The 72,089-nt window shown below is 33.1% G+C and overlaps 6 protein-coding genes and 1 pseudogene across 10 annotated transcripts; 3 read left to right on the top strand and 4 right to left on the bottom strand.

Moving 5' to 3' along the window:
• Nucleotides 1-11,602: 11,602 nt before the first annotated feature.
• LOC114936001 (uncharacterized) lies at nucleotides 11,603-12,520 on the bottom strand. Its single transcript, XM_029308964.1, has one exon. It carries the CDS (start codon nucleotides 12,518-12,520, stop codon nucleotides 11,603-11,605), a length of 918 nt encoding a protein of 305 aa, XP_029164797.1.
• A 6,193-nt stretch (nucleotides 12,521-18,713) lies between these two features.
• Nucleotides 18,714-25,060, top strand: Sirt2 (NAD-dependent protein deacylase sirtuin-2). 2 transcript variants are annotated; one of them, XM_029308959.2, is made up of 6 exons: nucleotides 18,714-19,015; nucleotides 19,668-19,916; nucleotides 20,032-20,388; nucleotides 21,923-22,118; nucleotides 24,038-24,230; nucleotides 24,396-25,060. In XM_029308959.2, exons 1-6 carry the CDS (start codon nucleotides 18,985-18,987, stop codon nucleotides 24,543-24,545), a joined length of 1,176 nt encoding a protein of 391 aa, XP_029164792.2. In that variant the 5' UTR covers nucleotides 18,714-18,984; the 3' UTR covers nucleotides 24,546-25,060. The 2 variants fall into 2 exon arrangements, with proteins under 2 accessions (XP_029164792.2, XP_085336156.1); XM_085480030.1 differs by lacking the exon at nucleotides 18,714-19,015 and adding an exon at nucleotides 19,042-19,109.
• Nucleotides 25,061-27,339: 2,279 nt separating this feature from the next.
• Nucleotides 27,340-28,099, bottom strand: LOC146724313 (uncharacterized; annotated as a pseudogene).
• A 4,217-nt stretch (nucleotides 28,100-32,316) lies between these two features.
• LOC146724312 (uncharacterized) lies at nucleotides 32,317-37,472 on the top strand. The gene has a single exon (XM_085480040.1). The coding sequence runs from the start codon at nucleotides 32,753-32,755 to the stop codon at nucleotides 34,277-34,279; it is 1,527 nt and encodes a 508-aa protein (XP_085336166.1). The 5' UTR covers nucleotides 32,317-32,752; the 3' UTR covers nucleotides 34,280-37,472.
• Nucleotides 37,473-41,322: 3,850 nt separating this feature from the next.
• LOC114936002 (uncharacterized) lies at nucleotides 41,323-41,922 on the bottom strand. The gene is made up of 3 exons (XM_029308966.2): nucleotides 41,806-41,922; nucleotides 41,388-41,727; nucleotides 41,323-41,334 (listed from the first exon to the last, which is right to left on the bottom strand). Exons 1-3 carry the CDS (start codon nucleotides 41,838-41,840, stop codon nucleotides 41,323-41,325), a joined length of 387 nt encoding a protein of 128 aa, XP_029164799.1. The 5' UTR covers nucleotides 41,841-41,922.
• Nucleotides 41,923-44,064: 2,142 nt separating this feature from the next.
• On the top strand, nucleotides 44,065-58,101 carry LOC114935994 (putative defense protein 3). 2 transcript variants are annotated; one of them, XM_029308957.1, is made up of 4 exons: nucleotides 44,065-44,171; nucleotides 45,732-45,956; nucleotides 56,560-56,767; nucleotides 57,877-58,101. In XM_029308957.1, the coding sequence occupies exons 2-4, from the start codon at nucleotides 45,740-45,742 to the stop codon at nucleotides 57,938-57,940; spliced, it is 489 nt and encodes a 162-aa protein (XP_029164790.1). In that variant the 5' UTR covers nucleotides 44,065-44,171; nucleotides 45,732-45,739; the 3' UTR covers nucleotides 57,941-58,101. The 2 variants fall into 2 exon arrangements, with proteins under 2 accessions (XP_029164790.1, XP_029164789.1); XM_029308956.1 differs by lacking the exon at nucleotides 44,065-44,171 and having other exon boundaries at nucleotides 45,699-45,956.
• A 554-nt stretch (nucleotides 58,102-58,655) lies between these two features.
• On the bottom strand, nucleotides 58,656-64,870 carry LOC114935998 (putative fumarate hydratase, mitochondrial). 3 transcript variants are annotated; one of them, XM_029308962.1, is made up of 7 exons: nucleotides 64,744-64,870; nucleotides 63,895-64,028; nucleotides 63,614-63,811; nucleotides 62,797-63,079; nucleotides 61,882-62,144; nucleotides 60,950-61,339; nucleotides 58,656-58,784 (listed from the first exon to the last, which is right to left on the bottom strand). In XM_029308962.1, the coding sequence occupies exons 1-7, from the start codon at nucleotides 64,868-64,870 to the stop codon at nucleotides 58,656-58,658; spliced, it is 1,524 nt and encodes a 507-aa protein (XP_029164795.1). The 3 variants fall into 3 exon arrangements, with proteins under 3 accessions (XP_029164795.1, XP_085336164.1, XP_085336165.1); XM_085480038.1 differs by having other exon boundaries at nucleotides 63,895-64,031; nucleotides 64,747-64,870; XM_085480039.1 differs by having other exon boundaries at nucleotides 63,895-64,026; nucleotides 64,748-64,870.
• Nucleotides 64,871-72,089: the final 7,219 nt, after the last annotated feature.

Genomic DNA, 72,089 nt, shown 5'->3' with positions numbered 1-72,089 from the left:
GTTACGCTCTATACGGGTCGGCTGCTGCTGCTGCAACTCGATCGCTCGTGGGCTGATAACGGCGGCTCCGTGTTGGTGATAGATACGGCGGGTCGTCGCTCGTGTTGATGCGCTGCCCGTGAGGTTGTCGTAGGTCGGCGTTGTCCTTGGACGTCGGCGGTCCTTTTCGATTCTCTGCTGCTTATCACTCGTTGCACTGTTTATGTTGTCCGCTCTCTCGTTCTCTCCTAGTCGTGACTTCTGCTTGTTTCCGTCAGAGTTACTGACGTGCCCGTCTAACACTTGTTATAATTGTATGTGTTTTTACAGGTCTTCGCCGCTGTGAAAATTTTAGAGACGACGTCGGCCCTGCGGCTGAGATCCCACCGCTGCCACCAAATTGTTGTGCCTCCGGGAAGGCACGGAAAATTTTGGGGTCTCAGTCAACTGAAGGATGAGGATCCTAGGATCGGCGGGCGTCTCCACTATGATTAACTTCGCTTGTGTATTTGAATAAATCTTTTATTTCGCTTATTTCTTGAGTTGGATTAATTATGTATAATCCCACCTGGGTGATTAGTTAGGTGTGCTCGCTCTCGATAATCAGATTACAGGTGATAGTTATATTCTGCGGCTTGTCTTCGACTCCTAGTTAGGTTCTAATTAGCGACTTGACTTTTTGGATTTTCGTTAGCGACTGACTTCGTCGCCTCGCTTTCCGTTCGCGGTGGTCTCCTGCCCTTTTCTACATCTTTCGGGGGAAGATGTAGTGATGCTCGTTCATTGGCTAATTTTTATTCACACGCTTTTTATCTAGGTGCAAGCGAAGCAAGTTGATTCTTCGCTTGCGGTCCGCGGGTTTCGGCGTAACACTTATGTTTCATCGCGTTTGCGTCTTTTCGCGATAAGCGCTTCGCGAGAGCGTGAGAACGTTTCTCAAATGATTATATAATAGCTGACTTACTAATTTATTATTAAAACTATGTTAATATAATATAATATAATATAGTCATTCGGACTATAACAACATATTAAACAATAAAAATTATTAAAAAATGATATGTTGTGGCAAATGCAGCAGTTACGTACCATTTTTATGTTTGTATATTTTTATTGTTTAAAATGTAATGCTACTGTGTGTATATATCGACGTTCAGCGTACTCGAAATGAGGGGAATCTGCATGCCGACTACTTCTCCTACGCGCATGCTCGTTCCGTTTTTACCCATCCCTACGCAGTCCCCACCACGCGAAAAAAGAGAAGGACAGAGAGCCCCAGAATCATCTCTCTGTCCTGTAGATCTTTCAACGCTGCCTCCTACGGTAAGTACCGATCTATGTCTCTATATCTATGGCTTTCCGCTAGTGTCCATCAGAAAAGCAAAAGATGATTGGCTGCCGTGTCGATTTTCGTCGCGCGTAATGCGTCAACGCGCTATTGGCTAGAGCCCTAGTACTTTGCGCATGCGCACTATAATTATTATATAAAATTATTTATTGCAAATAATAAAGAAATTATTAACTCACAAACAATTATATTGATATATTTATAAATTACAAACGATTTCCTATCGATTATAATTGTTAGTTATTACAAAATCTGTTTATTACTAAAAAGTGTTGGCTAACTTCACGATTAAATAGTATATCACGATTAAATTGTGTATCAAGTGCGGAAAGTTGACAATTGGTTACGAGTGCGACCACCCCACACGAGTGACCAATTGTCAATCCGCACGTGATACACATACTATTTTGTATTACAAGTGCAGGCAAAGTGGCTTTGTGCGCGTTTTCTGTGCGCGAGGTGGTGTAGCGCTCGTGTATGTATATATATATTTTAGCGGGAAGGAGATTCCTGTTGAGGCGTCTTGGATGCAGGTAAGTATATAATATCTATTTGGAAACCACTGCTGAGGCGTTTCAGATCGATAAGTATGTGGTAAATATATTTTCTATATCTTTTTAAATATATAAGAATACTTTATTACTTCTTTGGTAACAGACAGTATCACAGTATTAAAAGGCAGACATAAGAGAGTGTGTTCGGCGAGGAAGAACTTAGATTACTTAATATCTAGATAGAAATCATCTTTGGCTAGTGCGCATGTGCGCGGTATAAAGTTACTAGAGAGGTGCCATATTACTCCCTCCTTAGCAACTTTGCCTAAGTTGCGAAGGTGACCTTTTTGGGTGGAGGATAGGTCTTCATAGGTTGCTGTGCTGTGGCGGGTATGTCCTCGGTGCATGTAGCGTCTCCCGGGGGTATTATCTCTTGGTAGGCCGGCTTCAGTTTTTCCGTGGAAATGGTTACTTCTACATACTTCTACATACACAATTTTTCCATTAGAAACGTACGATGTCCTTTAATTATAGTTATAATTTAATTATAATTATAATTATATTTATTATAATTATAATATTTATTACAATTATTGTTATTGTAACTAGTAGTAGTAGTAGTAGTAAATTTTATTGGTCCCCTTGGGGTTTCAATTCCCTTACAATTTAACAATACAGCAGCCGCATATACAAAGGTAGTAATACAAACAAAAACAAAAAATATAAAACGCACGCTACCATGACCTCTTTGCTATTAACCTCTTAACCTATCTTATTGCTAACTTAACCTATTTGTCCTAAGAGGTTGGACTTCCGCTTTGGGTCGCCCGTTGTCCAGGCCATCTCCCCTTGGCTTCTGCCCAACCCCATGTACACACACACGCTTCTTGGACTTCCGTTTCCTCTTGCTTTTTTTTCTTAAACATTCTTCCCCTTTGCCCCCCTCACGTCATTCTCTCCTCCAATCATCCTCCTTCCCTCCTAATCTCTCCACACTCCTCTCTCCTCTCCCCTTTCTTATCTCCCTTTCTCTCTCTATCTCTCTCATCCATCCTTCCCCCTCTCCCTTTTCTCCTAGTATCTCCCTCACTACTTCCTGCCAACTCTCTTTCCTCTCCCCCCTCACTTCACACCTCTCCCATACATGCTCCCAAGATTCTACCTCCTCTCCACATATCCTACATTTCCTCTTTTCTGCTTCCTCCCAATACCTGCTTTCTAAAATCTCACTTCCTAATCTGAATCTTGCTATCCTCCTCCATCTACTCTCTCCCCAATCCTTTCTTAAGTATTCTGGCACTCCTTCTCCTCTAACCTCCTTGTACCATCTGTTAAATTCTGATCCCTTTATTCTCTCCTCCCTCTCCATCCTTTTTTTTTTTTTTTTTTTTTTTTTTGACGCAGTGGGAATCCTCATGGATACCACCGCTCTCCGGGAAGAGAGCGGATGGTTATGTGGGACTTCTTGTTCCCCTTGGCCGATCCACGAGTGGATCGGTCAGGGGGCCCAAGACATACCTCACTAAACTCACTGCGGATACCTTCCCGGGCGTTAATGGGGGACGGCCAGGATGCTGGTTTCCCATGCCGACTGGCCGCCTCCCCGCCTAATCCCTCCTTGGGAGAGTGCCGTTGAGGGCGACACTCTCCCCCCCCGCGAATGTCATCGTGCGGGGGTCCTCGCGGTTGCGACGCAGGGCGGTATCGACCCTACGTCGCGCCCTCCCAAAGAGTTTGGGGGGCGGGGTCACGGCTCGAGTATCCCGCTCGAGCCGCCACCCCCCGCCTCCGAAGCGGTGCTCCCTCCCCCTCCCGAAGGGAGTGGGGATTCGGCATTCGCCCCGGAGGCCCTCTCCAGAGGGTTCCTCTCAGAAGGAGAGGAACCCCCTCCGTGGACGGTGTTGCCCTCCCACCGGTGCCTACGGCTCCCGGCGAGAGGGCCCCACACGTCACGTCTCCGTCCTCGAGAGGGACCCAGGCACCCCGGACGGGAGGGCAATGCCCGCCCGCCAGGGACACGTGGCCCCCCCTCCTGACCCCCCCGGTTGCGACCTCCCTCCGCCCCTAAGGGTCAGAGTTCACCCGCAACTGGTGGGGCCCCTCCCTCCCGAAGGGTGGGGGGGAGGGGAGCGCCTAAGCGCCCCCATGTCCCCCTCGACACCCTCATCCGGTGTCAACTAATGACGCCGGTATCAGGCGGGCCCCCCGACCCCCGCCGCGGACAGCTGCACCCGTGAGCACGACCGCCGACGACGGGGGACGGAGGGCCGCGCCCCCTCCTCTCGACTCTGCCAGGGGTGCTGTTAGGCATCCCGGGCCTCCGATTCGGTGCCTGGCCGGCCGTCGAAAGTCCACGCAAAGTGGACATCTAAGGCCGGACAGGCACCCAACCTCCTTGTGGCCAGGGGAGCCGCAGCGGTAGCAGCGGCTACCCCTGTCCACCGCCGAAGTGCACCGGCGCCACGCTCCCTCTCCCTCCTCTGCTCCTCCAGATCCCTCCTTATTAACTCCCCAAACCATCCCTCCTCCATTCCTCTTCTCTCCTCCACCTCCTCTATCCTCCTACCTCTTTTCCTAAAATATTCTTCCCTTTCCCTTTCCCACTCCGATCCCACTCTTCCTATTTTCGCCCTTTCTCTCATTTCCTCCCAGCATTTCCTCGCCAGCTCGCTTCCTCTTCCTTCCTCCATTCTCTTCTCGAAATTCCATGCCCTTTTTCCGGCTCTTATCCTCAGCTTCTCTCTTCTCAGTTCCTCCCTCACCATATAACCTGGCGTTCCCCTCTCTACTCCTAATATCCATCTCAAGTATCTTTCTTCCATCCTTTCCATTCCCTCTCTCTCCTTCCACCCCCATATTTCCACCCCGTAGCTCAACACTGTCCACACCAATTTGTCAAAAAGCCATAATCTTCTCCCCCAATCTTTTCCAAACTTTCTCTTTCCTATTCCCCATACTTGCCCCATAATAGCCGCCGCTCTCCTCATCCTATCTTTCACCTGTCCTTCTTGTCCTCCATTCCTCTGTAGTCTATATCCCAGATACGTAAACTCCTTCACTTCCTCCATTTTCTCTCCTTTCCATCTCCACTCCCTCTTCTTCCATCTTCCTCCCTTTCTCCTAAACCTCATTATCTTCGTCTTCTTTGCGTTCAACTCCAATCTCTTGTTGTCTAGATATTCTTCTAACCTTTCTACCATATTTCTCAGTTCCTCTTCCTCCTCTACCAACAACACTATATCATCCGCGTATGCCAATGTATAAATCCTTTTTTCTCCTATTCTTACTCCTCCTCTTCTCACCTTCCCCATTTTTTCCTCTAAGTCCGCTATTAGGATGTTAAATAGTATTGGACTCAATGGGCACCCCTGTCTTACTCCTTTCTCAATCCAAAAACTCTCTCCAACTTCTTCCCCTATCTTTATCCTGCATGTTGTCTCTCTCATCACCATCTCTACCCTTCTTCTCAATCCTTTCCTTACTCCTCTCTCTTCCATTGCCTCCATTAATTTCTCCCTGTCTACCGAGTCAAATGCTGCTCTCAGATCTACAAACATTGCCGTTAGCCTTCCCTCTTTTCTTTCCAGTTGTCTATTGATTAAATAATTCATCACGTATATGTTGTCTATTGTTCCCATTCCTCTCCTAAACCCCATCTGATTTTCTGGCACTATCCCTTTTTCCTCCACATCCTTCCTCAATCTTTCTGTCAGTATCATCGTATATACCTTATACATTGATGGCATCATGGTTACTCCCCTGTAGTCTTCCACCTCCTTTCCATCCCCTTTCTTCCTTATCGGTGTAATCACTCCCTCTATCCATCTCTTCGGCCATCCTTCTCCTCTCCATATTCTATTACAAAAATCCAGCATCCAATCCTCCACGTTCCCTCCTCCATACTTCCATACCTCATTCGGAATCTCATCTATCCCTGTCGCTTTTCCTGCTTTCAGCTTCTTTATTGCCTCTCTCATTTCCTCTCTACTTATTTCCTCCTCCTCCTCCTCCTCCTCCTCCTCCTCTGTCCTGTTCCCTTCTTCTCTTCTTTCCTTTCTTACCTTTCTCTCCTCTGTTCCTCCTAACAACTTCATAAAATATTCTCTCCACTTTCTCATCTCAATTTCTTCGTTTATTCCTTTCCATCTTCTTCTCTCTCTGTTTACTATCTCCCACACCTCCGATTCTCTTTTTACCTCTGCTGCCTTCTTTTCCCATTTCTCGTTTTCTTCCTTTTTCTTCCTCTCACACAATCTCTTGTAATCCCCTCTTCTCTTCCTATATTCCTCCCCCTCTCCTCCTTCCCTCCACCATCTCCTCAGCTCCCTCCTTACCTTCCTTTTCTCCTCTCTGCACTCCCCATCCCACCATCCTCTTTTCTCCTTCTTTCCTTTCCTCCAGTCCTCCTCTGTTGCTCTTAATACTTCCTTCATCCTCTCCTCTATTCTTTCCCATTCTCCATCTATCTCTTTCTCTCCTCCTCCTATTTCTCCTATCTCCCCCACTTTTCCCTCAAAAATCCTCCGGCCCTCCTCATTCCATACTCCTCTCCTCCCTCCTCTCGACTTTCTTCTCTCTCTTCTCTGCCATCCTTCTATCTCCACTTCTATTGGGTGATGATCTGAGTCCACCTTGTCTCTTATTCTTAACCTTCTCACCTTCTCTCCGCTATCCTCATTTCCAATTACGTAATCTATAACCGTGTTCCCTCTTCCTCCTGTAAAAGTCCATTCTCCCTCCTCATCTCCCTTTGTGTTACCGTTCATTATGCTCCAACCTCTTTCTCCCATGAATTCCAGTAGTTTTCTTCCCTCTGCATTGATTAATTTGTCTTTCGACTTTCTTTTCTTTTCCTCTTTCCTCTCCTCTTCCGCATTCTCCTTATCTCTGATTCTACCTCCCTTTTTTCTTGTCCTCGCATTAAAATCTCCTCCTATTATTGTGTAAACCTCCTCCTCTTTCTCCTCCGTCCACTTCTCCCTGCACGCCTTCTCTATTCCTTCTCCTACGTATACTCCTATCACCCTCCATTTTTCCTTCCCTATCTTTACTCTTTCTACCACAAAGCTCTTCTTACTCAGCTCCATCATTCCTCCCTTCTCTGCAATCTCCTTTTTTATCCCCATAATCATGCCTCCTTTCGCTCTTCCTCTCTTCTTCTTTCTACTTGCTCCTTGCACTCCCCATACGTATCCTTTCGGTAGGTACCTTCTCATCTTCTTCCATCCTTCCTCTTCCATCCATGTTTCTGATAACACTATTACATCCCATTCTTCTAATCCTTTCCAAAAATCTATGTCCTTATTCCCTACTCCCGCTACGTTCCAGAAAACTATCTTCCATCCTTTTCTTCTCTTCTCTTTTTCCCTCTCTTTCTCTATCTCTCTACTTTAGCCCATCTTCCTTTCCCCTCTCCTCTTCCCCCATTATCATATTCTTTACATTTCCCTTCTCATCTCTCAGAACTTCCTTCTCCTCATCCCATCTCCACCATTTTTCTCTTATTTTTATCTTGCCATTACTTACCCATGTCCTTTCTCCTCTTTTCTCTTCTCTCCTTGCTATCTCTCCCAACTTTTGTCTTATCTCCCTTTCTTTCCATGTTAAATCCGTGTCTATCCTTTCTTTTCTGCCTTTCAGCCTCTTTTTCTTCTCCATCACTTCCCATTTCTGTTCTTCCTTCTCCAATTCCACCACCACCATTTCTCTCCCCATTTCTCTATCCTCCCCTATTTTCCTTATTTTCATTATCCTCGCTCTCGCCTCTATCTCCTCTAACAATTTTTCGGCTCCCCCTCTTCTTTTCCCTTCTTTGACTAATAAGCCTTTTATTACTATATTCTTTCTTTTTTCCTCTTTTTCTAATATCTCCCATTTCCTTTCCATTTCCCCTACTCTCTTTTGTAAACCATTTCCTGTGTGCTCTCTTCTTTCTTTCTCTCCCTCCTCCCTTTCGTCCATCTTCCTCTCCAGTCCCTCTATCCTCCTCTTCATACCTTCCATGTTCTCTATTATTTCTTTCTTCTCTCTTTTCCATCTTTCCATCTGTATCTTGTAATCTCTTCTTATCTCCTCCATCTCTCCTCTTATCCTCTCTCCCTGTTCCTTTATTTCCTCCCTAATCTCCCTCATTTCTTGCCACATATCTTGCAACAATCTTTTGATCTCTCCCTTCTCTCCATCCTCTTCACCACCTTTTTCCGGTGATCTCGTTGTCTTATTGCTTCTTTTAAAGATCTCTTCGCTCCCTTCTCCCGTTTTTTCCTCTAACTCCCTTTTTTTCCTCTTCAGTAGATCTTCTATATTCCCTAGACTTCCACTTCTTTCTTTTCCCTTTTTACCTAACGATCCTATTATTCCTCCTCCCTCCGCTCCCTTGCTTCCTTCTTTCTTCCCGCTCCACATGTTTTCAAACCCTTTTAATCCAAATCCTCTCCGTTTTCCTCTCTATACTCTTCTTTTCCCCTGTTTTCCTTTTTGCCTACTTCTCGCCACTCTACGTTCTTCCTAATCCTTGCTTCTTCTTTCCTAAATTCCCTAGCTATTCCCTAGCACCTTTACTCTATTTTTCTGCACCCCGCTTTTTTTCTTTATACCCTATACTCCCTGCCCACTCTCAGCTGTCACCAGCCTCCTATTTCTCTCTTTCCTACTTTCTCTGTCTAACTATTCTCTCTCACACTACTCTCTCACCCTCTCACTCTTCTCCCTCTTCCTTTTCAAACTATCCTCTTCACTATCTCTGTGCTCTAACCCCTTTAATCGCCCTCAACTCTTCACTATCACACACCACGTGTACTCTAATTTTGCACCAGAAACGGAAGTCTTGTTATTGTAATTATTTAACTCATATATAATAGAAATAAAGCCCTAAAGAATCGACAATGACGCGTATGTAGTGCACATCGGCGAAGGATACTTTGACCGCCCACGTCTCTGAAACTAGCCATAGGATTCGGTTGTGCCTATGGAGACTTTTCATCAGGGACCTCAGAACTACAACATATTTCAATTTCAAGCAATTCGACTAAAAGCCAATTTCCATAAGAAATGTGCGGGGTCCTTTGCGTAACTTTTCGATAAATATCTGAGGATCTTCTGGTGGGTCTTCGTCTACGAAGAATTCTCCGGGTAGACGAATTGGAGTTCCATAAACCAATTCTGCTGCACTGGTCTTCAAGTTCTCTTTGATGCTGGCTCGTAGTCCCAACAGGACCGTAGGGAGGATGTCTACCCACTCGGTGGATGCATGGCAGCGGATGGCGGATTTAAGAGAGCTGTGAAATCGTTCTACCATCCCATTGGAGGAAGGATGGTAGGCTGTAGTTCTAGTCCTGTGTGCGCCTATGAGCTGAATGAGGGCCTGAAGCAATCTAGATTCAAACTAAGAACCGCGGTCCGTGGTTACGGTTGCTAGAGCGCCAAAACGAGAAATCCACGTTGCATGGAATGCATCCGCGATTGTATCTGCGCTGATCGGAATAGCCTCCGGCCATCTGGTAAATCTATCTATTGCAGTTAGGCAATACTGGTACCCGCGGGACGGCGGCAGAGGACTGACGATGTCGAGATGAACCTAGTGGAATCTGCTGTCCGGGACTCGAATGTGTTCTGGCAGGTTTTTGTAATGTCTCTGGATCTTTGCACGTTGGCATGCTAAACAGGTCTTGACCCACTCTGAGGCGTCCTTATTTAGACCCGACCAAACAAATCGGCGTGCGATTAGATCTCGGGTAGCTCGGATTCCTGGATGCGATAGGCGGTGCACCGTATCGAATATTCTGCGGCGTAGGATGCGAGGTATGTATGGACGAATTTCTTCGGTGGAAACGTCACAGAATATTGTGTGTTCTGAGTCGTCGAGGCGTAATTTACGAAGTTGCAAATTTGTTGTTGATGATTTTACTAGTTCTTGCAGCTCTTCATCCTTTAGTTGCTCGAGTGTGATGTCCTCAGTGGAGATAATTGTAGGCATGTGTATCTCTTGGATTCGAGATAGTGCGTCTGCGACTGTGTTTTGCGTTCCAGGAAGAGTAAACCAGGTGAGTAGTGAATTGTGAGATATAATCCAGTTGGCGCAGCTGTCTAGGAGATGCTCGGTCTGACTTATGATCGAAAGTATATATTAACGGCTTGTGGTCCGTTGCTACTGTACATTCACGACCTTCTACGAAATGCCGGAAATATTTTAGGGCTTTATAAACCGCTAGGAGCTCACGGTCGTAGGTGCTATACTTTCTTTGTGTTTCGGTTAGTTTTTGTGAGAAAAAACTTAAGGATACGTACACGTCCCTTTAGAGTTGTTGCAGTGCGGCACCAATGGCTGTGTCTAAGGCATCTGTTTGCAACACCAGAGGTGCTCCTTCTTTTGGGTGTGCCAGGAGAGTAGCTTCTTCTAGTTGTCTTTTGCTTTGTTCGAATGCTTCCCGCGTCTCCGGTGTCCAAACTATTGTTCGGTTGTCTCGCTTAATTGTTCCGGTGAGTTTGTGTAGGGGTGCTTGAATTAATGCTGCTCCTTTAAGTAGGCGTCGGTAAAAGTTGATGAAACCAAGGAATCTGCGTAGTTCCTTGACGGTATTCGGTATGGGATAGTCTCTAATTACAGCTATGCGCTCTTGGAAAGGGGCGATACTCTCCTGACTAATGGTATATTCCAGATAACGGACCTTCTCGGCTCTGAAGATACATTTTTCCACATTGATAGATAGACCGTATTGCTGTAGCCGTGACAGGATTTCACGCACATGTGTTGCGTGTTGCTCTGGTGTTGTAAATGCGATCAAAATGTCGTCACTGTAGCAAAACGCATATTCCACCCCTCGTAGGACCGTACCCATCAGGCGCTGAAACGTCTGCACAGCGTTGCAGAGACCGAAGGTCATCTTGTTGAACTGGAACAAACCAAAAGGAGTGATTACGACGGTCTTGGGTCTGTCCTCTGGAGCCACTGGAATTTGGTGGAATGCTTTGTTGAGGTCAAGCATAGTAAAAATTTTGCATTTATGTAAACGGTGCGTAAAATCATGTAAATGAGGGACGGGATATCTGTCAGGTATCGTGACTTTGTTTAATGGACGATAATCGCCACATGGTTTCCATGTTCCATTGGATTTCTACACCATATGCAGCGGAGAGGCCCATGAGCTAGAGGATGGCTCGCAAATACCCTGCTGGATGAGGTTTTGGAATTCGATTCGGGCTGCCTTATAACGGGTTGGTAAAAGGCGCCTAGCTCGCTCTGCTACAGGGTGTCCGTTAGTGATTATATAATGTTGCACGCCGTGCGTGGGTTCCTGGCTTTTGATTAGACGTTTTACTTCGTCGAATTCCAGTAGAATTTTCCTGTAACAGTTATCGTAGCTGATTTTTGTTAAACTTGAAGCGTTGCATGTTGTGATTGCACCTAGCACGTGCAATTTTGTCTCTATATCGATTAGTCGGCGGTTGTGGAAATCGACAAGCAGTTTAAAATGTTTTATAAAGTCGGCACCCAATATCGGTTGTTGAACGTCAGCTACAATGAATCACCAAACAAAATTTCTGCGTAATGCAAGGTTGAGTTTCATTTTGAGCTCTCCGTAAGTGGGAATGATAGTGCCGTTGGCTGCGTAAATTGTAAATCTAGCACGGGTAGGTTGTTTGCCTTTCATGCGTTTTTGTAGAACTGAAACGTCTGCACCGGTGTCCACTAGGAAATTCATCCTTGAGTATTGATCCATGACTGTGAGGCAATTTGACGTCTCATTGATCTCTGTAGTCGCCCCTATGTACGGAGATTTTACTAGTTTTCCTGCGGCTTAGCTCCTTGAGTCCACGTACAAGGGTTCTGGCACTTCCTTGCGCTGGCACCAAATCTATTATGATAGTAACAGAACTCAGGCTTATTTGAATGCGTAGGTGCAGGTGTCAATGCTCTAGGTTGGTTTTTTCTTCCTCTGCTACGGGAGCGACGGAATCGTTTGTTGCGATCTAGTTGTTTCTGTATTTTTGAGACCTGTAATGTGAGTGCGTTAAGTAACTCTTCTAATGTAGACTGCGTACCTGAGGTAGCCTGTGTGTTTGGACTCTTTGCAGGCACGATTTGGGTTGCTGCCATCATTGGTCTCATCACGTCTAGTGCCTTATCAGCCATCTCTGCTAACCGCTGGAGATCTGATGTGTCGGAGATTGCAAGTATTGCTCGAGCAGCTTCTGGTAACTGCTTAAAGAACAGAGAGCGGATGACGGCGTCTCCACACTGGTCCCCTGCGAGGGCTCGTAAACGATGTAAATAAGCCGTCAGTTTCTCATCACGCATTTCGTGGCCACGGAGTAGGCGTCGGAGGCGTGCTTCATCTCCTTTATCATAGGCGGACATAACGCGCCGCTTGATGCTTTCATATTTATTTTGAGCGGGCGGATTTATAACGAGATCGGACACGCTACGCAGAGCTTCGCCGGACAATTGTGTGGCAACGTATTTGAACTTTGTGATATCAGACGTTATATTGTAGTTAGCAAAAACTAGGTCTACCTGGGCGAACCATAGCCGTGGATCGGCCTGATAAAATGGCGGCAGTTCGATATGGCGAGAAGATATCATTGAAACTCCGCCGTTGGGCTCGCGTCCTTGGGGTGTCTGGTTGCTACCGGGCTGATTTTGGGTTGTGCCAGCGCCCAGAACGTCTGTTCCTCGTGTAGGCGATCTGTCTACAAGCATCTTTTCTTACGCGGTATCACGTCGGGGTCACCAATGTAGCGCTCGTGTATGTATATATATATTTTAGCGGGAAGGAGATTCCTGTTGAGGCGTCTTGGATGCAGGTAAGTATATAATATCTATTTGGAAACCACTGCTGAGGCGTTTCAGATCGATAAGTATGTGGTAAATATATTTTCTATATCTTTTTAAATATATAAGAATACTTTATTACTTCTTTGGTAACAGACAGTATCACAGTATTAAAAGGCAGACAAAAGAGAGTGTGTTCGGCGGAAGAACTTAGATTACTTAATATCTAGATAGGAATCATCTTTGGCTAGTGCGCATGTGCGCGGTATAAAGTTACTAGAGAGGTGCCATAGTGGCCGATCGCACGCCGCCATCTTGCGGCGGCACGGTGCGGGAATAGTGTTGTTTTAAACGTTTTAATTTTTATATATAAGATATTTAAACTCGTAAATTATTGCAGAGATAGCCTATCTCTGCAATAATTAACGAGTTTAAATATCTTATATATAAAAATCAAAACTTTTAATTTACATTTAGTTGAGTTGAAAATAATTTTAATGGATTAATAAAACTTTTTTTGCGATTAAAACGACACCAAACACGGCATAAATTCGATAATTTTTAATTAGACAGGTAATTAAAAGTCAAATCGGGTTCAATTCTTATTACTCACACTGTTTTTTTTCATTTATGTAAATTAGAATATTTATTTATGTAAAATAAAATTAAGGATCGACAGGCGACATGGTGGAGACGCCTATCGGCCAGCCGGGAATTACAAATTCTTATTTTTAGATATTAGCCAAAATATTGAATGAATCTTATTAAATTTAGGATATTCTTAATCAGTAAGCTTATTTGTAGTCCTCTAAAGAGCTATTTTATGAAAAAAAGATAAAAATAAAAATTTTCAATAAACTTGGAGGAATGCGCAGCTAGGAACGGGTAAGGTTGGGTTAGCCGTGAGTCCGTATTTTATTTATTATAAATTTTTAAGAGCAAAAATGTAATATCCGGCCTTTTAGAAGACTGCTTTATTATATAAAGAATATATTAAAAAAAAATTCACGAAGTTATGTCACTTATTTTATGAAATATCTGGACGATAAGATTCTCACTAGATTCATAAGAAGCAGGGGAAATTTCTGTGGTAACATACTGACTGCTTGACAAGGAGAGAGCATCATTCCATCTTTGTCTCTCTTACATCGCATATGTAGTAGCGTCCATGTAGGTACAAACACTAATACGTGAGCACACGGATGCAAATATTGAGAGATAATGTCAGCAAAAAGGCTATCATATTATTTTTATTTTTTTGTATATGTATGCATATGTAAATAAAGAACAAAAATATAAACTATTTTAAATAATAAGAATCTTTGTGTGTGTGTGTGTGTGTGTGTGTGTGTGTGTAATTAAAAATTAATAAAAAAATTAAAAAATCAATTTATATACCATATATTTTTTTTATATCATATAAAAAAATCCTAGAAATGTACTTAAATTTTTCGTAGATCCTCGATTTTTTTCATTGCTTCTAAACATTCAGCTAAAAGAGCAGTTGAGACTATTCGAATAAAAAATATGTTATCTTATTTTTTGCAAATAATATAATATATTTTTTAGGAGTCCAAAAATATATGTTACGCATAAGTTATTTATAAATTTCGTTCAAATTAAGAGAATATTGTATTGAATATATTGTAATGCATATACACATTAATTTTTATTAATTTACTTGTTTAACAAAAACATGGTTTTTTATTGATAATAATTTAAAATTATTTCTGCTCAGTGATTTTTAAATAGCCGCAGTATATTGACGGTGCAAAGGTAGCATAATCAATTGTTTTTTAAATGAAAACTGGAATGAAGGAATTGATTAAATTAAAGCTGTTTTAATTTGTAGATTTAAAATTTAAATTTTAAGTTAAAATTCTTAAAAGAAATTATGGGACGAGAAGATCCTATTAAATTTAATATAATTTTTATATTTAAAGAAATAAATTTTATTTTAATGATTATATTTTATTGGGAGGATAATTAAATAAAATGAACTTTAATTTAAAGATAATTTTAACATTAATTAATAAAAAAGGATTGATTATTAAATTAAGAAAAATTTTTTTTTTTTTATAATAATTATTATAAAAATTAATTACCTTAGGGATAACAGCGTAATATTTTTAGAAAGATCATATTAATAAAAACGATTGCGACCTCGATGTTGAATTAAAATAAAAATTAAATGAAAAAGTTTAATATTTTAGTCTGTTCGACTAATAAAATTTTACATGATTTGAGTTCAGATCGGTGTAAGCCAGATCGGTTTCTATCTATAATAAAATTAAGAAAATTTTGTACGAAAGGACTTTTTTTTAAATTATATTTTTTTAATGAATAAATTTAATTGATTAAATATATGTAAATAAATAAAATTACTTTGGCAAAATTTAAGTGTATTAAATTTAGAATTTAAATGATGTATAATAGAAAAAAGTTATACAAGTAATAATTTGTCAAAATTTAAGATTATATTTTTATAGTGCGTTAAATATATTAAGATTGTTAATTTTGTTATTAATTATATTAGTTGGGGTAGCTTTTTTAACTTTATTGGAACAAAAAATTTTAAGATATGTACAAATTCGTAAAGAACCTAATAAGGTGGGATTTATAGGATTATTTCAACCTTTTAGTGATGCTATTAAATTACTTAATAAAGAATTATTTTATGTATATAAATCTAATTATAATTTTTTTTATTTATGTCCTATAATTAGATTTGTTTTAATAATAATATGATTAGTATTTCCTTACATTACTAATATTTATTTTTTAAATTATTCTATTTTATTAATAATTGTTTTTATAACTAATAGAGGGTATGTTATAATTTTTATGGGATGATCAGCTAATTCGATTTATTCAATAATAGGGGCAATACGATCAGTTTCACAAATATTATCATATGTGAAGTAAGATTTATTTTAATTATTTTAGTTATTATATTAGTAAGAGAGAGATATTCTTTTTTTGATTTTATTAATTATCAATTTTATTTATGATATATAGTAGTTTTATATCCTTTGTTTATTATAGTTTTTATTAGGATTTTAGCTGAATTAAATCGAAGTCCTATAGATTTTATCGAAGGTGGGTCAGAATTAGTTTCAGGGTTTAATATTGAATATTTTAGAGGTAGGTTTACATTAATTTTTTTATCTGAATATGGAATAATTATTTTTTTTTTTTTTAATTAATTAGAATTTATATATTTAAGAATTTATTAAAATATTCAATAATTTTAACTTTTATTTTAATTAATATTTTATGTAGAATATTAATTTTTATACATGGAATACTTCCTCGAATACAATATGATGAATTAATATATTTATGTTGGAAAATTATTTTACCAATAATTTTAGTTTATATTTTATTAATTTTTGGATTTAAATTTATATTATTAATAATAATTTAGTAAAAAAAAATAAATGTTTAAAAGTTAATAGAAAATTAAAATGTCTTTAATATGTTTTCAAAACATAAACTTAAATTTAAGATCATGAACTTAATTTAATAGTAATTTATAAAAAATTTAAGTATTAAATATAATTATTTTTAATATTTTAAATTTATTTATAATAATAAATTTTAAAATATTTATTTAAAAATAATTAAATCTCAAATTTTTATTATAAGAAAGGTAATAAGATAAAATAAAGAAAGTAACATAATGATAAAATTTGTCTAATAATGATAAAAGGTATTTCAATAGATTGAGCTCCTGCTCATGTTAATAGAATAAAAATATTAATGAAAATTCAAAATAAATATTGATTTAAAGGATAAAATGATAATGAATTAAATTTTATAGAAATTAGAGGTAAAAAGTATAAGATAATAATTGATGATAATAATGCAATTACACCTCTTAATTTGTTAGGGATAGATCGGAGGATAGCATAAGCATATAGAAAATATCATTCAGGTTTAATATGAATTGAAAATGTATTTTATAAATAAATGAAATATTATATATATATAATATATAAGTTTATATATATATATATATATATATATATATATATATATACACAGATATGACAACCGTTATCTTGATTTTTTCCGATTATTGATGTTACATTGCGTATAACTCTCATTTCTTTCTCTCTGCTACATAAGTACTTATGACGTGAAAAAACTTACGAGTAACGTATGATGGCTCAATGCAAGAATATTTAATCACGTAAAAAACTTGAGTTCAAATATATCAATATCAATTTTTTTATAATATATTGAAATATAGAAAATCATAGAAATATATTTTTTATATAGGCGATAAACTTAAAAATTTGATATTGAAAATATTTTAATCATTTTATAACTACACACACTATAAATATATAAATGCAAAATAATTTCGTAAATAAATTTCAAGTAATAAATCAATTGCACACATGCACACAGCTGGTATGTAGATTTTTATTAAATTTATTTTCTGAATTATTTTACACTTATATATAGTGTATGTAGTCAAAATATTTTCAATATATTAAAAAATTTTTTAATCGCCGAAATATATTTTTTTATCATTTTTCTATATTCCAATATATATATATATATATATATATATATTATAAAAAAATTAATATTGATATATTTGAACTCTAATTTACTGGATGATATACTGAACATCCTTGCATTGATTATACATTACTCAACGTTCTTTCACGTTATAAATATTTGGAGCAAATTATACAATAGCATCAATAATCAAAAAGAAATCAAGAATAATCAACATATTCCTTATATAATATATATACATATATATGTATATATATATATATATATATATATATATATATATACGCACATATGTGCATAAGCATATATAAAATTTACAAAAAGTAGGTACTTATTAGCCTTGCTACGCTACTGCCTTGTGCTACGGAAGGCCATTTTCAGGCGGCATCTCGCGTATACCGGCACGGTAGAGGAACAAGGAGAACACGTGATTATCGGTCCTTGTCTCTCTACGGTGCGTCCGCGTGAGCAATGCAATGGTGTATGTACGTGTACAGACATGCACCACTACATAAAACCCGAGAATTGGTTTCTCGGCGTTGGCAACACTGAAATCGGAGTTTCGCGTTGTCACCGCGCGAGGTCTCCAACATCAATTCGGAGTTTGGCTGACCGACCTGTCGACCCTTAATTTAATAATTTTGTTTTTTCTTTTTGCACTTGCAATTTTTTTATACAGATACACAACTGGATAATTTTTATTTTACATAATCTTATTTTATACATTGTACCTAATATAAAATAAAGCAAATAAAACGCTATTGCAAAAGTTAAAATAAAAGTTAAAAAAATATTAAATTAATTGTTTTACATAATTAAATATTCCAATTTGCATAAATAAAGTGTCAGTGACAGGAATTGCACCCGAGTCAACAGCATGATAACCGCGAACTTTATAGTGTGTATGTACTATTCCGACTTCTCGAAAATCAATTTAACCGAGCCGAATATAAAAATTGCCATATATTGTTTAAATTAATTTTTTTTGAAAATAATTAATTGTAAAGTTTACGCCCTATCCCTTTACTGGCAAAATATTTTTATTCCATCTCAAATATTTATAGTAAATCATCTCTATATATAATGACTTTTGGGCTGGAAAATAAATAATAAAATATTTTAATAAAAAGCAAATTAAAAAGATATGTACATAATTTTTTTATGTATTGCCTATAAAGTCAACGTCATAAAAATTATAACCCCTGAATTACGCGAACGCTACGCGCGAAAGACGAAACCTCGTGCCTGCGGCCGCACAAGTCCACGAGACGCATCGGTGAAGTGAGACAAAGCCAGAGCGATGGATCGTTGGTCCTTGTCTGACTTATTGTTAGCTGTTCAGTTCTCAACTTGGTTCTTAGCTGAATAGTTCCGACATGAACCATATCGCGGAATCAAACCATTTACCGTATTTTTTACCGAGCGTCACGGCGTAGTTTATGTCCACTTTGTCAGGGGACGCACTAGTAGACGCGGCCGCTGACACTGAATCCCGGTGGCCGCTCTCCTGGCTTTATCGAATCCTCTTTGGACGGACTCACCCTCTGTATTATATGATTGAAGTCTCTGCTAGCGCTTGTGTTATTACGCATGCGCGAGATCCGTCTCCAGTCCCTCCAATTCTCATATTCTTAACATTGTCTGCGGTTTAGTTATTTGCATTTGCAAGTACAACTCAAAGAGCAAAGTCGATAAAATCGGCGACACATATATAGATTTCGTTCCATTCCGTAAGTTTCTCGTTCGGATCGTGTGTCTCATCATTTAGGAAGCGTGTGTATCAATCAATATAGCTTTAAATAATATTTACATTTTCAAAATATCGTACATTAAGCGTATAATTGCACTTAAGTTGCACTATGGATAAGGAGACAGAAGAAGAGCGAAGAGGTAATTTTCAAATGATATTAATGCGTTTTTCTCGCATTTTTCTTAAAATCATGAAGAAACGAGAAACAAAATAATATATACTGAATGATATCGGGTAAATGTTTTTTTTGTAACCCAACTTTATATATATATATATATATTTTTTTTTTACAAATATAAGGTTTGTTATTTTTAATTGAACTGAAATAGATTAAACCGTGAAATATAATTTTGGTAATCTCGGAAAGAGAGAGCGAGAGAGAGGAAAAACGAAAAGTGCAAGTAAAGTTTAACTAAAAAGAATAAATATACGTTTTGTGTATTATAGTTCTGAATCTGCTATTTGTTAGAATATAAAACGTACATTTATATATATATACATATGTAAACAGCTGGTAAAATGTAGGACAAAATTAGGTTAGGATACTAATTAAATCAATTCTGTAATTGAGTGATTTATTATTTAATTAACATTCAGACAGTTAGTCTATAACTATATAGGAAAAAATTGAAAACACAATATGGAAAACTCATAAATAATTTTTAGGCCGTTTTTAACAAAAATAATTCTAATAATATCCATAAATATCATGATTAGTAAAAATATTTATTATTAGAATGTAATGCGTACTTTAAATGTTGTATACAAAGTATTTTTTTTCCTATGTTCTAGACAACAATTCAGATGAAGAAAAACAAAACGTCTCTCCTGAATCATCGGAGGTAGAAGATTCTGAAATGGAAAAGTTACGAAGATATCTAATCCAAAAATTGAGACTTATCGATTTGTCAACAAGTAATCAAAGTGACCAGTCACAACAAAAAGTTCTTCGTGAACTTAGTTTAGATGGAGTTGTTGAGTACATTAAAGAAAAGCCGGATTGCAAAATTGTTACTATGGCTGGTGCTGGAATCTCTACCTGTTAGTATATATTTAAACACATATAGCTTTTTATATTTAATAATAATTATATTGTTATATTGCTGATATTAATGTAATAAATATGTTTACATAAATGTTTATTTCTGTTTTACAGCTGCTGGAATACCAGATTTTCGATCACCATCTAGTGGGCTTTACCATAAATTAGACAAATATAATTTACCTTATCCACAGGCTATTTTTGAGTTAGATTTTTTCACAAAAAATCCTGAACCATTCTTCACACTTGCAAGAGAATTGTTGCCAGAAGGATTTCGACCTACGAAGAGTCATTATTTTATTCGTATGCTATGGGAAAAAGGTCTGCTACTCAGACATTATACACAAAATATTGATACACTGGAACGTGTAGCTGGATTACCTTCTGAAAAATTAGTGGAAGCTCATGGAACATTTCATACTGGTCGTTGTCTTAAATGCCGAGCGCCATATATGCTCGCATGGATGAAAGGTAATTTGCAACTAGCATTTTTTTATAAACGCAACTACCTGTTTTTTTACATCAATCAATTTCTCATTATTTTGCGCTTAAAAATATTAAGGTAAGAATATCGAAAAATGAATATTTTACAAGATATTTCATCACCATATAGTTTATGAAAGATTACATTAATTAAAAGTATAAAATATTTTGATGTATTTGTTACTTGATTATCGTAGTCGTCAGTAAGAATTAAATTAAACTTATTAAATTCATAAAAAAAAGACCAATACTGAACTAAAAAATTTTTTTTATTTATTAACTCATGAGAATAATCACTCAGTTATAAGCAAACATAGAGTGGATTTTAAACATGAATTTGACTAGGAAAATCCGGAATATTTTACATAACGAGAGACATACAAAAAATAGAAAGCAGAAATGTTTTTTTATAAAAAAGGTTAACAATAAACGCTCAAAAAGATACAGACAACCTAAACATTATTTATGATAAGGTCATTAGAATTGTTGAAAAGCTAATATTGTACTGACGAATTGCTTACATACCAACGAGATGTCTTAAGAGACACAAATTTTAATATATAGTGATTGATGTTTTTAAAAATTAACATCACTTTAATTATATTGACATCTTAAAAGAATTGTAAGTTTTTAATTTTAATTTTACTTCTTTTTTGCTTATCTGTTGTGATTGATCTCGTATAATTGATGTAATTGCATTTGTTGTATGTATAATTTCAGAATCATTTGATAAAGACCTAAAACACAGGTCGAAATGTCATGAGTTAAATAAAGAAAATTTTTTGTCTAGTATTGGTCGTTTTTTTATGAATTTAATAAGTTTAAAGTATAAAATATCTCGTAAATTATTTACTTTTTGACTATACTATCCTTATAACTTTTTATGCAAAATATTGTAAGAAATTGATTTATATAAAAAATATTGTAAGAAATCGATTTATGTAAAAGAAATATTGTGTTCTATTTAAAAAAAAAAATTAATTTGATCTTGAAATAACCCTTAAATTTGATCTCTAAATCAAGGTCAATGTCACTTTGAAATTGCTACTTTTGTATTCAACATTTTTTTTTATATTACATTCTTTACTCAACTTTCTGATTTGGTAATTTTAAATATACTAAGCTCATGAATAAGTGTTTTAATTTGCATCTAAGTAAAAATTTTTTTAGTATCTAATTCAAAATTATTACTTGAAAAGATATACAGAAAAGTTATTTAATAATAATTTTTTTTAGAAAGCGTTATGTTAAAATATATAAGATATAATAATTTATATCATGAAATTACTAAATACTTATATACATATAATTAATATTTTTTATGGAATTGTTTCTTACAGTTGTTTATCTCACATTTATATATATATATATATATATATATATATATATATATATATATATAATATTTGGAAATATAACAATTTTTGAGTAAATTGCACTTTTCAAATAAATTCATAATCAATTAAGATACTAGCAAGACATTAATTTAATAAGATACTAATTATATAGCTTTAAATTATAGAAAAAATCTTAGAAGGTAATATACCAACGTGCGAAGAATGCAACGAAGGTGTCGTAAAACCTGATATAGTCTTTTTCGGTGAAATGTTACCTGAACGTTTTCAAGTACTTGCTGATCGAGATTTTGTAGAAGCTGATCTTTTAATTATTATGGGATCAAGTTTGGTAGTACAACCTTTTGCATCGTTAGTAGACAGGTATGTATATATAAGATATAGTTTTATTCTAGGATGCATATAAGCCTATACATATAGAGTATGTAATTTATTCCTTAGCAAAATTACGTCTGTGTAGCTTTTAATCATTTATGGTATAATTAACCATTTTTATTGTCTCGATCATAAAAAATGACCACAATCTAAATATTTCTAATTGCATGCATGCATAATGTATGATGTATTTTACGATATAATAATAGACGATTTGTATATGTATAAGGAAATAAAAACGTATTTTTATATGTTGACATTTTTTTCTTTGTTTTTCGTTATTTATATTAAAAGAAAAATACAACGAATTTTTTAGTATAAAAAAAAGTTGTTTCAACACATGAAGAAACATATATAATATACATGTTTTATAACATAAGAAATATACATGTTTTATGTTCTATAACATTTAAAAATTGTATAGGATAAATTGCATAACAGACATATATTTTGATAACTTTTATATCAAGTTTTTATATTTATATAATTTGTGATATGTGAACATAAAAAATACATATTTTTTACCATGTTTTTTCATGCATTGAAACAACTTATTGATTGTGGTAAAATAATTTGTCGCATTTTTATTTCAATATATATCAGAAATTATTAAATAAAAATGTCAATACAAATAAGTACAATTTCTTTATATGAATCATTTATGTCGTAAAGTACATCATATATTGTGTGCATACACAATTAGAAATATTTAGCTTGTGGTTATTTTATAATGTGAGGCATAAGGCAAAAGAAGGTATCTATAGTGTAGAACAAGCATAACGTAAGCATGATGCATATTTAAAGTAACATATTTGAAGTTTATAAATATAAATGTATACAGGATGGGGAAAAAGTAATGGAAACCCTGAAAAATCTCGAAAAATGAGTTTTAAAGAAAAATATTTCCTATAAAAGTTGTAGGGCTTAAAAAAACCTATTTATTAATATTATCAGTTTGACCTTGAATTACGTTGCCAAGGTCAGGGCAAGGTCATCTTGAATTTTTTAAATGAAACCTTCCATTTTTTGTTACATACTGTTATAACTTATTTCAAGAGCTTTCCAAAACACTATAATAAAACATTTTTTTCATTAAGTACTTTTTGAATTATAAAGATTTGAAGTTAACACTTTTTTACATAAAATGTAAAATATATTTTGTAAAATATTCATTATGTTTCCTATAAAAGTTATAAGGCTTAAAAAAAAAGAAAATACATTGTTGCTTTTAAAAAAAGATGTATGTAATTTTTAACACATTTTTTTAAAAGCCACTGTGTTTTTTTACACCAATTGATTGGTCTCATTATTAAAGTATTAAAGTATGATAATCAAAAACTGAATTATTATATTTTACAAAAGATATTTTACATTTTATGTAAAAAAGTGTTAACTTCAAATCTTTATAATTCAAAAAGCACTTAATGAAAAAAATGTGTATATATATATATATATACATTTTTTTCATTAAGTGCTTTTTGAATATATATACCGGGTGTCCGGTGACTCGCGTTTTACATGTTAGTGGGAGATTCCTGAGGTGATTTGGAGACAATTTTTCCTCAGCGAAAATGATAGAGATCATCATTTTTTTAATGTTCCCAATTTTTGAAATCATGTATCTATGTAACTAATGTAAGCCTTAAATTAAAATTCTATTACAGTAAACTTTATCTAAAATTAACTAAAAAATGTAGTTTTGTTAATAATTTATTTTTACAAGGCTTAGTTTACAAAAAAGCTTTTATTTTCAATCATTTATAACTCAAAAATGATTGGTGCCTGGACATTTTTGCTGAGGAAAAATCGTCTCCAAATCGCCTCAGAAATCTCTCATTAACGTGTTAAACGCGAGTCACCGGACACTCTGTATATATAATATATAAAATAAATAAATTTTTTTGAAGAGTACGAGCTACTTGTCCACGTCTGCTTATCAACAATGAAAAAGTAGGTATGCAGGATCGTTTATCACGTTTCTTAGGACTACGTCAGGGTTTGATGTTTGATGCCAAGAATGTGCAAGGAGGCCGCGATATAGCTTGGCTGGGCGATTGCGATACTGGTTGCCAATTACTGGCTGATAAACTTGGCTGGGGGGTAAAATTTTTATATTTATATTTGTATTGTTTTTCTCTTGTATTGCTTTATGCAGTATATGAATTAATATCTACACGTTTTGATATATGTATTTCTGTGTAAATATTAATGAAACATAATTTTTATATATACATAGCAGTAATAATGAATAATTCATAATTTTAGGATGAATTGCAAACTATTATCCAAAAAGAACATGACATTTTGGATATAAAAAATCAAAATGACAATTTGGATGTAAAAAGTCAAAATGACAATTTGGATGTAAAAAGTCGAAATGAGAATTCGGATGTAAAAAGTCAAAATGACAATTGATAATGATATTGCATATTACTGGTGAATGATTGAAGAGTTTTTCTCTAAGAAGAAACAGAAGTCATTTTATTCGCATTTTATTTTATCTTAAGAATATATATGGATATGAAATTTTAGTTAAGATAGGTGGTAAAAACACTGTTGAAACATTAGATATCTGCACGATACAATACAATACATTAAAAATGTTATATTTGTCGATTTATTTTATTGATTCTTATTCGTAAATTAAATAATAATATTAATGTTGCAATCTTAATGTGTAGCATTAGGAATGACCATTGACTCAATCCTTCCTAATCATGCATCATTTAATTTCTGTGAATTGTATAAAAAAATCCAAATATAAATATGGATTTTGTGATACAACTGTTGGAAAATAAGAACATAATGGAGTATATTTAATAAGAACATAATGGAGTATATATTTTCTTTTATGGATACTAAATGTTTATTAATGCTTCAGAAAAATGTATATTAAATAAAAATAAAAATAATATGGTAATGGTCTATAATTATTCTATACTATTATATTCTTTACTTAAAAATTTAATGCTCATTTATTCTAAGCATTTAAAAAAGTGTGTGCTTGCGTGTGTGCGCGCGCACGTATTAAATATTATGCGTATATTATTTCCACACATATATTTTAAAAAATACTTTTATAGAATCTTCCCTATCTTGAAATATGTTTTTTTTAAATAACTAATTTTTTTAAATAAAAATAATATATTTCAAGTACAAAAGTTGTAGAGTTTGAAGGGAACATAATATTGTGACCTAGAATTTCCTTTGGGTGGCATGTTAAAATAATAATAATAATATAATATTGTATAAGAAAAATATTATATAATATAATTTTAACACGACACATAAACGTAATATATTGACATGTAACTTTATGTGTCATTGATTTAAAATAATGAATGGTGCTTTTCCACCCTTACCCAAGGGGTAAAAGAATAAAGTACATCATCATTATTAAATAATGACGATAAAAATTTAAATCATTCAGTAAAAGATAAATTTGTTTGGTATGTTGATCCTGAAACATTGGATATTCGCACGCAATTAGTTAAATTAATTAATATATTGATACAAAAAATATAGCAACGCTGAAACATTTGATGCATTTAAATGTGAAATGTGGAAATTAAACATTTCATTTTTAAATATTGTTGCCATCATGTGATAATACCATTGTTATAATAGGAAAACATCTGTCATTTAAAAAAAAATTAGAAAAATTAAAAATGTATTAATATTTTCGTGTCCATATATATGAGTATGTCATTCCGTTGCATTGGTTGCACATGTTGCATGAGCAAAAATATCAGAATATTGTGAAAAATTCATAAAAAGATTGCGAGTTATATTGACCCTTTAAGTGTTAATGACGGAAAAATCCGTCAAAATAACACTGGCCAAAAGTGCTTCATGACGAAAAAATCCGCATATTTTATAACGCCAATAAATCACTTTTGCAGTGCAGCAATTGAACTAATAATACATACTTTAATGTTTTTGAGGTCGCTGATTATAAGTTTGATATCGAATTTTAGAAATTGAAAATTGCGGATCCAATATGGCGGATAATAATTTTTCAAAATTAATATAGTTCTAAAGCGTTTTTCTTGCCTGACACTCAAGGGGTTAATAGTAGTCTCGAGTGTTCTGTTATTTATCAAGAATTTTGCGAATGTTTCCAGAAAACAAACAAAAAAATTACATAGTGGCTTTTTCATCATGTATATGTTGAAAGACTTCTTGAGTTTTGGGATACAATCAAGTTTTTATTGATCGAAATGATCGTAAGTGAAAAGTCAAAGTCAGGAGAACATTTCCCAGATAGCACAGGTAGATTCTGAGTATATACGCAGTATATCGCAAACGTAGATTGTGGATATCCCATTAATATTTGAAATACGTACAGGATATTTTGAGAATGTACGGAGGATGTTCGAATGTCTGCCTACTCAGCAGTATATACTGAGAATATTTCTTGGTATATCATAAGTATATTAATAAAATATTTTAACACATTACTAATGTTTACTAAAAATATCTCTTGGTATCAGTATATTTGTAGAATATTTTAAGCATATTTCCAGTAAACACCAAGTAACTATATAACTGTTAGTTATAATATCCTACTCAACAATGTAAATGCAATATAACACACGTGTTTACATTATTGAATGGGAAATTATAACTAACAGTTATATAATAGTTACGTGTTTGCTGGGTTACTAATAAATCCCCTACAGCACGATATATACGGAATATTGCAAGAATATTTCTGCAAACGTGAATATAATATTTATAAAATATTGCAGAATGTTTCTTTTATTTTCTTTATTTATTCGGACATTTATTTGTCCGATTGAGCAATCAATTTTAATATTTCAGTTCCCTGTGTTGAAATCGTATCAGAAAAAATTAAACTGATAAAAATTATTGATTGAAATAACTACTTTTTACATGCTTTATATAATTTCCTGACTAAATCTTAATAGCGAGATAGATAGCTCAGATTGCGACGCATAGCGGTAAATGAAAAAACTATGTGAGAATATACGTATATTCTGAGAATATACAATATATATATATATATATATATATATACGAGAAATAATGTACTATAAAATGTGTAAAAAAATGCTAACAGTATATTCAAAGAATATATGTAAAAGTATATTCTGATAAGTAGTAGTAGTAGTAGAAAGAGCGGGTGGGACTATATATAAGTCCCTAAAGGTCACCTAGATCTAAAAGTTCCTTTGCGACACCCCGCTGTGCTTGAAGATTATCCCTGTAAACCCAATCCGGCGTTTTTCGCCGGATTGCACAGGTTGTTTATTTTTTGATTATGTAGCTCATCCGGTTCCATGAATGTGGACCCTAGATGTCTATATCTTTTCCAGACAAGGGCTGGACAGCGGCACAGAATGTGTATGCTGTCCTTATCTTCGCCACATAGTCGGCATGTGTTTTGCGCAACTAGTTTTAAGTTGAACATGTGAGCCCGGAGGGCCACATGTCCTGTGAGAAAACCGAGTGCAAGTCTCATTGTCAGTCTCCTCCGATTGAGAGCCAATAGCTCTTTTGATCTGCTAGGTGAGAGTTGATTAATCAGGATCTTAGCTTGTCTGCATCCTCGTGCGCTCCCCCCAGGAGGCCCGATGTCTGCTTCGGAGCTGTTCCTTGATAACATTTTTGCCCAAGGCAAAGGGGACTCCAACGATCTGTTCGGTCGGTTCTTCAAGGATGCCCGCCTTCGCCAGTTCGTCCGCCACTTCATTGCCTTGTATGTCACTATAACCTGGTACCCATATCAAGGTAACCTTGTTGTTTTACCCAAGTCTGTTAAGTGCTTGCATGCAGTCCCAGACCAGGGGAGGTTCCGTGGAGGGCTTTGCAAGAGCACCCAGGGCTGCTTGACTATCAGAACATATTGTTATGTTCCTGTTGTCTGCCCTGGCAGTAATTTGTATGTTTGTACATTCTAGGATTGCTGAGATCTCGGCTTGAAAGACCATGGCCAGCTTACCCATAGAGATGCTGATTTTGTGGTCATTCTTTGGTGCATATATACCTGCCTCAAAGCAACCATTGTTGCCTGAGCCATTCGTGAACCAGACATCTGGACCCAGGCGGTCTAGAAAAAGACGATTGTTCCAGCTTGATATTCTGATAATATATGTAAAAATATATTCTGAGAATATATATACGAAATATAATATATTGTAAAAGATATTCACAGTATATTCTAAGAATATATATAAAGTATATTTTAGAATATACATAAAAGTATATTCTAAGAATATAATGAAAAATAATATACTACAAAGGATGTTCTGAAAAATACTAAAAATTTACGTAAAATGATATTATACTACAAGAGATATAATGATATTCTCAGTACATTATATTCTGTACATACATTAACAGCATGAAAATAGAATATTCGTATAATATCATGTGCTCTCTGGGTTATTATCTATAATGAATACCCCGCAAGATATGATTACAATTGATGTCGAATCAACGTCGAAAACATATTGAAAACTAAATGACATCATCGATTTCGATTTGTGTCACAACTTTTGATGAGTTATCGACTCAGAATAAATCGATTTCGACTCAATAGTGATTATTTTTTTTTACTATAATAATGATTATTAAGTTGATCAATAAGTCCGTGCGGTTTTTGGCAATAGATGGCTTTAATGTTTTGAAAAGCAACTATATTCAATCAAAAGATAGGTGCGGTATATGGTAAGGATGTTGTGAAAGAACGTGTGTGCCAGAAATGGTTTGCAAAATTTCGTTCCGGAAATTTTTTTAATCAAGACGCACCACGCTCGTGCCGGCTAGTTGAGATTAATCAAGACAAAATAAAGGCGTTAATAAACGTTTTACGACGCGAGAGATTGCAGATGTTCTTCAAATATCAAAAACAAGCGTGGCAAACCGTCTACATCAACTTGGCTACATTAGCCGGCTCTAAAACCGCACGAACTTATTGACTAATCTAATATTATTAAATTATAAAATTATCTTTACATTATCTAAGTCGCTAAGTAACGTAATTTTTTATTTACATTTGCATTTTATAATAGCCCAGCAAACACGGTATATAAATGTTATATACATCAAGCATGTTACATGTAACGTATATGTTAGTTGTAATTTTCCACTCATAGATGTAACATTTTTAATATAACATATGTTACATTGTAGTTATATTGTCATTATATCCCAAGATAGCACTGATTTATCAATACATCAATGTGCTATTTGGTATATAATTACAATATAACTACAATGTAATATATGTTATATTAAAAATATTATATCTATGAGTGGGAAATTACAATTAACATGAATGTTACATGTAACGTGAACGTTATATTACCTGTTACATTCCATTTATTATAGCAATATAACAGTTATATATCGGTGTTTGCTGGGAGTAGTTTAAAAAAAATGATTAAAAAAAAGAAATGAATCGAAATAGCATCGATATCGATAATCTAATAAATGATGCACAATATCGGATGTATCTAAAAAAATGTATAAATTTGCTACATTTAAAAATCTGGCGATGAATTGCGCGTCACAAATAATCTTTTCCTTTAAAAATGTTATAGAGCACGCAGACTTCGAAATATGGTAAGCATATTTCGAGCATTATTTCGATACGATGTAATGTCGATGATTTCGACGTCAAGTAGACATTGATGTGATGGATCATTTAATTCTCACTGGGATAATCCTGACATATAAACATATTTATTTTTAAAATTATTTAGAATTTTTTAAATTTATTTAATGCATTTTTTTAAGGTCTGGAAACAAGAGTTCATTTATATTGCAACCAAAATCAGTAGATTTTGTAATAATCATTTTTAAACAATTTTGAAACCAGAGCTTGTAAAAAATGTATGTAATAATTTTCCATTTTCTCGAAAAAAGAAAAAAAGAAAAATTTTTAAATATTTTTAGATCAGAATGTAAAGAATACCTTTATCAAATAAATTGATGAAAAATGGACACGCAGACGTAATTGTAAATATTCGAGAGAATATTGTTTACAATTTTACGTGACTGCGGCCGAAAAAATTAATAAACGATTATCAATATTAAATATAATATTAACGATAATTTTTTAGCAAAATAACGAGTTTTTCTACCACATAATTGTATATATACCATACATATATATACATATAGGCTAATTTAATCAATTCACTAAAAAATTTCAGAATGAGTTAAGTTTAAAACAAAAATGTTTCGAGTAAAAGTTATTATTTGTGAGTGTTGAGGGAGGTCATCTGATGATGATCTTTATTTGACTTATTTGAATCGAAGTTCAAAGGGTTATTTCAAGGTTAACGTTATGTTCTTTAATGGAACTATAATTTTATATAAATCGATTCCTTGCAATATTTAACATAAAGTTATAAGGGTGGGATAAAAAAGTAAATATTTTCTTATTCAAATCTTTATTATTTCCTTACAAATGAAGTACAAAAGTCATTTTTAATGTAATTTGATTCGCTGAATCTGAATTTGAAGTCAAAGAAACAAAATTTCTATTTTTGCAAATAAATAATTAGTTATTGATATTTATTTCTAAAAAATAAAATTAATGTTATTAACAAATGTATAACTGTCAGTTATAATATTCCACTTAACAATATAAATGCAATATAACATGTGTATATATATATATACATATTTCTTGCACAGAGTTCATATCACTGTAAGAAAGTTATATCTAATTAGAAAGAATGATTGAGCACATAGCGGATCTGCGGGATGCGTACCACTGGGTCTCTCGACTCCTAAAGTCGAGCAAATTGGTTAACGAACCTGAAGTGGAAAGAACACTTTCAGCAAGCGCAATACGTCATTAATAACACAATACATTCGTCGCTTAAGGCCACGCCGGCTAAGATCTATTTTGATACCGATCAAAATTGCCATATCGATGCGGCGATAGTACGGACTTTGCGTGAGATTGTTAACTCTGAAATAGAGGTGGAGACTACTCGTAAGGCGAGTAGAAAACTTGCGTTGGAAACAACAGAGAAATTTCACCAATATAATGAATTATATTATGATAAAAAACATTTGACACCAACAAAATATAAAGCTAGTGACTACGTGTTAGTTCGGGACACTACCAGTAAACCCGGCGAAAATAAAAAATTAAAATCAAACTACAGAGGTCCATATTTAGTGGCTAAGGCCTTAAATAATAATCGCTATGTAGTACGTGATATCCCAGGGCACAATCTCATACAAAGACCATACAACACAATCCTGTCACCGGACAGATTGAAATACTGGATTAAACCAGTACAATCGTAATGTTAAGTTAGTAAGTAAGGAAAAATACTGTTAGTGCTCAATATGTTATAATTACATTTTTATATTTTATATACAAATGTGCAATACCCTATGAAGATATAAAAATACTATGTGAAAAAGGAAACAATAAAGTTTTCTGGCTGTGCGTGAAACTGTCCAACATTGTTATATAGTTGAGCTAGTAATTAATTTTCTGAAAAAAAATATATATACATTCGGAACGTACGTATGTGCAGAATGGTCGAACTGTAAGAAAGTTATATGTAATTAGAAAGAACGATTGAGCACCACATAGCGGATCTGCGGGATGCGTACCACTGGGTCTCTCAACTCCTAAAGTCGAGCACGCAGGCGCGTAAAAGATGCGTAATCTGACGATGCGTAAGCGTATTGGAGTAAACCCGGAGAAGAACATGCGCAGAAGCCGAAAATTATGCGTATCGAGCAATAAATGGTCGATAATGCGTGACCACATTGATCTCGGATCGATCATTGGCTAGAATCAGATAATTACGCACTGAGCAAGACGAAAAGGCTGGTGCCGGTAGAGGATAAGGGGAACTCGTGCTCCGACCTTCGAGGTGCGAGGAAGAAATCGGCTCTCTAGAAATAAAAAGTTAAAGTCTGTGTTAAATCGTGATTATCTTTTATTTCTATCTTCGATGTCCCTTTCTTGAGTTCCCGGGAATTCCTATTCTGACATCTTTCCCGTGTTAATTAATTCCTTACAGTTATAAAAATCTCAGAAGTGGGATACGTCTCAGCTGCCTTGTGCTCGCTAGGCAAGATCTTTTTCCGAGGCGAATAACGCAAGCCGCGCGTTCGCGTTTATCATACGTGCTCCGATAAATCGGGTGGGTGTCATGCGTTACCCTGGAAGGACGGAGTAATCGCTGAATAAGACGCCGCTACGAGGTTCACGTTTTTTTTACGCGACGCCGTGAGAAGCTTGCCAGGCCAGGGCCAACGATATATATTAGTGGTGTTAAGTGTCTCGTCAACAGAGCAACATCTCTCTATCACGATGGGAATCACCCCACAAGAGCGCTCGTTGCTGGAAGGCATGACCACTGAACAATTGGTACAAGAAGCTAAGAAATATAATCTGGAAACAGAAAATAAAGACCGAGATGCTCTCTTTGATGCAATTCTTATGCATCTCGAGAGGCACGAATCTCTGAAGGGTTTCGTCTGGGGCAACCCTAGTCGTCCGTCGGAAATCGACAAGTCCGAACGATCTCGAGCAATTGAGGCGGAACGAGAGAGAGAGAGAATCTACGGGATCCAATCAGGAGGAAAGCGGAGTAAGAGCGTTAGCTACGGCATCGATGGGTGAGATAACGCAACTCTGCGCAAATTTAATACAAAAAATGGATCGAGATGAAGAAAGAGCGCGGGAGGACCGTAAGATGATGCGGGAGATTCTCTGTGTGCTAGGGGGAGTAACTGCGGCCGGGCCCGCACAAGTTGTCCCGTCGGAAGCGAATCGAGTGAGAGAAGCTCAACGTGTTACGGACCGCTTTACGCCGACATCATCGACTCCAAGGAAAACGCCGGTTCGGGACCATACTGTTAGAAGAACGGCCATTGCCACCAGCTCCCCAGCTCAGGCTGTCTCTCTCTTAACAACACAGCTCCCGGAATTCGGAGCCCAATCGTCAGAAGACATTCAAGTCTGGATATCTAAAGTGGAGAAAATAGCCAGGATCCATTTGGCCACCGACGAGGTGACACTGCTCGCCGCAACACAGAAATTAACGAAGACGATGAGGAGGTGGTTTGATCTTGACTCAGGTGATTTTATAGAGTCCTGGACTACTTTTAAATCCGCAATTGTTAAGCGTTTCAAGCAAAAAATTCTTTTCCACATTGAGATGCAAAAGATAGAAACCCGAAAATGGGAGAAAGGCAAGGAGTCCTTTGAAGACTACGCAATGGAGAAATTGGCTTTTATGCAACACGTCAGATTATCTGAGCAAGAGTCAATCCACCTCCTGATCGATGGAATCAAAAACAGCGCCTTACGAGGAACAGCTGTGTTTCTCCGGAAGGAGATCATCGATGACTTTCTGGACGAGATAATTCAAGTGGTCGAAACTTCGACTGACCACGCGAAGAAGCAGCAGTACCAACCAAAGGGTCAACGGGCCAAAGAACCAGCCAAGGACCAGCCTAAGAAGCCAACGGCGGAATCTACCGAGAAAAGGGCATCGGCGGTGCCATGGTGTTCGTTCTGCAGGAAGAAAGATCATACGGAAGAAAAGTGCTTCAAAAAGCAGTTGTCGCAGAATACGGAGCAGCCGAGTAGGAAGGCAGTCGTTGCAGCAGCTGCTGAACAAGACGAGATGCTTCAGGTGGTAGCATGTGTGTGCATAGCCCAAGATAGGCAGTTAATAGTCAAAGATTCGTCGGTTAAAATTTCCGCGGTAAATCATCATATGTGTAATCTGTTAGCGTTGATGGACACCGGCAGTCCTGTTTCTTTTGTTCGTCCTGCGGTATACGAAAGATATTTGCGCGACCCTTCAAAGTCATTGCTGCCGTTAAGATTCGCGTATAAAGCATTAAATAATTCGCCAATAACAACTTGGGGTTCGGTTAAAGCCATCATTACAATAGAGTCGGAACAAACAATTAAGGCAAACATCACTTTGTTGGTATTAGCGGAAAACTCTATCTCGTCTGACCTTGTTATCGGACGCGACTTCTTAGATACTGAAAATGTAACACTTATTAACCGTCCGATACATTTCAAAGATTTGAATAACATGTGTTTATTAAAAGAAGTGGCTTCAGCTGACATCCCAATAAATCCATCGGAAAACACTTTCGAGGAAAAAATAGAAGACATTTAAACTGACTTTGACGAGTCAGTAAATAAGAAATTAACAGATCTGTTGTACGAAATTGAAAATAGCGAGATAACAGAAATTAGAGATAATTATAAGGTTAAAGTTACTTTAAAAGATAACTCAACTTATGCGTTTGCGCCGCGACGTTTTGTATATGGGGAAAAACTTCAGTTGCGTGAAATTATTGACGATCTACTTGCTCGAGATATAATAAAACCGAGTACATCGCCTTATTGTGCACGCGTAGTACCGGTCAGGAAGCGCAACGACTCCCTTTGCTTATGCGTCGACCTCTGCCCGCTAAACGCTAGAGTCCAAAAACAAAAATATCTCTTTCCTCACATCCAGGATTGTTTATCGCGTTTACATGGCAAGTCCATATTCACACTTTTAGATATGAAAGACGGGTTTCACCAGATAGAGGTAGACCCGGAGCATACAAAATATTTCGCGTTCGCGACGGCGGAGGGCCAATTTGAATACAAAAGGCTACCGTTTGGATACTCGGAATCTCCGGCAGAGTTCCAAAAAAAGGATAGCACAAATCCTCGGTTCCCTAATAAGAACGGACAAAGTCATTGTATACATATTAAAAAAGTATCGTTTCGAGTTAAACATAAATAAATGTAAATTTTTGAAAAGGTTTATAGAATACCTCGGGTATAGTTTGTCGTCCGACGGGATTACATTAACAATAAGTCCACGACACGTTGAAGCGGTTGAACGGTTCCCGCAACCACGGAAGTTGATTGAGATTCAGCAGTTTTTAGGACTGACAAATTACTTCCGCAAATTTATTCCGGACTACGCAAAAATAGCCAAACCATTGCAAAATTTATTAAAAAATTAGTCGACTTTGATTTTGATGAAGCCTGCGTCCACGCGTTTCAAATACTTAAAAATAAATTAACTACATACCCGGTTTTACAACTATACAATCCGCAAGCGGAAACTGAGCTTCACACTGATGCAAGTGCAAACGGTCTTGCGGCAATTTTATTACAGAAACAAAATAATAAACAGTGGGCACCGATGGTCTATTACAGTCAAGCAACCAATTCAGCTGAAGCTAAATACCATAGCTTTGAGCTTGAAATGCTCGCGGTAGTCAAAGCTATCGAACGCTTTTATATCTATTTGTACGGGTTACCGTTCACTGTCATAACAGATTGCAACGCTTTAGTGTACGCGGTGAACAAGGCAAATTTGAATCCGCGTATCGCGAGATGGACGCTACGTCTTCAAAATTATAACTTTAGAGTCGAACATCGAGCCGGCCGACAGATGGCGCACGTAGACGCGTTAAATCGCCAAATCGGCTTGGTCGATACACTGCCGTTCGAAAGAGAACTCGAATTCAGACAACTTCAAGACGGGCATCTTAAAGAAATCGCCTATCAGTTGGAAGATACGGAAAGCGAAAAATATGAATTAATAGAAGGACTCGTGTATCGAAGGGGCGCGGATAGGCCACGGTTTGTAGTCCCGGAAACCATGATAATTTTGATTCTAGGAGTATACCATGACGAAATGGCACATTGTGGGTTTGAGAAAACTTACGCGGGAATACTGGAAAACTATTGGTTTCCTTCAATGCGAAGGAAAATTAAAAATTATATAGAAAATTGTCTAACGTGCTTAATTGCCAACTCATCGTCGAATGTACGCGAGGGGGAAATACAGACGGTCGACGTTTCGGTTGAACCGGGAGAAGTTTGGCATGCGGATCATTTTGGGCCGTTGTCCGAAACGCCGGACGGCTACAAACACATTTTGGTCGTGATAGATGCCTTCACGCGATACGTATGGCTTTTCTTGGTCAAAACAACGAAATCAAGTGTAACGATCGAAAAAATGGAAATACTTTTTAATAAGGTCGGACCTCCGAGGAAATTCACCTCCGATCTCGGGATAGCATTTACTTCGCAAGAATTCGCGACGTTTTTGCAGAAAAAAAGAGTTGAACAGCGTTTAGTGGCGGTCGCGGCTCCATGGGCGAATGGGGCAGTTGAGCGCGTGAATCGCTTCCTGAAATTATTGTTAAAAAATTGGTTAACGAACCTGAAGAGTGGAAAGAACACCTTTAGCAAGCGCAATACGTCATTAATAACACAATACATTCGTCGCTTAAGGCCACGCCGGCTAAGATCTATTTTGATACCGATCAAAATTGCCATATCGATGCGGCGATAGTACGGACTTTGCGTGAGATTGTTAACTCTGAAATAGAGGTGAAGACTACTCGTAAGGCGAGTAGAAAACTTGCGTTGGAAACAACAGAGAAATTTCACCAATATAATGAATTATATTATGATAAAAAACATTTGACACCAACAAAATATAAAGCTAGTGACTACGTGTTAGTTCGGGACACTACCAGTAAACCCGGCGAAAATAAAAAATTAAACTCAAACTACAGAGGTCCATATTTAGTGGCTAAGGCCTTAAATAATAATCGCTATGTAGTACGTGATATCCCAGGGCACAATCTCACACAAAGATCATACAACACAATCCTGTCACCGGACAGATTGAAATACTGGATTAAACCAGTACAATCGTAATGTTAAGTTAGTAAGTAAGGAAAAATACTGTTAGTGCTCAATATATTATAATTACATTTTTATATTTTATATACAAATGTGCAATACCCTATGTAAGATTTAAAAATATTCTGTGAAAAAGGAAACAATAAAGTTTTTTGGCTGTGCGTGAAACTGTCCAACAGTGTTATATAGTTGAGCTAGTAATTAATTTTCTGAAAAAAATATATACATTCGGAACGTACGTATGTGCAGAATAGCCGAACTGTAAGAAAGTTATATGTAATTAGAAAGAACGATTGAGCACCACATAGTGGATCCGCGGGATGCGTACCATTGGGTCTTTCGACTCCTAACCTCGAGCACGCAGTCGCGTAAAAGATGCGTAATTTGACGATGCGTAAGCGTATTGGAGTAAACCCGGAGAAGAACATGCGCAGAAGCCGAAAATTATGCGTATCGAGCAATAAATGGTCGATAATGCGTGACCACATTGATCTCGGATCGATTATTGGCTAGAATCAGATAATTACGCACTGAGCAAGACGAAAAGGCTGGTGCCGATAGAGGATAAGGGGAACTCGTGCTCCGACCTTCGAGGTGCGAAGAAGAAATCGGCTCTCTAGAAATAAAAAGTTACAGTCTGTGTTAAATCGTGATTATCTTTTATTTCTATCTTCGATGCTCCTTCCTTGAGTTTCCGGGAATTCCTATTCTGACATTTTTCCCGTGATAATTAATTCCTTACATTACTATATAATCTCAAAATAACTATATATGTTATGATTTAGAAAGTAATATATTTAATTATATTTACCTATCTTCCAAAATCTTATTAATAATTTTTTATGCAACTTGCGCGCGGAAAGTCGCTCTTTACGCACATGATGGGATTTTAGAAAGGGCTCTCTTTCCACGCACCGGCCACACAAAATATCGTAGCCAACATGTGCGGGTCGTAAATTGGCTGATCGTGTGGATTGTCACACTCGGCTTCACCTCGTGCGCCAAACTTCCGCACTCTCGGCCGATTTATGATCCCCCGCATTTGTTAGCTAATATACTATTTATTTGCTTTATACTCTTTAGATTATATAAATTTGTAAAATAAATTCTATATGTTACAATAAAAATAAAATCTTGACGGCAATCGGAGCCTGTGCGGATGACATGCACAAAATTAATAAATTAAAATGAGATCTCAAATCAAACTCATTTATTAAATTCTAAACGTTTCGACCCACTTCGGGTCTTCTTCAGTAGCTGCAAAATACAAAGAAACATAAAACGTCAGAGGAATAGTTTAAATTTACATAGCGACACTGATAAATTAAACGAGAATTTTGATCTGTTAATAGAAAAATTCACCAAAATCTAGCTTTGTGATTATACATAGCCGGGTTTTTTTGTTAGACCTTTGACATGAGTGCCGATTAGTTTAGTTGTTTTTATTGTTATTTTTATTTTCATATTTTATTTTTATATTTGGTTTTTTGCGTATATATGTATCGACTGTGTCGAGGTAGAATACCGCACAGTCGTTAGAGTGATGTGTCACGTGTAGCATCGTCTTCTCTCTGTTTTTGCTGTCGGGGTGAGTGTTCTTCCCGGTTTTTAATTTTTAATTCTTGTGGATTGTTCTACGTTTAATTTATACTATGTTGATTAGTGTTGGTAAGGGAGTCACTGCTCTGCTTCCTTCCTGATGATGGTCACCGTTAGGGAGACACTCCGACGGCCGGACGGTTTGAATAGGGAGGTGAATGATATTTTATTTATTTGCGGATTGTATGTATACGAGTTTATAATTTTCTGATTGTACCGATTATCTTCTATTTTTGTTTCTTTGTATTTTGCAGCTACTGAAGAAGACCCGAAGTGGGTCGAAACGTTTAGAATTTAATAAATGATTTTGATTTGAGATCTCATTTTAATTTATTAATTTTGTGCATGTCATCCGCACAGGCTCCGATTGCCGTCGAGATTTTATTTTTATTGTAACACAATAATTCGAGCCGAGATTAACAGTTTTTTTTATATTAAATTCTATATGTATTTAAAAAGGGACTCAAAATTGGTGACATACAAATGAATTCTTTTCGAATAGTTTGTGCTATCTGAGAAGTAACGTGTTACTTCTCAGCTCTGTATATATGTATATTAATATCGTAACCTTAATCTTTGCATCATATATAATTAATTTTTTTGTATCATATTTGTTTAAATTATTATTATACTGATTTATGAACTAGTATATAAAACGACAAATTGAGTTATTGCATATTGCATTCCATTATACATATATTTTGCTTACCTTTCACTACCCATACAACACAACATTGCAATTACATTGCAGCAATGTTACAATCTCTTAAGTTGCAATGTAACATTTTAGAGACATTACAAGAACATATAACTGTAATATTTTATGAGAATATTACAGCAACATTTCAGAAAAATTGCAAAATAAAATATATATTCAATTTTATTTAATTACTAATTTGTTCATTTATACCGTTTGATGTGACGGTCTTATTAGTCCAAATAAATGATGTCATCAAAATTGGTGACATACAAATGAATTCTTTTCGAATAGCTTGTACTATCTGGGTTGTAACCGTTACCGTTACTTTTTTTTCGGTAAAGGTGGGTTTAGGATGAGCTTAACGTAACGGAACGTAACGGAACGCAACGGGACGTGAAGTGACGTGAAGTAAACTTAACGTTAAAGTATATCTGTCTAATTACGATCGCCATAACGTGCCGTTAAAAAAAACAGCGTGCATTTTGACAGCGTTATTATTCTTGTTGTCATTCTCGTTGGTAGTTTCTATCAAAATGAATTCTGCTGTGAGAAATTATCAAATTTTTAATTTAATTTCGATCGGATATTTTTACCTTCAACGGCGGAAGAGAAAACGAGTACGAACCATTGGTGTGAGAGAGATTTTTCGAAGAAGAATCCAGTTTGGTGACGGACATAATCTGTTAGAAGAACTCCGTTTTAATGATCCGCACTTTTTTTTTATTTATACAAGAATGAATGTTGAAAGGTAATGTCTATTAATAAAGAATCATAAAAGATTAATGGTTTGATCGTATAGGGTTTATTTTTTACATATTATATTTTGCTTTCTTAGATTCGAGTATCTCTTGAGTTTAATTGGTCCACTGTTAAAGAAACGAAAAATGTACACTACTCTTTTACCCTCTCAGAGACTTGCCATAACATTAAGGTTCTTGGCAGCAGGAGACAGTCAGGGTACTCTGAGCTTTTCCTATAGATGTGGCAAGAGCACTATCTCTCAGATCCTGGCTGAAACTACTCGAGCACTTGTAAGTGTTTTGAAGAATGCATTTGTAAAGCCTCCTGCAAATGAAGCGGAGTGGCGTGAGGTGGCTGCTGGATTTTGGGAAGAATGGCAGTTTCTCCATTGTGTGGGAGCCATCGATGGGAAGCACATTCAAATGCAGGCCCCACAAGCTTCTCAAAGTATTTACTTTAATTACAAGAAAACATTTAGCATAGTTCTATTGGCAGTTTGTGATGCATACTACAATTTCATCATGCTCGATGTAGGAGCAGAAGGCTCACAAAGTGATGGCGGAATTTTTCAATCGTCTGAAATGGGTCGGCAATTGAATGATGGATCTATTAATTTGCCAAATTCGAGTAACCTACCAGAAACTGATATTGATATGCCTTACTTCCTTGTAGGAGATGCAGCTTTCCCTCTGAAATCTTACCTAATGAAACCCTATGGCGAACGTAACATATCTCATGACAAGTCTGTGTATAACTTTAGGTTGAGCAGAGCAAGAAGAGTGATTGAAAATGCCTTTGGCATTTTAGCAGCTCGTTGGAGAGTTTTTCGTCGCCCTATTATTAGTAAAGAAGACAATGTGGAAAGCATTATTGAATGTACTATTTGCCTCCACAATTTCATCCTTAAGACAGGCAACAAGAAACTCAACCTGGAGTACTGCCCTCCTTCGTTTGTGGATCAAGAATTGCCAACTGGCGAATTGATAGAAGGAGAATGGCATGATGTTGTCAGTGGGGAAAATGGAGCCATCATTAATGGTCCACGGATGGGTGCAAGAAATGCTGCTCTAGGAATTTTAAAACAGAGAGATGCACTGAAGGAATTCGTGAATGGGCCTGGGGTTATGCGCCATCAAGACACTATTGTGAGGATCCGGCAAGGAATTATCCCCCCTCAAGATCTACACTTACTGCCATGAGTTTTTTTTTTAATTAAATAAATCTTAATACAAAACATGAATAAAACATTTTTATTTAAACACAGAAAGAAATAGAATTTTTATTTTTTAAACAGAAATAAATAGAATTAAACATTTTTATTTTTAAATAAACACAGAAATAAATAAAATAAAGTAATAAATTAAAAATATAAGATAATAAAATAAACGAATTATATATCTATAAATTCTGATAATTTTATATCTTCAGCCTCCTCCTCACAATCTTGGATTATAGATCTAAATTTCCTTCTATATTTAAGTCTTAACGTCATATTTGTTAAATTCTTGAGACAAGATTCAACGTTTCTGCTAATCAAGACGTCTGGATCATTAATTGAAGGTGGTGATGATAGTGGTGGAGTAGGAGCACTGGCTACAGCCATAGATTTATTTAAATTAGTAAGAGTCTCTCTGAACAATTCATCTGTTTCGTCCACCTTTGACCTCTTACGACTTGTAGGTCCCAAATAAGGCATATTAGCAGCTGATGAGCTACAGCCAGGCGAGGAGAGGGTAGAACAGGTAGAAATTATAAAGGGTGCGCTATTAATGTCCACAGCTTGCTCATTTATTATTATTTCTTCATCTGGTGAAGGTGTAGTTTTAGATACCAACGCCTTTGTTTGAAAATTGTCCACAGATCTGCAACCGGAAATAATTAAAAAAATTATCGTAATTATTCGAAAATTCGTACAACAAACCATCATATACCAAACTTACTTTCTCTTCCTAATGTGCGGTGTCAGAAATGACATAACACTATATAAGGCCCATTCTGGACGGGTTGAGGCTGCTGCTCCAGACTTCCCCTCCTGCTCAAAAATACGTTTTTCTTTCGCGAATCTCGCGAAGAGTATGCCACCTGGCCGTACAATCTGTCGCTGATGCTGAAATCATAACAAAAAAGATATTAAAAAACATATATAAATTAATGTAATAAATATAAATTTTAAAAAAAAGATGCAATATAACCTACCATTCAATGTTTCGCCAACAATCTTCCATGCGGAGTCTTTTATGCCGGAATTTTTGAATCCGGCATGTCCCTTGTCGTATATTTCGGGATGCGCACGAACACACTCTATCAATAACGTGTCGTTAATTGACATCTTCTATTGCTATAAGCTCCGAATGAGCAACACAATGTTAAATGTCAAATTCTTAATCTCGAATGTAGCGCGCGTAAAAAAACAAAAAAAAAGTTACATTAAAATATTTTTAATGTAATTTTAAATAAAAAATTAATTAATTAATAATTGAATAATAATTATTAAGATTATAATTATAATAATTATAATTGTATAAATATAAAATAATTATTACAATAATATATTAGTAACTAATATTATATACATATTTATGATTATAATTATAATAATTATTATAACTATAATAAGAATTATAATTAATAATAATTATTTTAATAATTATAATAAATTTTTTTAAAGACCGACTAGGCGAAACGCGACAAAGCTTGGCAAAGCTTGATGTCGCGTTAAGTTCTAATAATTCGTTACGTAAAGGCGATCGTAATAGCCGAATTCCGTCGCGTTCCGTTACGTTCCGTTACGTTAAGCTCATCCTAAACCCACCTTAACGATCATTACTTTTTTCTACCTGTAACGGTAACGGTAACGTCGTTACATTTTTACAGTGGTAACGGTAACGAATTAGCCGTTACTTTTATCGTTACTTTTTAGTTCTCTCTGAGTTAATATTAAATTAATATAATAAATAATAAAGATTACATGCAATAAATGCAAATAAATATTTAATATTAAAAAATGCTTTCTATATATAATTATACATTTTAATAATAATAGGCTCTAGCATTACAAAAACCGAAAATGTAACGAAAAAGTAATGAATCGTTACTTTTTGAGCAATGGTAACAGTAACGCGGCGTTACTTTTTAAAATCAATAACGAGTAATTTAACGGTAACGCGTTACTTTTTACAAAAAGTAACGGTAACGCATTACTTTTATAAAGAAACGGTCGCAACTTTACATATATATATATATGTATATACGAGTACAACTTTACACACGTATCATATTTAATAATTTTTTTGATATATATGTTTTGATTATTATTAAATGTTATGTGTGTAACGCGCGCATGTTGATGTTTATGTTAACATCATAATTATTTGTTTATTATCTGTTGTAATTGTATTATTTATTTACAAAATATCTCTTGTCAATCTTTCCACTTATATACTTTTTACTTATATTCTCTTATAAAACATATATATATATATATATATATATACAAATTATATTATATTAAATATATTATATATTACATATATCTATTAAGAATTATATTATTATTAAGTTTTACTTTAAATATTAAATGTAAAAAATTAATGGTTATAAAAAATTATTAATATTACTATGCATTATTTACTAAAATATTCAATCTTTAATTTGTGATATTTATTTATGGATGAACTCATCATCGAAAGAAAACATATTCAATTCGTTTTTTTGTTAAATTGAAAATAAAAATAAAATCTTTAAAATATTATTTATGCACTAACTTTTATATTAACATATTCTATATTATTTCTGTAATAATTATTTTTTATTAAATATTTTAGTTTTTTCAAATATAACAAAAATAATAATTACAGTAAAATATGTTATGTGCTAATTGATAAGTATAATAATTTATCATTATAATATTTTTGCAATAGATTAATTTTATGTATTTATTGATAAAATATTATAACATTATTACATATTTTGTGGTACATAATAGAAATAATTCGTTTTATATATGACAAATAAAATAGTAGTATTTGTTACATATAGCAGTTTGTAGATATATATATATATATATATCCTAAACGAACAAGGTGAAACCGGTTACAAGATTGACGAAGAGTGAAAGTAATCAATTAGCAAAAAACGAGTACAACTTTGCAATTCTTGGGGACCTCACTAACTATATTTGACTTATCGGCAAGCGATCGTATACCGTAGTTTCTTACGTGCCTCTCTATCACAAGGATATCTTTTAAAGAAAAGATAAACATCTTTTTTTGCATAATTTCTTTTATGTAATAGCAATCTGTCTCAAGTAAGTTTTTACAATATCCATTTGGTCTTTTAAGTTATCATTGGTGTAAAAAAGTGACATTTTTTTGCAAAAAATAAACTATATGCCTTAATATTAATTCATTAATAAGTCTACGACATGCATATTATTTATCTAACATATCATACTAGTTATTTTTACAATAGAAATATATATATAATTATATTAATATTTTAAAAGTGTAACAAAATTGAATGTTATAGATAACATTGCATAAGGTGTTACTGAGAAGTTATTGGTCAATTAATTTTTTGCTTATAAATGTAATATGTAATAATGCACGTTATATAATTACTATAAAATTATTTTATGATAAAAAAACATCGTTCTTGCTACCTAAAGAATTGTACGAAAAAGTGTATTGGTTTTTTAAATTACAATTTAAATTTTATTATTTAAACCTATTTTTTTCTATTAAAGTAATTTCGAAAATTGCGATTCAGAAAATTGCATCAAATGATGAGAATAAATAATATACTTATATAGAGACCATTAACTTGGTTAATGGCAGATTCCTGAGATCATTTGGGAATGATTTTTCCTCGGCGAAAATGTCGAGAGAAGGAGACCATCATTTTTTGCATGTTCCTAATTTTTGTCATCATGTATCTTTGCAACTAAGCCTTAAATTAAAATTCTATTAAAGTATAATCTCTCCTTGAAATTATTGAAAAATGTGGTTTTGCCAGGGTAAGTTAATGATTTTTTCAAACTAAGTTAAGTTAAAGTTAGTTGCTTATAAAATTAATTTAGTTAATTTAAAAGTTGCATGAATAAAAAATTAACTCAGTTAAAGTTAAGATTAAATTAACTAAAGTTAAATCAAAAATTAAAATTTTTGAAAATATTTATATTAAATTAGAATTTTGTTTATAAATCTAAATCATAAGGAAGGCTTAAAAAGCCATACGCGGATGTTTTCTACATACATTTACAACGAAACTAAATTTTCGTTGGAAACAAAACGTGCGCAAGGCACGCATTATTCTCGGTGTACTACCAAGACTTTTAAAAATTGAAAAAAATCTCTAGAATTTTGTTTGTTAATTCTTTTAAAATTTATAATAACAAATAACAAAGAGATTTTGATTTTTATATAAAAATATATTTTTTGGTAATTATAATTGATGACAAATAAACACAAAAATTAATAATACTCTAATTTAAATATAATACGTTTATAACTTATAAAAAATAATATAATGATATTCAGAGATAAAAAAATTTAACGTAGGAAACAGGTTAATAAATTTAAGGTCAAAAATAACTAGTTGAAGTTAAAACCTAATACATTTTAAATTAACTAAGCTAAGTTAAAAGTTATTAACTTTTCTTTAACTTTTAACTAATTAATTATAGTTATTACCCAACCCTGAGTTTTAATATTTTATTTTTACAATAGTTTGCGAAAAACTGTATTTTCAATTGCTTATAACTCGAAAATTATCGGTGCCATTAACAGATTTTATGGTAGATCTGAGACACCCTGTATAAAATAGAATTTTTCTTATATGTGTATATTTCTGCGTCATCAAAATAAAGCGAGAAGGATGCATCCCGCCAGATACATTACTATCTTATTCGTGTTCGTCGTTTCCTCTTCAATTTCCGTTTTCGGCTTTCCGGACGGTGCACCGGTGGATACTTGTGTAAAACCACGACCTAATCAACCTTATCACGGCCAAGCGCGATCGCAGCCTTTACATACGAGCCCTTATCAGATACTGGCCTCGTCATCACGGTACGGTCCAGGTTCCCAAATCACAGGTAAATCAAATATATATGCAGTCAGGGCTTATATTCCCAGGTAGCAAACTGACATCATTAAATGTCAAAAAGACATCATTAAACATCAAAATGACGTCAATTTGCTACTTGGGTTATAATGTTATTAATTAATAAATATTTTGTGTTATGTAACTGTATATTGCAAATTGTATACTTTTATAAAATACATAGATTAATTAAATAAATTAATTTATAGTGCCAAGAAAACGCATATATATAGTTTATTTTATATTTTTCAGAAAATTTGCAATATGCAGTTACATATATATATTTTTTATTCATAAATTTCAATATATCCTTTCTTTAAAAAAGGCATGTTAAGTCGGTTTTCGAATGTATTGGTTTATCTCGAAAACCTCGAAGTATTATTGTTGCCTCTTTTCCGCGATGCCGGTTCTGTCACAGCATTTACTTCGTAAGAGGCATATTTTGATAGTTGTATGTATTGAGGGGTTAATGTAGTGATAGTATAATGTATATTAAAAGATTTGGTGTATATAATAGTTAAAATTTGATAAATGTTTATTAATTTTGTGATTGAGTGTAAAATTATATACATAATGGAAATTCAAGAATTAAAATTATGTACATAATAGAAATGCAACAAATTAAAATTATATGTACCTATATATATAATTGAGATTCAGCAAATATCTATTATATATAATAACAAATTTCTATGGCAGCAAATTTCTATTATATATAACAGAAATTCAGCAAATTTCTATTATATACATACTTTTATTTCATCGAATTTTTATTTTGTACATGAAATTAATTCTCCATTTTTATTATGTACATAATTTTGATTCGAATTTCTATATTTACTTAATTTTGATTCGCGAATTAATATTATACACATAATTGTAATTTTTGAATTTCTATTATACAATATGTACTTAATTTTGATTGGCTGAATTTCTATTATGTGCACAATTATTATTCCTAAATTTCTACTATATATACTATATGTAATTTTAATTCTCGAATTTCTATTAAATATATATTTTTAATTTGCCGAATTTCTATTATGTACATAATTTTAATTTCTGCATTTCTATTATGTACACAATTTTTATTCGTGAATTTCTACTATGTTCATAATTTTAATTTATCGAATTTCTATTATGTACATAATTTTAATTCCCGAACTCCTATTATGTACATAATTTTAATTCTCGAGTTTCTATTATGTACATAATTTAGATTCCTAAGTTTCTATTATGTACATAATTTTAATTTAGGAGAGTAGAAATAATTAATCAAAACTAGCGTAATATTTTGTTTATTAAATTTACTACGTTTCGACCATGTGGTTGTGGTCCTTTTTAAGTGAACACTAAAATATATAATTATTAACATATGCAATTCAATATATGACAAAAATTAAAACAATAAACTAAAATTACTTACAATATATATCATTAAATTAAATCTTCATATTAGTAATACTGTCGATAATTATTAAACTATAAATTATATAAAAGTCAAATGATTGAAAGTTTATACGAGAAATAGTCAACATGTCACGCCGAAGTATCCTCAAGTTATAATATATTCTTTATAATTTTGTTGTACATGTCGTTTAAGCATTCTGTATCCCTTTGTGAATTTATGTTATTATTTTATTTTTTAATGAAAAACATTTCTGCTATCTCTCTCTTTCTTAAATGATTTTCCATATGTAAAATGTCAAATTTTTTTAAATCAAAATCATAATTAAATTCACATCGGTGCTTACTTACAACTGAATGCGAACTATGATGTAATTTAATATTTTTACAGTATTTCTTAATCCGTGTAGCGACATGTCTCTTTGTTTGTTCTTCATACGATGCAGTACAATTATTGCAATTTAATCTACACGTTAGTCGCAGAATCGATCGGCAAGCTGTTCTTCCCACACTTAATTAAGGATATAAATATGATGTTTTTTAAATCGGCCAACAGAGCCAAAGCACGAAAAATTAATTATTCGGAACTGTATCTCTTGGTTTGAGATCACTAAGTTCCATATATAAATTAATTTCGAAACTTACATATGGAGAAATAGGTGCGAAAAATATAGGTCCAAAAGCGGGAACCGATAGGAAGGCGACTTTTCGGACCTATATTTTTCGCGCCTATTTCTCCATATGTAAGTTTCGAGATTAATTTATATATGGAACTTAGTGATCTCAAACCAAGAGGTACAGTTCCGAATAATTAGTTTTTCGTGCTTTGGCTCTGTTGGCCGATTTAAAAAACATCATATTTATATTCTTAATACGAGGGTCACTATTTATATTTCGGGAATAGGAACAAAAACAAATAGTTAAGCTGCGAATATATTTTTATTGTTTTTCAAAGTACTCGCCACGATGATCGATACACTTTTGCATGCGCTTAAACCAATTTTCAAAGCATTTATTCCATTCCGAATGAGGTATCTCCAAAACATGATTTTTGAACGCTTCAATAGCTTCTTCGGGCGATGAAAATCGTTGACCACCTAGTTTATTCTTCACGGATGGGAACAAAAAGAAATCATTGGGTGCCAAATCAGGGCTGTACGGCGGATGACCCATCAATTCGATGTTTTGAGTGCTCAAATAGTCTCTTGTTTGAGCCGATGTGTGAGAGCTCGCATTGTCATGATGAAGAACAATCCGACGTCTCTTGTTTGTTTTCCTTATTTCACCGAAGATTTCTGGCAAACAAATGGTTGTGTACCACTCAGAATTTACTGTTCTACGATCCTCTAGAGGCACTGTTGCAATATGTCCAGTTTTTCCGAAGAAACAGGCCACCATTTTCTTTGAAGTGCTTCGTGCGCGAACAACTTTTGTTGGATTTGGTTCATCTTGGAACACCCATACAGTCGACTGCTGCTTACTTTCGGGCTCATACGAATATATTCATGATTCCCCACACAACACATGGACGTAATTACAACATAATTTGGATGTCCGAAGCGAGCACCAAGGACATCCGATGGACGTCCCGTGTACATCCTGTGGATGTATTAAGGATGTCCTATGTTCCGCCTAACAACATCCATAGGCTATAAATGGGACGTCCAGCGGATATCCTTAGTGCTTACTACGGACATCCAAAGGATGTAATTATGTGGATATAATGACTGCATTCAACAGAAAAAGAGCACAATGGCCAGTATTCATAGTCAGATCTTATATTTAAGATCGTCTTAAGATCTCGTTCAACCAATCAAATGACGTTATACGGCTATTTGATTGGTTAAACGAGATCTTAAGACGATCTTAAATATAAGATCTGACTATGAATACCGGCCAATGAGTGCTTATTAATTCTTTAATGTGATTAGTTTCTATGTTTAGATCCAACGAAGAACTAAAGGAAATAATCACATTAAAGAATCAACAGTCGCCGCATGAGCTGCTTTTTCTGCTGAACGCAACAAATGTTTCAATAATGCTCATTGAAAACTATTAAGACCATATTATATATTTAGATAGTTAGAATTTATTTAAATCAATAAAATACATGTATATAATTTTTGCAATATTATCTTAAGTATACTACTTTCAGCATTATAACCAGTAGCTCATCAAAATTATCAATATGTTTATTTATAAAATTTATGTTAGTGTAACAAAAACAAAATAATATATTACTGACGTGCTATTTTTTATATGTTCACGCAGTTTACTTAGTATAAAAAAAATTAAAATAAAAACTCCAATTAAAGTGTTCAAAGTTAACGTATACAATTATGTGTAAATTTTTATAAACTTTCAGTGTTTTTTGTCAATTTAAATTCCTTTATCATTTCTAGAGTAGTAAAATATGAATATAACCCATGCATTACTGTTTTCAGAATTCTAGAGTACGTTATATAGTTCGATTTTTACATCTATGAAAATTTTATCATAGAAAGTTTTTAATCAACACAAACTGTAAAATCTGAGGTTATGATTGTTGTCATTCAGTAGTATTTTGGCGGTGCGTCACTGACTTACACAGAATCCGGTATTATTGATATTTTCACTAAGACTTTTCTATATATTCTCTGCAATAAATATCTCTTTGTTCAATAACACGAGGTATGAGAGATACGAGCGGCACACGAGAGCACGAGCACGAAACATGTTGTGACACGTGAAAACCCGGCCGACCAGGACATGCGCAGCGCATTGCGCACTAGCGTCTAAAATTATCAGGATTAAAAGTCACTCTAAAAAAAATTGTAAAAAATAAAAATTATTGTAAGAAAATTATAATTAATAATAATAATAGAATTAGAATCTTCAGCTCAGACGTCCTCACAGAACTAAACGGAGGATGTCTACAGGACATAAAATAAACGTCTTATTTTGGATATAAAAAGACACAACCAAAATTTATATGTATTAAACGAATGTTATCGATAAAAATTAAGTTTTCAACTACAGGGTATACATATACTCGATATATTGTAAGATGTCCGGAATATGTCTTTTTAAAGTCCTACAACTGTCCATCGCAGTTGAAATTTTAACAGGACGTCCGACTAACGTACTTTGGACGTCCCACAAATGGGGACATGTGAGGACATATATCGGACGTCCGAATAACGTACTTTGGACGTCCCACGAATGGGGGACATGTGAGGACATATATTGGACGTCCAAAGGACGTACATGTGTTGTGTGGGTCGTCACCTGTCACGATTTTATAAACGTCTTTTGAAGCACCTCGATTGTATTTCTTAAGCATTTCTTTGCACCAATCGACACGAGCCTTTTTTTGAGCGATTGTCAAATTATGTGGGATCCAACGCGAACATAACTTTCGTACAGCTAAGTGTTCATGTAAAATCGCATATATGCTGGTGGAACTAATGCTTAGGGATGCCTCAATCTCACAATAGGTTATATGACGATCTTGCTTAATCATTTCGTGCACAGCATCGATGTTTTCTGGCACTACAGTCGATTTTGGACGACCTTCACGAAACTCGTCGGACAGCGAACTACGACCACGATTGAATTCACTATACCAGCGATACACAGTGGTTTTTGATGGAGCTTCATCGCCAAAAGTCAAATTAAGTTGATTGACGCACTCTTGTTGTGATAATCCACGTCGAAAGTCGTAAAAAATCATCGCACGAAAATGTTCACGATTCAGTTCCATTTTTTGCCGAGACGAAACTTTCAACTAAATATAAAATAAACAAATAGCGTCCGTATGACAAAATGTTCTGAGTACGTATATCGTCAAAAATGTCAAACTTTACGATGGAACAGTCAGATGGACTCACATGACATCAGTGTTGCCAATTCCCGAAATATAAATAGTGACCCTCGTATTGAGAGCTGATAAAGATATTTCTTTCTAAACTTAATTAAGGAGTTGAGCTGCTTCGGTATCTTATAAACAACATTTATCCCATATTAAGTTTCTAGTATCATTTATCCCAGTATCAAGGTTGTTTGAACTCTTTTTGTCTTTTAAGAATTTTACTCTTTTGTAAAAATAACGATTGACAACTTTTTTGGGGAAACAAATATTTCGTAAAATATTCTTCACTATCGTTAAATTTTCCTTATAAAACCGTTCATCAGATAGTAGTAAAGCGTGGTCCACTAAATTGTAAATCGTATTAATTTTATATTTTAAAAGATGACTTAAAAGAAAGTTTATATATCTGCCTGACTACGTCGGTTTTCTAAACCAATTTGTTATCAATTTGTTATTTTCACAACGCAATACAGTTGTATTTAAAAAATTTAATGACGAGTTACACATTTGATCTCATACGTAAACTTTAGTCGCTCATCATACCTATTAAACGTAGATAAAACTATGTCTAACTTTTCAGTGGGTATTATTACAAAAATATCATCCATATCTGTAATATATTAGAACTGAAAAATCTAACACGCTCAAAGAATGTGATTCCAAATCATCCATAATCATGTTAGCTAAAATTGGGGACAAAGGAGATCCCATTGGACTATCATAAATTTGTTCATAAAATTGTCCTTCAAATCTAAAATTAGTTGAGTCCAAAATCAAACTTATTACATGTAAAAATTGTTCTAAATTTAAATTTGTATTCTTCGATATATTATTCCATTCCGCATTTCAGTACCCCTCATAACTAAATCTTTAGGAATGTTAGTAAATAGCGATGAAACATCTAAAGAAATCATTATTTCAGAATCATTGATTGTTCTATCTTTAATATTTTCTGAAAATGACCATCCATTATTTATGTGCGACTTTGGTTTCTCGCTGGAACAATGTATAATGTTATGAATATAATTCGCTAACTTATAAAACGGACTATCGAGTGAAGATACAATGAGACACAGTAGAAAACCCTTCTTGTGTATCTTGGGAAGCCCGTAATATCGTGGTAAATTCCCATTTATGCAATTCAAAGCGTTATACGTTCTATCATCGATAAGACCATTAGATCGCCACGATTTTAACAATGAATTTAATTTATTCGTTAAAGGTTTTATAAGATCTTTTTCAAGTTTTTTATACGTACTAAGTAGGAAGCTCATTTTTTGTAAATAATCTGTTCTGTCCATGATTACGATTGTTTGTCCCTTGTCTGCTCGCGTAACTACGATATCTTTATTTGAATTGAGAAACTCTTTACAAGCGGAAAATCCTTCCGAAATCAATCTGTCTACATAATTAATGTGCTTTTTATCACGTAAGAATTTACTTAGAGAGTCAACAATTATATTCCTAACATCTGACCTATTTTCTCGAGATATTTTTAAATCATTAGCTTCGAAATTTTTATTACTTCTAACGTGTAAGTAAATCGATCTTTCTCATTTGACTGTTGTAACGGAAGTCCGAAATTTTGATCCAAACTCAAAATGTTCTTAACTGTGTTAGGCAGTTCCTTCTTGCTGATGTTAACTAACCATGACAAATTATCAATATTTTTAAACTAATCTAATTCAAAATCACAATTTCGTTTCAATTGATTATACTTTTTAATTGCTATCATTTTCTTTTTTTAATTGAACTTTTGAAGTGTAAATTTACTCAATTCAAAAAATTGATTGACCAAATCCATCGGTAAATAATTTCGCATACATTGTTCGGCGGATCTAATTTTTGATTTGACAAAATTAAGCTTATAATTTAAGTCTTTTATCTTAAGTTTCAAAAACAACTGTTGATTGCGCTTTATAATATTAAATTTACACTTTACATTATTACTATGAAAAACAATTTTAATTGATTGAATTTCTAATTTCTATTATGTACATAATTTTAATTTATCGAATTTCGATTATATAAATAATTTTAATTTGCTGAATTTCTATTATGTACATAATTTCAATTTGCCGTATTTCTTTTATGTAAATAATTTTAATTAATCAAATTTCTATTATATAAATAATTTTAATTTGCCAATTTCTATCGCGTCGGGATACTTTTTTAAAATTGTCTCCGGGACAATTTAATTAATTATTTCGCGTCGGGATACTTTTTTAAAATTGTTTTCGGGACAAATTATATACATAATAAAAATAAAGAATTAATTTGATGTACGAAATAAAAATTCGACGAATTAAAATTATGTATATATTATAGGTATAAATTCGGCAAATTTCTATTATATACATAATTTTAATTCGTCGAATTTCCATTACATACATAATTTTAATGCTTGAATTTATAATCTTTTCATAATTTTAATTCGCTGAATTTCTATTATGTACATAATTTTATTCTCGAATTTTCATTGAACATAAAGAATGATCGCAAAATTAGCCTGTTTTTGCAACTTGGATAGCGAGCTTGGGATAAAACATAAAATGGTTCAGCAGGTCTCAAATTAATTGTCATCGAAAATGAAAAGAGGCATCACTTTTAATTTTTTGAAAATTTTCGAAAGTTTCCCATAATTAGGGGTTGAAATTACTTCAAATCACAATATGGCCAAATCGAAAAAAGCTGAACAAAATTTCAAAAAGTCGAGTAATTGACCTGAAATTTTTGACTGTGAGGTTTTTGGGATCGCTGATCACGAATTTGCTATCCAAATTGCAAAATTCAAATTCAATTATTTAAACAATTTATAAATAAATAATTATTGTTAAAATAACTTTTTTTTTACATTGGGCATGCTGCACATGATTATATATGTTTTTTGGGTCACTGATTACGAATGTACTATCGAAAAATTGCTAAATTTATTTATTTAAATAATATATAAATAAATAATTATTGTAAAAATCATTTTGATAGTACATTCGTAATCAGTGATCCAAAAAACATATAACTATTATATGTGCAGCATGCCCAATGTAAAAAAAGTTATTTTAACAATAATTATTTATCTATAAATTGTTTAAATAATTGAATTTTGCAATTTGGATAGTAGTTTTGTGATCAGCGACCCCAAAAACAGTCAAGAATTTCAGGTCAATTACTCGATTTTTTGAAATTTTGTTCAGCTTTTTTCGATTTGGCCATATTGTGATTTGGAGTAATTTTAACCCCTAATTATGGGTAACATTCGAAAATTTTCAAAAAACTAAAAGGTGCCTCTTTTCATTTTCGATGACGATTAATTTGAGACCTGCTGAACCATTTTATGTTTTATCCCAAGCTCGCTATCCAAGTTGCAAAAACAGGCTAAAAAACAATTTTTTTGCGGTCACTCTTTAATTCTTGAATTTCCATTATATTTTAAATTTTAATTCATCGAATTTCTACTATGTATTAGGTTGTTCGGAAAGTTCGTTTTAATGTATTTCTACATAATCAGTAAATGCGAGGGCACTAAAGACTATTTTCTGCTCATCAGCTAACTTCACATAGATAGTATAGCCTTTAGCTGGACGAATTGAAGACTGCCATCGCACGAAAGCGCTCTGAACTGAGTGGAGTTGTCTTCCACCATGATAACGCCTCACGTCGCGATGTCTATCCGTAGGAAACTATATTAAACATAAAATGGGACGTTTTCCCTCATCTTCCATATTCTCAAGATCTTGCCCCATCTGACTACTATCTATTTCTTTTTTTGTAAAATTTTTTTCAGGATAAGAAATTCGAGTCATTCGAAATCCTCAAAAATCATTTTGATCAATTCTTCGCCAGTAAGAAACCTTCATGTTGGAAGAAAGGCATCATGTTACTTCCGGAAAGATGGGCCAAGATGGTTGAACAAAACGGTACATATTTGCTTAAATAAAGTTCCTCTTTGTGTAAAATATTGCGTTCAAACTTATATTGAAACGAACTTTCCGAACAATCTAATACAATACATAAGTATTCTTGAATTTCTATTGTTATAATTTTAATTCGCCGAATTTCTATTATATACATAATTTCAATTGGCCGAATTTCTATTAGATACAATTACAGTTATTTACATAATATGTAGAAATAGAATGAATTATTTACATAAAAGAATACGGCGAATTAAAATTATATTTGTAATAGAAATTAGGCGAATTAAAATTATGTAGAAATTCGAGAATTAAAGTTATGTACATAATCGAAATTTGGCAAATTAAAATTATGTACACTCGCGGAGAAAAAGTTTGTTTAGCGCGCGTTTATATTATCTAGTTCAGATAAAAATTAATACATATTTTTTTTTAAAGTGGATTATTTATAATAAGATAGAAAGAATATTTGCTGCGAGAGCCTAATGCTTAGCAATTCGCTAAGACAAGTCGAGGAACAATCTCGAAATTAAGATTTGAATTCCTCTCTTCCCTTCACCCCCTCTAAATTGATGTGAACGAGAAAAATATATCGGTCCGAAAAAGTCGGCTGAATCGGGAAATTGAACCCGAGACCTTTCGCTTGCCGGGCGACTGCTCTTCCAACTGAACTATTCAGACACTTTAACGAACCGATATACCTCTCTTGTCTATATGTATACTAATGAAATCACGTATATATGTATACAATCAGTGTGTACTAATAACAAACGATTTTTTCAGACTGATATATTTTTTTCGTCTACATCAATTTAAGAGGGGTAAAGGGAACAGAGGAATTCAAATCTCAATTTCGAGATTGTTCCTCGACTTATCTTAGCGAATTGCTAAGCATTAAGGCCCTTGCACAATGTCAGGCAACAGGCCATAGAAATAAGAAATAGAAAATGTCAACCAATCGGAAAAGGAGATAGATATTATTCTCTGCTCCTATTGGTGGATATTTTCTATTTCTTATTCCTATTGCCTGTTGCTTGGCATTGTGCAAGAGCCTTTTGGCACTCGCAGCAAATATTCTTTCTATCTTGTTATTATAATAAGAGCCGTATATTAATATTAATTGGATTATTTATTCTAAAATGTTTTTTTGCTCTAATACTGTCATAAGATTTATAAAAATCTTATAAATTTAAAAATCGATTTAATTCAATAATACCTACTTTTTATTTAATTAATACTTAAAAAATATTAAAATTTTAAAGACAATAAAATAAAAAAAAATATTTTGACAGTATTAGCATAAAAAATATTAGCGGATTTGTTCAAAATTCATATGCACTATATTATTGTATTGCAAATATGAATCAATAATAAAAGATAAGTTAAATACAAAAACAAATTGTGTCGATTTTTTATTTTTATAGTTACCATAGGGGGAGCACCATTTCAAGGATTTTTTGTGCAGGCACGTGATACCAAAACAAAACAATGGATTGGATCATGGGCACAAACACCGAACACAAAAACACATTCTGAATGCAGCGCTGTGACGCACGCGGATCCACGCGAAAAAGAGCAAGCCACCTTTATTTGGAATGCACCGTCAAATGCACGTGGTAGCGTTTATTTCACGTAAGTGCAATATTTTATTTTGGAACAATTTGAAAAAATATTTTAAATAAAAATTTTGTAACAATTGAAAAAGCTCTTTGATATTAAAATTAAGGAGTATAAAAAGGCTTGCAAGAGCTGTATAATGGTAATTAAGTTTACTAAGAATCAACGCATATAATAAGAAGTTATAAGATACAAGAAAAAATTAAATAAAACATGGTTAATCGTATATATATGAAATTTAACAATTTGACTGTCTATTGCTAACTTATTTAATATTTGTTTATTGTAAAATATTTTAAACATATTATGACTTCCGTAGGTTATTAGTTTGATACAATGTTTTAGTTGATTCTTCTTGTAATTATTTATAATTTTTGCGCTGAAGGCAACTTGAAAAAACCAAGTCGAAACGTCCGTCTGACTTCATTTTAACTTAATTTAAAAAATTTTGTGATTTTTTAAAATATACTTTATAACAATGCAATTAGATTTATTTTCAAAATAATGTGTTATATATTTTTCAAAAGTTTTAGCCTTTCTCCGTATATATAATTTTTGAAAATTTTGAAATTTATCTTATGACACTTATCTTACAAAACTTAAAGCAATTTAATCATATATTATTTTGAAAATTAATTTTTTGAAATGAGCTAGAAATATATTCATGCAACCACAATTTTTTTATAATTTCACAAAGCCAATCAAGAATCATCATAAATATTTTACATATATTAGGCGATTTACATATTTATATTTAATAATTTAAAAATAGTTTACGTATTACAATTTTTATATATTTACATATTATGATAGCATGTATAATATATACATACATATATATATATATATATATATATAATGATAAATAATTTATATATATTAAAAAGTATGTTTTTATGTACTAAAAATAAAGCCAACAAGGAAAAGTTTCTTTGATAGGATATTAATAAATTAATAGATATAATGAGAGAGATATGGTGATAAATAGAATCATACAAAATAAAAAAAGATGACATTAGCACAATAATTTATATAATTTTATTTATAATTATAATTGTATGTTTAATTACGTTATTGAAATTTCAATAATTTCATTAGAATAATACCTTGTTTTTGTTTTTTAGTGGAACTATATTGAAAGATTATTCAACATTTTGGTCTGATCTTGTCTCACAAGTAACGCAATAATAATTTGACAGCACACTATCAGCATTCTTAGATATCGACAAAGTGCATTCGCCAGAAGGATAACATCTTTATAAACAAACTTTGTTTATTATATATTTTTATATACCTGCGATATGTTTACAATGTATATTTTATGACGGATCTTATGTATTTTTATATTTACCATGTGTAGTTGCAAAAATGTATGACATATGGAGCATTTATTAAACTATTGCAAAAATAAATGTGTCATTGCTCTGTGTATTTATTATATATGATAATTATATGTTAAGGGTTTTATCACCATAATTAATTTTTTCCTAGCAAATTATTAAATAAACATTTATTTATTATATTATATATTAAACATTTATTTATTTTTTTGATACAGCAAATAATGGTAAGTCTCATAAGTAAAAGAAGTTTTCTGTTAAGCTTTTTCACCATCGCTCCCCCTAATTCTCATATTAATTAAAATAGCCATTATTTTTATTAAATATAATTTTAAAATATGCATTGTGCATATAATGAAACATAGTATATATCGATAATATCAATTTTGAAAAATATATAGATGAGATAAAATTTTATCATATGTAAAAAAATATAAATATTTCGCTAGTGTGTGAATGTTAACATGCACTTTTCTTCATATCAGATTCTGTTGATAGCAATGTACAAAGACGAACGAATTAAAGTATATATATTTCTAATAAATATATTATTAACATAGAAATTATTTAGGACCAAGCATTTGTTCGGGTTTAACCCACTGATCAAATTGTTCCGCCGTTATTCCATGTTTCAATGCAGATTCTTTTAATGTAATTTTTTCTTTGTGCGCGTATTTAGCAATTATAGCAGCCTAAAATTAGAAGAATTATAAATATAAATATGCTTACAAGAATATTTATTATAGGTATATATAAGTATAAAAAACTACTCTTTATTTATTAATTTATGTAAAAATATAGGTGTAAATATATTTTATATACAGGGTGTCCTATATTTTAAATAACGTATTGCGTATTGCTATTTTTCGAAAACCAAGGCTTCTATCGAAAAATGTTTTATACAAAAGTTGTAAGATTTTGAGAGAAACTTCTTGTCGTAAGCATAGCCTTATTCCAGATAGAGGCATTTTTGAGATTTAAAAATTATTATTTTTTACAACAATAAAACCATCATATATAATTTTCTTACACAAATCGATCCCTTTTAATATTTGGCGTAAGAAATTGTTAAAATCTCAATAATTTATGCATAGAAAATAATGGGATAAATCAATTGGTGTAAGAAAAACATACTTTTGCAATTAAAAAAGGACCCCGCATATTTTTTATGAGAAATTGTATCTATCAATGAATTCCTTACCAAGACAGCACACAATATTTATGATAAAGATTCATAAATATTTATGAATATATATTTTTTTCAAATATTATAATAAATATTTAAAAAATGTTTTATAAAAACCTTTATTTAACATATTATTAAAACATAGATTAAATATTTTATATAATATTTATGGTATGTAAAAATAAATATTTATAGTAATTTTATAAATATTTTTTAACTAAATTGTTAGTTCTTTATTCATTTACCGTGTAATGTAACGTATCTTTCTCGTATTTAATTTTTGTCGTGAGAATTATATAAGGCAGACAAAAACAGAAATTAATAAAATTAAAAGTGTCATAAAATTATTTCTATTTTTGAGCTACATTTTGCAACAAAATGTCTTTTAACAAATAAATTTACGTATATATCAATGTGTACGTAAATTTATTTGTTAAACTACTCTGTTGCCTAAGTATATTATTAGTGTATATTATAATTTTATATTCTATTTTTAAATAAATGTCTAATAAGTTACTTATAAACTTTACATCTTTTTTTTATAAATGGCTAATAGAGTTTGAAAAACACAAAAACATTTAATCGACCGAATTTTAGATTAGACTATATCAATCGAGTGTTTTAATTGCAAAATCGTTGATTATGTCTTTTTAACTCATGATTTCTTACTGTGTATTTATTAAAGAAAATATAAAAAAATCTGTATCATAATGATTTAATAAATATATTTATAATATTTACCATAATATTTATTGTAAATATTTTCTGATATTTATGATAAATATTTAGGATCTATTGAATCTATAACTCCAAAAATATTTATAAAATATTTATGATAAATATTTATAAAATATTAAAATAATTATAAGTATTCTATGCTGTCTGGATAGCATAAAAACCTAATAGGTAAAAAGCTAAAAAATGGACAGTTTTTTTATTACAGTTTTTTGAAGTGTATGATTTTTACTGTTATACCGTTATGAATCGATAATGACATTCTTTTTCCCCCATAGCCGGAAATCATTTCACAACCAATATTTAATCGCAACTCCTTTCACAACTTATTCCGCACCTATTTATCAGTCACTGACCGCAATAGATTTTGCAATCAATGTTTCAATCGCAATTCATTCCGCAACTAGGTTTTAAGGTTTTTTGGAGTCTATTTTTTAATTATATATACAGTATGTTTTTCTTATAACAATTGATTTATTTCATTATTCTATGCAAAAAAGATTAAGAATTGTCGAAAAACTATATATTACAATAAGATATATTTTTTTAAATCGAAATATATCTTATTTTAACATATAGTTTTTCGACAATTCTTAATCTTTTTTTTGCATCTGGCAAAATATCTGGTAAATAAATTATTTTTTGGCTATTCCACTTTAGCAATTTATTACGCGAAATATTAAGAACTATAGGAATTAATTTGTGTAAAAAAATTATGATAGTCTTGTTTTAAAAAATAATGATGATTTCTAAATCTCAAAAATGTCTCCACCTTGAATAAGGCTATGCTTACTACAAAAAACTCTCGAAATCCTACAACTTTTGTATGAAACATTTTTCCCCGATGGAAGGACTTGGATTTCGAAAAAATAACAGTGCATTGTTTAACATGGAGCACTCTATACATATAATATGAAAAAATATGAGAAAATATACCTTGTCATAACCAATGTACGGATTTAGTGCTGTGACAAGCATCAAGCTTTCATTAACATTTCGATTTAGATTTTCGATATTTGGAATAATACCTTCAATGCAATTTTTTACAAAAGTGGTGCAAACATCACCTAAAAGTCTTCCGGATCTTAAAGCATTGGCTACGATAAGCGGTTTAAAAACATTCAGTTCAAAGTGGCCATTACTGCCACCGATACTTATTGCCACATGATTGCCTATTACTTGACTACACACCATAGTCACTGATTCACACTGTGTAGGATTTACTTTTCCAGGCATAATAGAGCTCCCAGGTTCGTTTTCTGGAAGAGATAATTCACCTAAACCGCATCTAGGTCCACTTCCGAGAAATCTAATGTCATTTGCGATCTATATATAGGTAATATGTAAAATAGAATATAAGTTTTATTAGGACTAGATAGATACAATAATATATGTATGCATATACAAGGTGTAACTAAATAAATAAACAAAGGTATACGAAACATACCATCAGATGTAGGATGACAAACTAAATCGAAAAGTCCCGAGCGATTAGTGCGTGGGCTATATAGCATATAGGCGCTGCCTTAATAGGAATGCTAATAAGGTTTACTTAAGCGTCGCCTACGCTGTTTTCTGTTGTAGTCATGCGCTAATTGGCCAACTTTAATAATTTATAGCGTCAAAAATAAAACTCAGATTAAAAAATGGCTAACTTTTCGATTTAGTTTGTTGTCCTGCACCAGATGGTGTGATTAATTCGTATACCTTTGTTTAATTACACCCAGTATATGTACATATTAGGAGATTCACCCTAATAAACTTGACTTTGTAATGATATATTATGATCTCTCTTTAATATCCATATTTACCGAAACCTGTATTTTTGTAGTAATTGTATACATAAATAGATATACACTTATACACACCTTCATGAGGGAAACAGCCACTGTATTAAAAGCACCGTGTACTTCGACAATTGCATCGTGTGTAGCGACAGCTTCAAATTTGTTTGGAGCAGGTACAAATGGTAAATCAGTGAGTTGTGCAATTTTTGCAACTGTTTTTTCCGCAAAACCCTTTCGTGCATTTAATCCTGTTCCGACCGCTGTACCACCAACAGCTAATTCATACAATCTGGGAAGCGTATCGTTCACTCTCTTAATACCATTTTCAACTTGCGTGGCATATCCTTTTGCGAATAAAATAAAATATTTTAATAGTATATTAGCTAACAAGTGCGGGGGATCGTAAATCGGTCGAGAGTGCGAAAGTTTGGCGCACGAAGCGAAGTCGAGTGTGACAATCCGCACGATCGGCCGATTTATGACCCACACATGTTGGCTACGATATTTTGTGTGACCGGTGCGTGGAAAGGGAGCCCTTTTTAAAATCCCATTATGTGCGTAAAGGGCGACGTTTCGCGCGCCGGTTGCACAAAATACATTCTTTGTGAACTATATTTTAAAATCAATTAAAATATTATTTGATATATGGCTCCGTTAATAAGAATTAAAATATAAGAAAAGAGGGGCTAAATAAGAGCCAAGCGTGGTTAATGACACGTGAAAATATTGAAATTTACATTTCAAAAGTTATTTTTTATTTCCATATACGTTTCGGTCCTCTGTTTTAGACCATTTTCAGCATATAATTTCTGTGCGAACGACTAGAACTGTATTACATGCTGAAGATGGTCTAAAACAGAGGAGCGAAACGTATATGAAAATAAAAAATAACTTTTGAAATCATATTTTCGCGTATCATTAAGCACGCTTGGCTCTTAATTAGTCCCACTTTTCTCATATTTTAATTAAATTAAAATATTTTGCACAAATATAAACCTGAAAATTCTTGGCCCAATGTCAATGGTACCGCATCTTGCAGATGCGTTCTACCAATTTTTATAATATTTTCCCATTCTTCGGACTTTTTTTTCAACGCTCTACACAATTCTATTAAACCTGGGATTAATGATTTATGAATCTCTAAGCCAACAGCTACATTCATAGCTGATGTAAACATATCATTGGTACTTTGTGACATATTGACATGATCATTTGGATGTACAGGTTTCTTTGAACCAAGCTCACCACCAAGTAATTCTATCGCACGATTGGCAATAACCTAATTTTTAATAATTTTTTGACATAAATTATTTTCAATTAAATCAGAAAGAAATATTTTTATCGGCTTTCAATATTATGAATATAAATATGTTTTTTTTTTTAAATCGGCCAACAGAGCCAAAGCACGAAAAATTAATTATTCGGAACTGTATCTCTTGGTTAAAAAAAAAGGGTCTGAATAGCTTAGTTGGTAAGAGCAGTCGCCCGGAAAGTGAAAGACGCGGGTTCGATTCCCGCTTTAGCGACTTTTCGGACCTATATTTTTCGCGCCTATTTTTCCATATGTAAGTTTCGAGATTAATTTATATATGGAACTTAGTGATCTCGAACCAAGAGATACAGTTCCGAATAATTAATTTTTTGTGCTTTGGCTCTCTCTCTCTCTCTCTCTCTCTGTTGGTCAATTAAAAAAAAACAAAAAAAAAACATCATTTTTAATTAATTTGTTAATAAAATAGCTATTATTAATACATGAGTATAGTTCGTAATATACTAATTAATCTAATAATAATTAAATTAAAGTAAGATTTACCTCGTTGGCATTCATGTGGGTTTGTGTACCCGATCCAGTTTGCCAAATAATTAAGGGAAAGTGATCATATAACTTTCCACTTATCACTTCATCCGCAGCTTTGCCAATGGCATCAGCAATTTTGGGGTCCAAATTATATTCTTTATTCACTTCTGCAGCAGCTTTTTTTATTATACCCAAAGCAACTATTAGTCTGTACTGTACAATTATTTATATTGATTATGTCAAACATATAAAAAATGAATATATTGAAATTTTGGTAATATTGCTATTTTTCTTACAGGCATACGCTCAAATGTATCACCAATTGGAAAATTTATTATTGCTCGAAGAGTTTGAATACCATAATATTTATCTGCTGGCACCTTCATTTCTCCAAATGAATCTTTTTCAACTCTATAATTTTTGTATGTCTGTTTTTTGCACAATATATTTATTTATTTATGCAAAATATTATATACAGGGTGTTCGGCAACAGGTGGGCCAAAATGTAAGGAGTGGTTCTCCATGATAAAATAAGACGAAAATCAAGAATGACAAAATTGCGTCCGAGACTTTGTTTATTAATTATAAATATTTTAAACTTCGCAATAAGGGCGCCTGACGCACGGCAATTTTCCGATATTTGGCGTGCGTAAGGTACATCGGTAGAGTCGCCGTCAAAATACACTGTGACGCATAAGTATACAAAAACTTACAACGTAACAGTTGATGTATATTTTGCAAAGTGTAAAATATTTATAATTAATAAACGAAATCTCGAACGCAATTTTGTCATTCTTGATTTTCGTCTTATTTTATCATGTAGAATCACTCCTTACATTTTGGCCCACCTGTTACCGAACACCCTGTATATATGTATATAAATAATATTAATAAATTATAAAAATGTTAAAAGAATACATGTGTAAAATGCACAGACATACACATTTTATAATAAAAATAATAAAGTGACAAATATTTATGTTAACCTCATCAAGAATATTACTTTTGTAAGTCTCTGAGCTTCTATAAAAAATGCTAGAGAATTTTAAGAAAGAAAATTTTGTCAATCTTTCTTAATAGCAAAAATTTATCACTAAGCAAATTTAATTGTATAATAAGATTAATGGTTTTTTTATCAAGATAATTTACCTTATTGTTCATAATAACTGCTGAAGTGGATGTATATAATTTTAATGATAAATAAGCCGACAATTTTTTCAATTGGCGCAAATTAGTTTTAGATAAATGGCATTTCAAAATATTTAATATCATCTTTTTCAAAAGTTCCGTCATGAATAGCAAAACAAAGATATCCTATTCTAAAAAAGGCATGTTATTTATTTTGTCCTCGTTTTTCCGCGATGCTGATTGGCTGTCTCGATTCGCGTTGTTATGTATTAGATTCATAGCATCATAGCATCGAGCAGCTATTGAGAGGGTTAACAGTTTGACAGTTGTCAAAATAAAATGTATATATAAATTTTCTATAAATATTTTAATTACTTTTCGTTCTGGATTCGTGCGCGTATTCGTACACATTCAGAAGATAAAATTTATATTTTACATGGAATATGGAATGCATTTGCTGCCATTTAACCTAATGCTATTGCCAAGAGGACAGCAAAGCAGAATGTAAGTAAGCGAATTTCCATTATGCACATAAAAATTTGCCAAATTTCTGTTATATATATCATTTTAATTCACCGTATTTCTATTACATACATAATATTAATTCCCGAATTTCTATTATGTATATGTATAATTTTAGTTACCGAATTTCTCTTATATGTACAAACGTACATGATTTAAATCATCTAATTTCTGTCATATAATCATGATTTTAATTTATCAAATTTTTATTACATGTACATAATATTAATTCACGAATTTCTATTATTTAAGTACATAATTTTAATTCACCAAATTTCTATTACGTATATACATGATTATAAAACACAATATACACCTCCTCTTTCTTCAAAAAATAATTCTTGAATTTTTATTATATATACCGGGTGTTCGGTAACTCGCGTTTTACACGTTACTCGGAGATTCCTGAGGCGATTTGGAGACGATTTTTCTTCAGCGAAAATGATGAGAAAGGTCATCATATGTTTAATATTCCTAATTTTTTAAATCATGTATCTATGTATAATAATTAAGCCTTAAATTAAAATTTTATTACAATAAATTTTACCTGAAATTAACTAAAAAATGTAGTTTTGTTAATAATTTATTTTTACAAAGCTTAGTTTACAAAAAAGCTTTTATTTTCAATCATTTATAACTCAAAAATTATTGGTGCCTGGACATTTTCGTTGAGGAAAATTCGTCTTTAAATCGCCTCAGAAATCTCTCACTAAAGTGTTAAACGCGTGTCACCGGACACCCTGTACATAATGGAAATTCAGTAAATTGTTATTATATTCATAATATAAGTTCGGTGAATTAAATTTGTGAACATAATAGAAATTCAACGAATTAAAATAATGTTCATAATAGAAATTTGGCGAATTAAAATTAATTATGTACATAATAGAAATTCGGAGAATTAAGATTATGTACGTAATAAAAATTCGATGAATTAAAATCATGTACATAATAGAAATTCGGGAATTAAAATTATATACATAATTTTTGGCGAATTAAAATTATGTACATAATAATTCGACAAATTAAAATTATGTAATATATAATAAAAATTTTTTTAAAAATAAATTCTCGCAAGTATTGTTGCCGCTTTTCTGATCTCGAGTCGTTTTGTTGTTAAACTGAAAGTATCAAGCAACTGTCATCGCGAAGATTAACAATTTGATAGTTATAAAATATAAAGAAAAACAATACCAATGGCGCGCTCGAAGCGCACATTGTGCTGTCTAGTATAATAAACTAGCTTTTCGGATCGCGCTTCGCGCGGTCCTCAAAGCCTTTCTATTCGGACCGCGCAAAGCGAAGTCCTCATATAGCCTATATTAAATTCGTTTTAACACAAAAAATTAATTCTTTTTTTTGTATTACCGCGAACTACTTCCACATTTGTTGTCCGACTCTTTCACGAAATTTATACCAAATGTTTAAATGTTTACATTTTTTTGTGGATGACTACTATGTTATCTATTTCTTTCTCCCAGATATTTTATTTTACACCGCGTTTTGCATATATTTAAATATTTATTATATATTTTTATTTTTATTTTCTTGTTTATTTTAATTTCCACACAATTTCATATTTTTTAAATATAAAACATTATTTTAGTTAATATATACTTTAAATATTTTTTTTATTACTTAATTATTATATCCTTTTTTACATTTTACTCAATTTTTTTAACTTATATATATAGATATTGTTCAAAACGCATAATAGAATATTATACGCATAATAAAATATTATATTCGAATAGAATATTTTAGAATATTCTAGACCGATCGAGATTGAGATTCACAACAAATAGTTATATCGTTTTTATATGTTTTTCAAAGATGAAAACACCGCGACATAGATCATCAATCTGTCATCAAAAAACCTATCAAAAATATAAACAAGTAACGGTATCGCAACCGTTCCGCCGAATAATTATATTACAACGAGCATGCGCGGCTTCTCACGGGCGCCTCGATTCACCAATAATTATCACGATCGTCCGCTCGCGCATGCTTTCTTCCAGCCTTCGTTTCGTCAATTCTAACAGCGGCCAATTACGAGTAATGCGCTCAGGTCACCTCGCGCAATATTCGAAATACTCGAAATTATTGGCGCTTCACGCGAAGGTGGGCTCCGTCCTGAAAACTATAAAGGAGGAGCTCACACCCGGCTTGTCAGCCTTATTGATTTCCGCCGTGAACCGCATAACGCAAAACCGCATACTAGTTAAACCGCAAAATTCGTTGACGACCGCTTATTCTTTACTCTGATTTCGATTACGTTTTTTCCTGTAAAATAATTAACGTTTGTAATAAGTTTGTTAAAGTGTATTTTGTCATTAAGTGTGTTTGAGAATTAAATTCTTTTTATATACAAAAGTGACTTATCCTGTTGTGTCGCGCGATCCTTTTTCACGCAGCGCGTTCGTGCACAGATAAATAGATATAAATAGATATCCAATTTCGAGAAAATTAATCAATAAATGTATGAATGCGTGGGTGAATGTGTATGTAGTATTGTAAAACTTAAATAAAAACACATAGTAGTGATTCCCGAAAAATATGCAAAATTTTGATACCAATTTCGAGAAAATCGGTCTATAAATGTGTTGGTGCGTGGGTGGTTGCGTAAGTGTGTGAATAGGGTGGTAAAAATAAAAGAAAACACATATTATCGATTCCCGAAAAATATTCGAAATTTTTGTACCAATTTCGAGAAAATCGGTTTATAAATTTGTTAATGCGTGGGTGATTGCGTGAGTGAGTGAATAGGGTGTTAAAAATTTTTTTAAATGATATATTGACCATTCCCGACAAATTTACAAAATTTTAGTACAAATTTCGAAAAACTTTGTGAATAAATGTGTGAATGCGTGGGTAGATGCGTGATTGGGATAAAACTTAAAAAAACCACACAACAGCTTTCTATTAAAAATTTGCAACATTTTGTTACCAATTTCGTGAAAATCGGTCAATAAATGCGCACATGAGTGCATGGATGCGTGGGTGGGTGCGTGGGCGGATGAATAGGGTGATAAAAATTTGTTAAAATCATATAGTAGCCATCCCCGACAAAATTTGAGTACAAATTTCGAAAAAGTCTGTGAATAAATGTGTGAATGCGTGGGTGGATGCGTGGGTGGGATAACACTTAAAAAAACCACACAACAGCTTTCTCAGAAAAATTTGTAACATTTTTGTACCAATTTCGTGAAAATTGGTCCATAAATGCGCATGCGCGTGGGTGAATGCGTGGGTGAAGGTGTAACACTTGAAAAAACCACATTGTCGCCATCTCCATAAAATTTGCAACATTTTGGTACCAATTTAAAAAAAATTGGTTCATAAATATGCAATTGCGTGCGTGAGTGCGTGGGTGGAGGCGTAAACTTAAAAAAATAAAACAGTAGTTTTTTCAGAAAAATTTTGGTACTAATTTCATGAAATTTGGTCCATAAATGCGCATACGTGTGGATGAATGCGTGGGTGGAGGTGTAACACTTGAAAAAACCGCATCGTCGCTATCTCCAAAAAATTTGCAACATTTTGATACCATGTGTTTAGAAATATTGCAAAAAAAGATTTTTTTCGCAAAAACATACCCTCCTCTGAGGAAAAAAAATTAAAATTAAAAAATTAAAAACAAACCCCACAGCAGCCCCGAAAAATTTGCAACATTTTGGTACCAGTTTCACTAAAATCAGTCCATAAATGCGGAAGTAGTTCGGGTACATACAGACAGACAGACAGACGATGCTTATATTAATAAATAAGACAATATTACTAACTCTAACTGACACAAATTTTAATCTAAAATTAGCGGTAAAATATACAATTATTTAAACACTAGCAATTTTTTATTTTTTTAAATATAAATAAATATAAAAATCACCATATTCATCTCGACTAAAGAGCCAAACGCGATGTTATTGCGACAAATTAAGATAAGAAAATTTGAAAATTAAGGAATTTGAATCCTATGGTTGGGATCTCAGAAATTCCCCTTGTTCCTTCTCTTAACATCCCCTGTAAAGAAATAGACGAGAAAAATATTGGTCCGAAAGTCGGCTGAATCGGGAATCGAACCCGAGACCTTCCGCTTGCCGGGCGACTGCTCTTCCAACTGCCGACTTTCGGACCAATATTTTTCTCGTCTATTTTTTTACAGGGGATGTTAAGAGAAGGAACAAGGGGAATTTCTGAGATCCCAACCATAGGATTCAAATTCCTTAGTTTCCAAATTTTCTTCTCTTAATTTGTCGCAATAACATCGCGTTTGGTTCTTTAGTCGAGATGAATATGGTGGTTTAAAAATTGGAGAGCTGACTTAAAAATATTCTTATTATTGTTTGTCGCGTTTGGACCAATTACGACGCCTTGGTGGGGAGTGGGGGTTATAAACATTGAGAGAAATATTGATTTGTAAGTGTCTGAATAGCTCAGTTGGAAGAGCAGTCGCCGGGCAAGCGGAAGGTCTCGGGTTCGATTCCCGATTCAGCCGACTTTCGGACCAATATTTTTCTCGTCTATTTCTTTACAGGGGATGTTAAGAGAAGGTACAAGGGGAATTTCTAAGATCCCAAGCATAGGATTCAAATTCCTTAGTTTCCAAATTTTCTTATCTTAATTTGTCGCAATAACATCGCGTTTGGTTCTTTAGTCGAGATGAATATGGTGGTTTAAAAATTGGAGAGCTGACTTAAAAATATTCTTATTATTATAAATAAATATAATATAATAAATATAATAATAAATATAAATATATATATATATTTTAATTATAATAAATATAAATATTATAATATAATATTATAAATATTATAAATATAATATTATAATATATTAAAAATAAATTAATACAATTGTCGCTCGTATATTGAAAACAAAGTGATAAATATAAGGCCAACTTATCGAGCTGAATATTCGAGATGTTCAGTCAACTACCATTTATTACATGTATAAATTATAAAACTACAGTCATTATATTAAAACTAACGCAAATTACAATCATTCTATAAACGTTTCGACCGCACGCGGTCTTCTTCAGTATAATTATTGAAATATAAATTCTTACAATTCACATAATATCGAAATTTAATTATAGTTATTCAGAATCAAGAGTTTTTGAGCAATTAACGCGTGTTTCAATCCGTCCTGTCCAACAATGTTCGCCTCGATATGATCTCTGATTTTGTTCAGATCTCGGATAGTTTCATCGTTAATATGCGAGAAATTAACCTGTTCCGTAGGCGCTGCGATTAATAAAAAATTACCGATCAACGTATGTCCAAATTATAATATGTATCCCCTACAATTGGTAGTATGCTTACCTATCATCGTTCTTCTTGACAATTTTGCTACTTATTAACAGTTATAAAGGATGACACATAACAAACCAACAATACAGAAAGACAGCTCATTTTAAACTCTACTTGATCGGAGAGCGTGCGTGTTTATATATGATCTAATATCTATGTTTTACTCGTTAATGTCCTATTTGTCCTATTATTATTTATTGTTCGCTAATATATCCAAAATATCAAAATACGACTCGCTAAGTAACTCAGTATCTTTGTTTAAATTTAGTCCATTTTTTTGTTCCTTGATATGTAGCATTTCAGAAATGAGTCTTTTATAATAATTATTTTCGTTGTCCATGATCTTAACATTGTCCCAATTAAAAGTATGATGTTCATTTATTATGTGTTCAGAAATTACTGAATGTTTCGTTGAGTCCAACCTAATATTATTTTTATGTTCTTTTATTCGCGTCTGCAATTGCCTCTTTGTTTGGCCTACATAAGATGCATTACAATTATTGCAACTGATCTTATAAACCACATTCGAATTGCATGGATGTTTAGTTTTATCTTTCTGCGCTTTAATAATATTATCCAGTTTGTTGAGACATCTATACCCTACCATACAATTTTTATTTTTTACCGAGGAAACAATCATTTCTGAGATCCTATCTATATACGGAATGACAAAGAATTTTTTATTAACCGAGTCATTTCTTATACTTTTTGTTCTTTCTATGTTGGCCTGTCTCTCTATAATGCTCCCCTTAGATATGATGTGTTCTATCCGATGATTAATTTTGTTAAAAATCAGATCAAGAGGGTAACCATTGCTTCTGAGTATATTAATAATTAACTCCAAATTTTTATTAAAAAATAGTGGATGTGATAGCAATAGACATCTGTCTACAAGGTTATATATTATTCCAATTTTGTGGCATAATGGGTGGTTTGAATAAAATGATAACGTCCTTCCTGAGAAGGTTTCTTTTTGATACCAGTCTATATATATTTTGTTATTAATAATTTTAAGTGATAAATCTAAGAAATTCAAGCTATGGTTAACCTCTTGTTCGACCGTGAATTTAAGTCTTTCATGATAGTTGTTAAAATTATTCACAATCTGAGTCATATTAGTCATAGAGGTGGCCACTATTATGTCATCCACATAACGAAAATAAAACAAACATTCCAAATTCAACGCTTTGAGAACTGTATCCTCAAGATCTTGCATAACCAGGTCTGCAATAATTGGTGATAACGGTGACCCCATAGGGGTCCCAAACGTCTGTTTATAAATTATGTCATCAAATGTAAAATATGTAGAAGTCAATATGAATTTTATATCCCCCAAAAATTCGTTTTTCGGTATTTTAGTATTTATTCCAATGTGATCCCATCTATCGTTAATACCGTCAATCGCAAGATCCAGAGGAACGTTCGTAAACAAAGACACCACATCCAAGGAAAACATCCTATCATTCTCATCAATCTTTTTACCAGACAATATTTTAACAAAATTAATCATCGGATAGAACACATCATAT

Source organism: Nylanderia fulva, unplaced genomic scaffold, assembly GCF_048542155.1.
Source record: "Nylanderia fulva isolate GAGA-0341 unplaced genomic scaffold, ASM4854215v1 Scaffold139, whole genome shotgun sequence".
NCBI lineage: Eukaryota > Metazoa > Arthropoda > Insecta > Hymenoptera > Formicidae > Nylanderia > Nylanderia fulva.
The sequence above is the reverse complement of the archived record's forward strand: the minus strand, read 5'-3'. Positions and strand labels throughout refer to the sequence as shown.

Coding starts and splice junctions, on each gene's coding strand:
- LOC114936001 (XM_029308964.1), bottom strand. CDS start 12,520: ATGCTTGTAGACAGATCGCCTACACGAGGAACAGACGTTCTGGGCGCT.
- LOC114936002 (XM_029308966.2), bottom strand. CDS start 41,840: ATGTCATTTCTGACACCGCACATTAGGAAGAGAAA. Junction 41,728..41,805: donor CCGCACATTAGGAAGAGAAA/GTAAGTTTGGTA, acceptor TTCCGGTTGCAG/ATCTGTGGACAATTTTCAAA.
- Sirt2 (XM_029308959.2), top strand. CDS start 18,985: ATGGATAAGGAGACAGAAGAAGAGCGAAGAG. Junction 20,389..21,922: donor TATGCTCGCATGGATGAAAG/GTAATTTGCAAC, acceptor TTTAAATTATAG/AAAAAATCTTAGAAGGTAAT. Junction 22,119..24,037: donor TTTGCATCGTTAGTAGACAG/GTATGTATATAT, acceptor ATTTTTTTGAAG/AGTACGAGCTACTTGTCCAC.
- LOC146724312 (XM_085480040.1), top strand. CDS start 32,753: ATGGGTGAGATAACGCAACTCTGCGCAAATTTAATACAAAAAATGGAT.
- LOC114935994 (XM_029308956.1), top strand. CDS start 45,701: ATGTGTATATTTCTGCGTCATCAAAATAAAGCGAGAAGGATGCATCCC. Junction 45,957..56,559: donor TCCAGGTTCCCAAATCACAG/GTAAATCAAATA, acceptor TTATTTTTATAG/TTACCATAGGGGGAGCACCA. Junction 56,768..57,876: donor CGTGGTAGCGTTTATTTCAC/GTAAGTGCAATA, acceptor TTTGTTTTTTAG/TGGAACTATATTGAAAGATT.
- LOC114935998 (XM_029308962.1), bottom strand. CDS start 64,870: ATGATATTAAATATTTTGAAATGCCATTTATCTAAAACTAATTTGCGC. Junction 62,145..62,796: donor ATTGGGCCAAGAATTTTCAG/GTTTATATTTGT, acceptor TATTCGCAAAAG/GATATGCCACGCAAGTTGAA. Junction 58,785..60,949: donor CGTACATTGGTTATGACAAG/GTATATTTTCTC, acceptor TTCTAATTTTAG/GCTGCTATAATTGCTAAATA.